Source organism: Rattus norvegicus, chromosome 1 (assembly GCF_021556685.1).
Source record: "Rattus norvegicus strain SHRSP/BbbUtx chromosome 1, alternate assembly SHRSP_T2T, whole genome shotgun sequence".
Classification (NCBI taxonomy): Eukaryota; Metazoa; Chordata; class Mammalia; order Rodentia; family Muridae; genus Rattus; species Rattus norvegicus.
In genome coordinates this window covers 107,890,234-107,951,181 of record NC_141534.1, presented here as the reverse complement: position 1 = coordinate 107,951,181, position 60,948 = coordinate 107,890,234, and the positions used below count along the sequence as shown (strand labels likewise).

Genomic DNA, 60,948 nt, shown 5'->3' with positions numbered 1-60,948 from the left:
TTTGTGCCACTTACTGCTCTAAACATATGGTGGGCAAGCTGGCCTCTTGAAGACACTGGCTGAGAGTCAAGGAGAACGTCCTTTGGAACGCAAGGTGGTCTCAGAGCAGAGACAGGAAAAGGAACCTGGACGCAGTGCCACACCAAACATCAAATGGGCAGTAGTTTTTAAAGGATGTCTACGGTCCCAAGAAAGAAGGGTTGAGGGGCTATGGTCTTCGTTCTCTTGGGTAAGGACATTTTTTTGCTCTGGGTTCTAAATATGAGACCAGCAGCCACGTGACATGCTTAGGGAATTCAGAACTGGCTCAGTAGTTAAGAGGACTTGCTGCTCTTGCAGAGGACTGGGGTTCCACTCCCAGAATCCATATTCCATACAGTTGTTTATAGCCAATCCCAGGAACTCTCTTCAGCCTTCACAGGCAACAGGCACACAGACACTGTACACGAATATATGCGAGCCAAAGTTCACACACAAAAATAAAAATGAAAACAAACTTCAAAAGGGAAGGAAAGAGAGAATCAAAGATGTAAATGGAAAGAGAACCGTATCTCATGAGGTCTTTTCTGGACCACTAAATGCCCCATACACCTTTCTGTCTGGTTTCTGACTTACTCAGTTAATAATAAAGAATCCTAGTTACCATTAACTGTCGACTTGACACGACCTGGAGTCGGCTGAGAGGAAACCTAGGCCTGTGGGGATTATCTCGAGTACTAATTTATTCAGAAGGCAGTGAAGGACAGAGGCTGGGCTATAGCCGGCTCCCAACTTATGGAAAGCCCATGGCAGACGCACCATCCCTCGACAGGTGGCCCCAGCTTCACAACCGAGCTAGCCAAGCTTGAGTCTGGGAGCAAGAGAGCCAGAGACTGAGCCAGCAAGAAGCATTCTGCTATAGTCTCTGCTTCCCCTTCCTGCCTTTGCTTCTGTCAGCAGTGGAGTGGGACCGGAAGCATGAGATGGGGTAAAGCTGTCTTCCCCAAGTCGCTTTCGAGCACAGCATTATCCACAGCACCAGAGTGAAGCCAGATCAGAAGGTGAGAATCTAGATCATGCTTTCAAGTTATTCCCCCAGGCATATATCCTAGTCTTCATCTGGGCCATAATCCAGCCAACTGTGAAAATTGGCTGCTTGCTGGCAAATGGCAGAGGGATCTAGAAAAGAGACACTTCTCGTGTCCCTGAAGTTACCACTGTGCCTACCTGATTGGGACCACTGTTGATCTCCTTGCCCATCCCGTGAGGTGGTAATAACACGCCAAGCACCTATTGGGTTAAATTCAGGCACCAGGTCCACGGCCCCCACCGCACCTCTGAGAATGTGCGTGCTGGATTAATTTCTGTTGAGAAGGAACGTGAGTCAGTGGATGGGGGCATTCCCCAACTGGCAAGCCCCCACAGGACACAGTAGGACCCAGCCCCCTTACCCTCAGGAGTTTTTGCACTGAGAAGGCAAGTGGGAGAAGCCTGGATGAAACCTGGGAGAAGTCGAGACGGGTGGAGGTGGGGGCTGGGGTGGGAGTGTGATGATGGAGGGGTGTGATGGAGGGGTGGGTCCAAAAAGGGGGATGGTTTCTGCATGACAGTCCATCTACATCAAGAATCTCTGACCCCCTACCCCAGTGCCACAGCAAAAAGTTCCAAACCTCGGTGGGCCAGGTATGTAATCCCAACACTTGGGAGGTAGAGGTGTAGAATCAGGAGTTCAGAGCCATCCTCCTCTGTGAAATATTCACTTCAAGTCCTGCCTGGGCCACATGAGATGCTCTTCCAGAAAGGAAGAGGAGTCGCAAACTACCCCTCACCCCTGCTGCCCTGCGTCTCCTCGATCTTTTGCCTTAGTGTGTAGGGGGACCACGCTGGAAAAAGCTGCCAGCCTAACTAAGGCACCATTGCCACACAACAAGCTTCTTTTCATCCTGGGGAACTTCAGGACAGGTGACCCCGCCTCCAGGCTGTCTTTTCTCCTCCCAGCCCCGCCTCTGCTCCGCCCAGGCCCCACCTCTAACTCTGAAGGAGGCAAGTCCTGTCTTGGTGGCTGACCTGCCGCCGCCTGAGCACCGCAGCCAGGCACCCTAAGAAGCAGACCGAGCTGCAAAGCAACTGGATCAGGCTCAGTCATGGACCGGAAGGTGGCCCGAGAATTCCGACACAAGGTCAGAGCTGAGAGGTACCCCGCGCTATGAGAACTGTGGAGTCCTTGGTCCGGGTGGGTGGGAGATGGACAAGAGCCCTCTCCCTTGTCTGAAGGTCTTGGTCAGACTGAGACTTCTGAAAGTGTCCCTGCAAAACGAGACGGGAACACTAGAAAGTCCAGGTCTAAGGTTTACTGAACTGACCCTCTCCAGAAAATGCCATTTCTCCTTGGCCCTTCAGGGGCTGGGAACTGGACGGAAAGCCCAACAGTGCTGAGGGGCAGTTTTGAACCAGTACAGATTATCTTCATGTGGAAGGACCAAGGAAGGGCCAGGATGTGAAACGCCTGGCTTTGGTCTGACAGACCACTCAGGTAGAATCTTACTTCCTTGTGTCCCAGTGAGGGATCACATTGGATCTTCAAAGTCCTCTAAAATCTTGACTGGCATCAGAAATTTCCTAATGCTTTTTCCAGATTACAGGGTCTGTGGAGGCCACAGAAGGCCACTGAAGGACAAGGGACCCAGTGGTGGCCTCCAGGGGTAAAGCCAGTGTCAACAGTTCCTCACAGGCCCTGCCCAAGGAAGAGAGCTGTATGTACACCCTGACACTAGAGACCAAGCAGAACCCCTTCCCAGTCTGAGGGGACAGAGTGCCTAAAACACAGTCTAGCTGTCCCCTCTCCTCCCTTCCACATAGAGCCTCAGAGATACACAGAAGTCAGTCACTGTGGAGGCACAGAGGTTACAGGCCAAGAACTTCCACCCAACACGAGGGATCAGCCCGTCATTCCCTTAAATCATATTCTGAGTGCTTACCTACTTTGTGTCAGACCCAATCTGTACCCTCACATAATCTACCCGTGTGCACAGGAGACAGGCCTTGGGCTCAGAGCACAGGGATCAGGGCTTAGTAGGGGCCGCAGGGGTGGAAGCTTCCTAAACACAAGGCCAGGATGTTCCTGTTCCCACTCCCAGCATTGAGAAGTGGCAGAAAGTCCAGCAGGAACGGGCAGCTGCTGAATGTCAAGGGGATCATTTGTGGGCCCAGGGCAGTGTGAGGGGGGACAGCTCAGCTGCAGTTAACATTCGCTGAGTGTCAATTTCAGCCAACCCACTTTAAAGGCTCCTGTCTCCTGTTGGAGCTTAAATTTCTCTTTCCTGGCCTTGGGCTGGGAGTCATGTAAAGTCGGTTCCTCTTTCAATTTCTTGCAGTGGAGTTATCTACACTTTACCTCTTGGGAGAGAATCACCCCCAGGCTCCCTGATGTCTGACTTGACTCTACATTCACCCCAATTCTTCCTCTCCCAGTTCCAGAGGACCTCAGGGCCTCTGCATTTCCGTGTTCAGGCGGGCTCCTCCTCAGAGTCATTACCTATTAATGTTCCCGTGTCACAGGCAGGGCAGGCATCCTAGTAAGCAAGGCCTGGGCTGGACTTTGTGCCCTGCAGTCTCAGACATGGCAACAGCCTTCCTCTCTCATGCGGGGGATCACGAAGGAGCTGAGAGGAAAGATGAGGGTGAGAGGCAGGCAGGCTGAGTAAAATTTACAACCTTATTGCTTGTTCTAAAGACCCCTTCCTGAGTGTTTCGGGGGAAATTCACTCCTAAGCGGAAGTTCACAATCTGAATCTTGAGTTGTTAGAGGTAGTGTTTAAGGTAATGTGTTGTCATGGCTGATACTGGGTGACCTGTCTGTGACTCAGGTCTCAAATTTGTGAATTGGGCATACCGTTTAACTAATAACATTTTAATAAGGTTTGTGTGTTCGTGTGCGCATGTGTGCGTGTGTGCATGTGTGTGTGTGTCTTATGTAAATTGTGCTCTTGGAGAATCCCCACACTGAGGGTCAGTTCTCACCCTTGCCACTCACTGACCTTGAGCAGGCCACCGGATCTCTGAGCTTTTGTTTCCTTCCTTGTGAGGGGGCTGTGCGGTGCCTGTGTGAGACAGGATTAGGTAGGAATTCAAGTGTGGGGGTGCTCCGATGCCCAGCCCAAGTCTGCGTGTGTTACTGTAAAGGTGCGCTCCAGTTCTTGGTAGGTTCTGGTCCAAAAGCAGTCAGTGGCACTTCCAGCACAAACTTCCCTCTTCAGTTGGAGGGAACAGCCTTGAGTTGGAAAGGACCAGGCCAGGATGATCAGGGACTAAGGCGCTGGCGCTGAGCTCTCCCTGGCGCTGAGTGGAGCATCAGCCTTTCAAAGCACCCTCTTTGCTCCCAGCAGAAACCTGGTTATTCATTTGCTCAGAAACCATTTATTGTCTCTGCAGCAATCACACATTTATGAGCAGCTCTGGTGTACCCTGCCCCAGGCCAGTCAAGCAGGGAGGGGTGGGGCGAAGGAGAGCAGAAGAGCCCCTCCCTTCTAGGATTTGCTATCCATTCATTCATTCATTCATTCATTCATTCATTCACTAATGCATGTGTGTAATAAACACTCTCCGGCTTCCTAATCTATGTCAGGCACAGCTTTGGCACCGAGGAGCAGACCAAAGCCTTGCCGATCATCAGGACCATACCCTGGTGGGGAAGACAGTTACCAAGGAAACTAACAGTATCTTATAATGGAGTACTGTGCTGAATGCTGGGAGAAAAGTACCCGGAGTGGGGGGGGGGCGGGGGATAGAGACCAACAGGTGTTATGTTAGGTAGCCAGGAAGACCTCTCTAAAGAGGTGACATTTGAACCTAGAAAAAGAGGGGGGTGCCATGTGGTGGATGAGGAAGAGGGGGCGATGGCAGGTGCAGAGACAAGCATCTGCCTGCAGTGCTTCAGAATAGCAGGCAGGACCCTGGGAGGAAATGCAGAGTGGAGAGAGAGCAAGGGGTGGGTGGGGGTAAGTGGGGGAGGTGTGGACAGGCTAAGGGAGAATGGTTTGTGTTTGAATAGGATTGGTCCTGTGGCTCCTGAGTGGAAAGAGGATTTTACTCCGTAGGGTTTGGGACATGAGTGTCTTGCCTATTAATGGAGGTTGGGAGTGAGGCTATTGGGATGTGGATATGAAGGGGGTAAGGACAGTCCCTTCGGGATTTCTGAAATTTGAGGCACCCTGTATGTAGCTACTGCGGATGGAGAGGACTGCAGGAGGCTAGAGGGGAGCATTCTGGAGTACTTGGGGTAGGAGCGGCATAAAGCCCTGGACGGATGTAGTCACCCAGAGGAGTAAAGACATAGGGAAGATCCAGGATATCACCAGAGGCCCAGACTGGCAGGAAAGCAAGAAGGAACACCAGGTGACAGAGGGGCACCAGGGGTGCAATGGGAAGCCAGGCCTGGCCCTTGAGATCTCACTCCCACACTCAGCTGAGCCACACTCAGACCCCTTTCACTTTAGTTTTGCTTTGAGCTGGCCTTGAACTTGCTGCCTATCGAAGGACAGACCGTGAGCTTCTAATCCTTCCACCTTCTAGGCTCTAGGTCTGTAGACACACACCAGGAGGTGTGTGTACTTTTTACTTTGAGGCAGGACCTTACTAAGTTGCCTAGGTTGGCCTTGAACTCTCTCTAGCTCACGTAGGACTTGAATACTGCTACCTCAGTCCCGTAAGTATCTGGAACTACAGTCCTTTACCACCAGACCCCACCGAGATGGGACTCCGGACAAGATGAAGTCTACATCCATGGCCTTGGTGGTAAAGGGCTCACAGGAGTATCATCACCCCTAAACTCTCCTAGTTGTATATATTAAATGTAAATGACTTTCCACATGAAAGCCACATCCATTGTGTTGGGTCTTTTATTTTTGTTTTGTTTTGTTTTGTTTTGTTTTTAAGATGCAAGGTGTTCCCTTTGGTTTTAAATGTCAACTTGCCTCAACCTGAAATTACCTGGAAAGAAAGTCTCAATTAAGGAATTGAGTAGATGGGATTGCCTATGAGCTTGTCTGTGGGGCATTATCTTGGTTGTTAATTGAGATAGGAAGACTTGCCCATTGTGGGTGGCACTATTCCCTAGGCAGGAGGTTCTCGCCAGTATTAGAAAGTAAAGACAGCACATGAGCGTAAGACAGGGTTTTGAGACAGGGTTTCTCTGTGTAGCCCTGGCTGTCCTAGAACTTGCTCTGTAGACCAGGTTGGCTTGAATTCACAGAGATCCACCTGCCTCTGCAACCTGAATGCTGCGATTAAAGGTGTGCACAGCCACCATTCCCCATCAGAAATCTTTTTTTTCCCTTAAAAAACAGGAACGGTTTTTCATGAGGTCTCATTTATCAATTCTTGATCTTAGAGCATGAGCCATTGGAGTTCTGATTAGGAAATCCCCCCCCCATACCAATGAGTTCAAGGCTCTTTCCCACTTCCTCTTCCATTAGATTCAGTATATCTGGTTTTATGTTGAGGTCATTGATCCACTTGGACTTGAGCTTTGTGCAAGGTGACAAATATGGGTCTGTTTTCGTTTTTCTACATGTAGACAGCCAGTTAGACCAGCACCATTATTGAGGATGCGTTCTCTTTCCCACTGTGTATTTTTGGCTTCTTTGTCAAAGATCAAGTGTGTGTAAGTGTGTGGTTTTATTTCTGGGTCTTGGATTTATTCCATTGTTCAACCTGTCTATCTCTGTACCGATACCATGCAGTTTTTATCACTATTGCTCTGTAGTGTAGCTTGAGGTCAGGGATGGTGATTCCCCAGCCGTTCTTTTATTGTTAAAAATTATCTTGCTATTCTTGGTTTTTTGCTTTTCCAGATGAATTTGAGAATTTCTCTTTCCATGTCTTTGAAGAATTGTGTTGGGATTTTGATGGGGATTACATTAAATCTGCAGATTTCTATTGGCAAGATGGCTATGTTAACTATTTAATTCTGCCAATCATGAACATGGGAGACCTCTCCATTTTCTGAGATCTTCTTTGATTTCCTTCTTGAGAGTCTTGAAGTTATTGTTATATAGACCTTTCACTTGTTTGATTAGAGTTACCCCAATATATTGTATAATATTTGTGGCTATTGCGAAAGCTGTTGTTTTCCTAATTTCTTTCTCAGCCTGTTTATCCTTTGTATAAAGGAAGGGTGCTGATTTACTTGAGTTAATTCTATATCCAGCCACTTTGCTGAACCTGTTGATCAGCTGTAGAAGTTCTCTGGTAGAATATTTAGTGTCACTTATGTAGACTATCATACCATCTGCAAATAGTGAAATCTTTAATTGTTCTTTGCCAATTTGTATCCCCTTGATCTCTTTTTGTTGTCTTGTTGCTCTGGCTAGCACTTCGAGTATTATATTGAATAGATACAGAGAGAGTGAACATCCTTGTCTTGTCCCTGATTTTAGTGGGATTGCTTCATTTAATTTGATATTGGCTTTTGGTTTGCAGTAAATTACTTTTATTATGTTTAGATATGGGCCTTGAATTCCTGATCTCTCCAGTACTTTTAACACGAAGAGGTGTTGTACTTTGTCAAAAACTGGAGGATTTTTTCTTTTAGTTTGTTTATATAGTGGATTACATTAATGGATTTTCATATATTGAACCAACCTTGCATCCCTGGGATGAAGCCTACTTGATCATGATGGATGATCATTTTGATGTGTTTTTGGATTCAGTTTGTAAGAATTTTATTGAGTATTTTTGCATCGATGTTCATAAGCAAAATTAGTCTGAAGTTCTCTCTCTCTCTCTCTCTCTCTCTCTCTCTCTGTTGTGTCCTTGGTTTAGGTATCAGAGTAAGTGTGTCTTCATAGAATGAATTAGGTAGTGTTCCTTCTGTTTCTATTTTATGGAATAGTTTGAGGAATATTGGTAAGAATTGATAAATGGGACCTCATGAAACTGGAAAGCTTCTGTAAGGCAAAGGTCATAGTCAATAGGACAAATTGGCATCCTACAGATTGGGAAAAAAATCTTCACTGACTCCACATCTGATAGTGGGCTAATATCCAAAATATATAAAGAACTCAAGAAGCTAACCACCAAACCCCCTCCCAAACAACCCAATCAAAAAATAGGGTATAAAACTAAACAGAGAATTTACAATAGAGGAATCTTGAATGACTGAGAAGCACTTAAATAAATGTTTGAAGTCATTGGTAACAAGGGAAATACAAATCAAAATGACCCTGAGATTCCACCTCACACCAGTCAGAATGGCTAAGATCAAAAACTCGGGTGACAGCACATGTTGGTGAGGATGTGGAGAAAGAGGAACACTGGTGGGAGTGCAACCTGCTACAACCACTCTAGAAAACAGTCTGGAGGTTCCTCGGAAAATTGGAAATAGATCTACCTGAAGACCCAGTTATACCACTCGGACCCAAAAGATGCCCCACCGTGCCATAGGGGTGTATGCTCCACTATGTTTGTGAGAGCCAGAAGCTGGAAACAACCCAGATGTCCCACAACAGAAGAATGAATACAGAAAATGTGGTTCATTTACACAGTGGAATACTACTCAGCTATTAAAAAGGAGGACATCCTGAGTTTTGCAGGCAAATGGATGGAACTAGAAAATATCATCCTGAGTTAGATAACTCAGACCTAAAAGGACATGCATGGTGTGTCTTAATCACTAATAAGTGGATATTAGCCAAAAAATAAAAAATCAAAAATCAAAAATCAAAAACAAACAGTACTGAATACCCAGAAAACAGTCCACAGAACTCAAAAAGGTTAACAAGCCAAGGGCCCAAGTAAGGTCACCTCAATCCCACTTGAGAGGGAGAAGAAAGTAATCACAGGAGGGAGAAGGAAGGACCTGAGCGGGAAAGGGGACAGAGAGGGGAAGAGGGGAACATGATCAGGTATTGGGTGAGGGAAGAGCACTGAAACCCTGGGGGCCAACAGAAAGAATGGAAACAGGCAACCTCGGGTGGTAGGAGGTGGAGGACCCTCCAGAATGTGCCAGAGACCTGGGAGGTGAGAGACTCTCAGGACTCAAAAGGAGGGACCTTAGACGAAATGTCCTACTGTGGATAGAGGGAGCTTGTAGAGCCCACCTCCAGCAGAAAGACATCAAGTAAGGGATGTGCCATCCCATAGTCAATAACTCTGACCCAGAATTGTCCCTGTCTAAAAGAACAGCAGGGACAAAAGTGGAGACGAGCCTGGGGAAAGAAGGTCTAGCAGCAGGCCCAACTTGGGATCCAGCTCAAGGGGAGGTCCCAAGGCCTGACACTATTACTGAGGCTATGGAATGCTTACAAACAGGGGCCTATCATGACTGCCCCCCCCCGAAAGGCCCAACAAGCAGCTGAGAGAGTCAGATGTGCACCTAACCAATGGACAGAAGCTGCTGACCCCTGTGGTTGAATTAGGGAAAAGCTGGAGGAAACTGAGCAGGAGGGCAACCCTGTAGGAGGACCAGCAGTCTCAATTCACCTGGATCCCTGAGCTCTCTCAGACACTGGATCACCAACCAGGCAGCACACACCAGCTGAGATGAGGCCTCCAACACATACACAGCAGAGGACTCCCTCCCGGGTCTGGGTTCAGTCAGAGAAGATTCATCTAACCCTTAAGAGATTGGAGGTCCCAGGGAGTGGGGACGTTGGGTGGGGGTGGGGCCATCCTCTTGGACATGGGGTCGAGGGGAGGAGATACAGGATGTGGAACAGTCAGAGGGTGGACCGAGAGGGGGATAAAATCTGGACTATAAAAAAAAGATTAAGTACATTTTTTTAATGGAAGACTGTGTGAGTATTTTACACACAAGAAACTGAGGCAGGGAGAGGTGTGGACACACGCAGTCCAGGAGGGCTTCGCTGGCCCGCCCTTCACACTTACATTCCGGGTTCTGTGGCTCACACAGTGTGGAGGAGACAAGAGAGTTAAGACAGAAAATCCAGTACGACTTGAGATAGGGACCAAGGCAGAGATGGGGACAAAGCGCGCGTAGGAACTGAGGGAAGGCGTGGCCATGAAGAGGCAACACTGGAGGCAGGTTTTCAGCATTTCCTGGAAATGCTATGCTCACCTCAGCCGTGCTGTGGCAGGAAACAGACAGCTCATCCCCAGCCTGGAGGGACTTGTAGGGCAGGGCAGGTATATCTGAGCAGCATGGGCTAGTGCAAGAAGACATCCGAGACCAAGGATACACTCCTCTCTCCTCACATCGATGGTCTCCGGCTTGTCTACCAGCCGAACGCAGCAGTAAGCCAGAAGGCACTAGAGACCCTGCAAAGCCCCTGGAGCAAGGACTGGGAGGGGGAGGGGCACATGAAGGGAAAGGCAGGGTATGCAGTTACCTGTAGCCCGTTTAACCCCCCACAGCAGCTCAGGGAGCGCGCAGTGTGCAGCACGAAGTATTTATTAGTTGGTTATCACCCCCTTTCTTCCTCTCCTGAGAGGTTCACCCATGAAATTATTTAATCAAGCCAGGCCCTGTGGACAAGCCCCAGGAGACGAGGCTGAAAGGCCACCAAGGCAAAGGGCTTGGGCACAGACAGCACAGTCCGTTCTGTGCATCAGAGACACCATTAGTACTAAGTGGAGGTGGGGTGTGTGTGTGAGAGAAACCCCTAACAACTCCTGTGGACCGTGAGCTCTGTTTGGGGGTTTCTGTTTCCTATGGCAAGTGGGAGCCTAGGGAAGAATAAATGTACTAAATGTAGTTAGAACGAGGATTGGCATGCTGCATACAGTAGGTGCTCCATAAATGTACATTGGACTAAGGAACTCAAAGGGATACACAGGAGGTGGACACCATGTGATAGATGGGCTTTCAGAGCCAGCAAGCTTAGGCTGGATTCTCAGATCTGTCTCATCTCTTGGTCTCGGTTTTCTCATCTGTGAAATGGAAATAATATGATCTATCTCCTGGGGTTGCTGGCAGGGTAAACTTATAGATCAGTGAGCAGAGTTAGGATGATTGATGAGACAAGTGCCACAAGCTGGGGATTGGGAAGGGGATTTTAGGCTAGACTCCTAGAGGAGGAGGCTCACCTCAAGGAAGGCAGGGTTCCCATGGGAGGAGGCAAAGCAGGCTGCCTTGGCTGAGTCTGGGACCAGTTCTTCTGCAAGGAGGAGACAGACCCAAGGCCGTTGCAGACGCCCGTGGGCTGAGTGATACAAGATGGTGATCCAAGACTACAGCAGGACGGAAGGAAAGTTCCAGAAACAAGCAGATGGAGTTCAGGATGGGCATCTGCAGCCATGCCATGTGCTTTGGGAGCCACAGGGAAAGAGATCATAGACAGGGACAGAAGAGGAAGGAAATGAAATGTCAAGACCTACTATGTGCTGGGTATTTCTTATATTCCTAGAATGGTTCCCAGTGCCTGGAGCAGGGCCTCATAAACCTAATTTTTGGAGTAGCATTAGGGAGAATACCAGGAGAAGACAAGTCTATAGAATTTGAAAAACGTGGTTTTATTTTATATTATTTTTATCTCACATGCATTTGTGTTTTACCTGCATGTCTGTGTGAGGGCACCAGATTCCCTGGAACTGGAATTACAAACAGGTCTGAGCTGCCATGTGAGTGCTGGGAATTGAACTCAGGTCCTCTGGAAGAACACCCAGTGCTCTTAACCACTGAGCCATCTCTCCAGCCCCATGGAAACATCCTTAAGGGCAGCTTGAGTGATGGTGGCACTGTTAACTCACAGCCAGACTTCCAGAGGCTTCCATATTTCTTTTTCCTTTGTGACTTTGGAAGTCTGCAGAATGAGGGAACAAATGTGTCCTCGCGTCTCCTTGGAGACGTTTCTGGGGTGTGCGTGGTCCCTCTATTTCTGAAGCCCCCCGTCATTCGCCTTCACATTCCAACCTCAGAGCAGTCCAAGCAACACTGCCTCCTTGGAATGTGATTCTGAAAGGGCGAGTTAGACATTACAAGAGAGGATGTGCCTGCTGGGTGATGGCACACGCCTTTCATCCCGGCACTCTGGAGGCAGACGCAAAACGATGGATCTCTGTGAGTTGGAGGTCAGCCTGCTCTACAAAGTGAGTTCCAGAACGGCCAGGGCTATACAGAGAAACCCTGTCTCAAACAAAACAAAACCAAACAACAAAAATACAAAGCTGGGGTGGGAGAGGTGGAGGTGGCATCATCAGGGAAGGGTCTGTTGTGTCCAGGGAAATGCTAGTCTAGTTATAGCCTGAGGATATGCAGGACATGGAGATGTCCCTGCAGAAGTGGATAAGCCTGGGTAGGGTTGGTGTGAGCTTCCTGGCCATGCAGAACTGGGCCTGCAGGCTCCCTCTGAAATGGACAGGTCGGGTGTGGTTTATAGGTGGGGCCCAGAATGCAGCATTCAACATTTAAGAGCTGTTCCTGAGTCCCGGGCCCCAGGAACAAGGCTGCTTTCTAGGAAGACCATCTCAGGGTGCCTGTGCTTGACTCTAAGAAGGCAGAAAGATAGACTCCTGAACCCTAAAGTTGCCAAGTCCTCTCCAGGTTCCTCCCCTGACATTCTAATCTTCAGTCAGTGCATATTAATGTTACCCGTGAGGGTAGCCTCTTTCTGCTTAAACCTAAACACGTAGCCGATGCGTGCAATTCTCCACAGCTCAGCCCCTCTCCTGTCCTTCTCCAGTCCCCACCCATGGCTAGAATCAGACACAATGTTCTCTTCAGCTTAAAAGACAGGGTGTTATACTTCCACTGAAGAACAGAAACAGAACCACCAGGATTCTGAGCGTCTCTTAAAAGATGTTCCTCTTTCTTCCTCATTATGGACCAAGTGAATTGGTAACTGTGTGTGTGTAGGGAGTGGGCATCCTGGGTATCAATCTTAGAGTCTCATGTATGCCGGGAAACACTTTACCTCTGAGCTCACCCCCTGCCCCTTACCAAGCTTCCATAACTGCAAAAAGTTAGGTATAGTGGTGCACAACTTAATCCCAGAACCCAGAAAACAGAGGCAGGCAGATTTCTGAAACATTAAGTTCCAGGACAGCCAGGGCTACATAGTAAGGCCTTGTCTTAATAACACGCACACGCACACACACACACACGCACGCACACCAGTGGAGAGGAAAGAGGTAAGGATTAGAGACTTGGATGTTAGGTTCCAAAGGGGACTTGGGTGTTCTTTGTCTCGAAGGCCAAAGCCCTACCAGACGTGGCACAACAGCGAGAAAGTAGGCTTGGAATCTTGCTCTGCTCTGCTTGGTGGCTGTGGCCTTGGGTCACTTCTGCCATACTCCCTGGTTGTGGTATGAGAATAAGGGTCAGACGGGGCTGATGCTTTGAACGAATGTCACTAGGAGCTCCTGGGAGCGGAGCGAGAGTCATTTCCCATCCCCCTCTGACCCCATGGCTCTCATTCCTGAAGAACATGGCCAGGCCTAGAAGCAGAGAACTGATAAATCCACTCAAGACTTATTTATTGAGTATTTACTCTCAGTTAGTCATGAGGACTGCAGACTGGAGCTGATCTGCACCTTTCTTTCCTTCATTAAGACAAATTCCAAAAGGTTATGGCCCTTACGTTAACAACGATTAGTAATTTCCCAGGAGATCAGGTATTGCTCAGAGGTGGGAGTAGGTTGGCTATTAGAGAAGCTTTCCATGGGAAAGAAGCCACTGTGCAAGTAAAGGGGGATGCAGCGTAACCCTAAGTCTGGGGCTGTGGGCAGTCTGGCTCATACGAGAAGCTAAAAGGGGTGTACACAGCCGGAGAGTGGCAGCCCAGGACAAGGACTTGAGTGAATCGAGAAGGGGTTTTGTGGGACTCTTTTCCCCAAGATGACGGTTACCCTAGAGCCTCTTGAGTGACAGCTAAGCTCTCCGACACTGAGCTACATCTCCACCCCTTGGCTTGGATCTTTACATGCATCAAGAAGCCATGAGGCACGCAACTGACATGATTTATATATGAAGCTTTTCTGGTGCTGGTCCTAGTGATTTAGCACCATCTATGATGCCCTTTCCCCATCTCTTAGCTGTTGGGAGCTTCCACAGTAAGGACAGAGGGTGCAGCTGGGGGAGCTTCCACAGTCACTGTCACACACTCTTTGAACCCTTGGAGCTCAGCCTGGGGCACAACCTTCTGGGTTCCTCCTGTCCTCAGTCAAATGCAGTCATAGGAGAAAGAAGACTTCCAAATCGAAACTGGGAATCTGCCCAGGTCCAAAGTCCCAAGGGCTAGGCCTCACAGTCCTCTCTACACTGGGGCAGACAGACTCTCTGGAGTCTTCTAAAGTCCTTAAGACACCGGTTGAGAAGGCATCGTCCTGCCCCAAGCTCTAGGAAGGCAGGAGATCACAGTTTCTCCTGTGAAGGGCAGAGACTGGGACTACAATGGTAATGAGCCCTGCCTTGCCTTGATGTCTAGTCTTGGGCTAAAGAGAAAGCCAGGGATGCAGCCCTTGGAGTGTTGCCCTGAACTTTCTTTCCGAAGTACAGAATTTGGGACTCCCAGCTCCCCAGCCCAGCTCCCCAGCTCTCCAGCTCCCCAGCTCCCCAGGAACAGAGGTGCTACTGAAACAGCTCCTGTACATGACCTTGGAGCCCTAGCTATTGACGTCAGCAAAAGCCAGAATGCTGTAACCTAATCCTCCCCCTGGGGGGGACACTGGGGATAGAGGAGTGGCCTGGAGGCTGAATAGTGGACAGAACCCCAGGTCAGGACAGGGCCAAGTGCATGGGCAGCACAGAGAGATTTGACAATAAGGTGCTTCTGCTAGGTGGGATGTGTTATCTGAGTGAGTGGCCCAAATCCTTCCTCAAAGCATTTATCCGCCACTACAGCCACCATCAGGTGAGACTGTAGGCTTCGTCCCGACACTGGTGACACAGCCGTGAGTGTGACAGCAGTGACATGGGAGTATGCCATTGTTGAGCGGGGGTCCATGTGTGCACATCTGCGTTCAACCTGTGTGTGCCTCTATCACCTTGTCTGGGGATAAGATGCTTCTGGGTTATTCATGGATGTGAGCATGCTGGGTGCACAGGGGACCTGCAGCTCTAATTCTGCTCCTTGGAATTTCCAGGTGGATTTTCTCATTGAAAATGACGCGGAGAAGGACTATCTTTATGACGTGCTGCGGATGTATCACCAGTAAGTGTGTGTCTGCGTCGCCAAGCCCAGGCAGGCCATCTGTGCCATGGGAACCCAGAGTGGGTAATGTCCTAAGACAGCACGTGCTCCGTGCTCCTGAGGACGCACATATAAGCTGCTCTTACTTGCTCGCATCTTCTGTGTGCGTTTACATGAACAGTTCCTACTTGGCTCTGGACTGGGGTTCAGGGTATACTGTGAGCAAGAAGGACTGGTCTGTGTCCTCGGGATGCTCCCAGTCTGATAGGGCAGCTACCCAGATAGGTTCAAGAGGATATGAATATTCAGAGAGAACAAGAAGTAGCTGTCCCCATGCCACTACATCTGTTGGTCTCTGGTCACCCAACTTGCTTTAGATTTTCAGTGCCTGTTTATAAACTCTGCTAAGGCCCAGCAGTGCAGGGGTGGGACAAAGGTCATAGCCACTCACCCAACCTCTGACATCTCTAAAGGACCATGGACGTGGCTGTGCTCGTGGGAGACCTGAAGCTGGTCATCAATGAGCCCAACCGCCTGCCACTCTTCGACGCCATCCGGCCCCTGATCCCACTGAAGCACCAGGTGGAGTATGACCAGCTGACACCCCGACGCTCCAGGTGCATCCAGTCCCCAAGTCAGAGGCCAGGCCTGGGAGGGGCCAGCCTGGGAACACAGGGTTAGCCTGAGCTGGACCATAACCAACCCCCCCATGACTGTAACAGGAAACTGAAGGAGGTGCGTTTGGACCGTCTGCACCCAGAGGGCCTTGGCCTCAGCGTGCGTGGAGGCCTGGAATTTGGCTGTGGGCTCTTCATCTCCCATCTCATCAAAGGTGGCCAGGCAGACAGCGTTGGGCTGCAGGTAAGTCAACAGAGCCAGTAGAATGGGGCCAGGGCCTCAAATGCCCTGTCTCCTCCTGATCCACTCTGTGTTACAATGTGGACACACATTTTCTTAAGCCTTTGAGGAAGGAAGGGAGTGTTTGGAATCCTTCAGAATACAGAAAATGCTCTCTCTCTCTCTCTCTCTCTCTCTCTGTGTGTGTGTGTATGTTGTGTGTGTGTGTTTGTGTGTGTTCATGCATACCAGGCAAGCACTCCACCACTAAACTGAGTGTGTCCGTGTGTCTATGTATCTGTGTCTACCCTCACACATAAACATTCCACCACTAATCTCTATCCGGCCCTTGCCTGCTTTCTTGAGTCAAGTCAAGAGCCTGACTGCTGCTTCTTGATACTGCTACTGAGCCCCTCCCCAAACCTCCTACTTCCTGAAGGAGGAGCAGGGTTAAGGCGGGCACCCGCAGCTTGGTACGGCCACCTTTTAGTCTAATGCACTGATGTCTATGAAGACAGACACTGCCTCTGGACCATCCCATTCTACTCCTGGCCTTGGACCTCACTTTCCCCCCTCTGTAAAGCCGTATCAGGCTGTTGGAAAAGCAGGGGTGTAAATGAGACAGTCACCACAGCTTCTTGATACACCAGGGCTGTGAGACTGACAGATCCATACAGAGCGGGGACCTGATGACCACCTCCAACGAGTCAGTACACATCACACGAGTCAGCCCCACTCTAGAGTGTTCACAGAAGGGCAGGGGCCAATGAGCAGCAGAGCCAGGCTTTGAACTTGGGTCTCCTGGAGCCAAGTCAGCACCCCAGGCTTCTCCCCTGCAGTTCCTCCCCACGTCCCTGTCTAAGCAGAGGTAGGCAGGCCTCCAGGACTAAAGGCTGTTTTTGTCTATCCAGGTAGAGAAAGTTCCAGAGATTTTGCTATCAACATCCCCACCGGGGGACGAGCCAGGGGCTTCAGGGGGCTCTAGGGCTAATGGTGCGAGACCAAGGAGGAGGGGGTGGGGACAGCAAGCTGACAGTCAAGGCTTTGTTCGCAATCCGTGTCTCAGGGCTCCGGGTGGCATCTGAAATTTCAGCCCTCTCATTGTTCTTTCCCTCCGTGGCACATTTTCCAGCCCAGAAACACGGCCAGAGGAGAGAACATAATGAGTTCCCCCTTTAGGGACGGCTGGGCCCCCCTTTTTTCCAGCACAAGCACTCCTCTGAGGACAAGCGCTTCCCTGCAGAGCCTCATGAAGGAGGGCATCAGGGCACGCTCAGGAAACCCAGGCATCCAACTTCCCACCTGCTTCTCAGGCTTATGAAATAGCGCTCCCCTTTCCGGGGCTGTGGGGCCCATCTTTTCTTTGTCCCTCAGATTGTCATGTTACTATGAGCTCCATACAAAGACTCTTTTGCAGGGTTCTGTGTAGAGCAAGGAGTAGAGGGAAGTTGATCCTGCAACCCTATCCAGGGGCCATGGGGGAATCACTCCGACTAGGGTCCCTGGGAAGTTCCTGTGGTAGCAATACAGGGAACTCCACTCAGGAGGAGCTAGGAGAAAATCACCTTCATCCACTGACCAAGCCATCAAGTTTCTCGTGCTGGGGGACAGCACAGAGAAGATTCTAGAAGTCAAGAGGGATTTGCCCTGAGACGCAGGGGGCCCTGCAGGGGCTTGAACCCTCCAACAGGTCCTAGTCCTGGGACTTCAGCCACACGGCTCCTGTCCCTTCCTGGATACTTAAGGATTCTTCATACCTTCCTTATGTTTAACTGTGTCCTTTACTGATGTAAGCATGTAACTGGCTGTTTACTTATGGAGAAAATGGTTCTGCCTGCCTTCCCTCTCCCTGCTGTAAGACGTACAGAGTAATCCCTGCCTTCTGTGGGACTCCAGGGCTCTGAACAAAAGGCAGGACTCCACAGCAGGCAACACGCAAGGAACTGCACCCAGGCTTGGCCACCTAGCCTCCTTTCCCAGACACCTGAAAGCCGACGTGTGTTGTCTGTCCTGGAGTCCTGACGACATCCCAGCAGCCTCCTCACTCACTGAGTGGCTTTGAACAAATCACTTCGCCTCCCTGATCCCCTGTCTCTTCACTGTGGTCCCACATAAAGACCTTTTGGCGGGTTCTATGCAGAGCAGGAACACGAGTTCCTGCCCTTTGGAGTTGTAAAAAATTAGGTGCAGGGAGCTATCCAGATGTTCTATTGAAAGTCGGTGTCCCCAGGATTGCTGCAGGTTCTTTAGTGAGCCCCACTATCGGGACACTGAGAAGGTGGCCGTTCAGAGTGGCACGCCCTTTCCTGGTGGTAATGAGAGGTAACTGTAGATTATAGGCTGGGAACTGACCTGGAGACCGTGTGCCCTCAGAGTCTACCCTGAGGCCCCCACGTATACCAACCTTTCTCCAAGAGACCAGTAATGGGGTATCAGGGAGTCACAACCTCAGCCTGCATGACACCTGAGCTCGTTTCCCTCGTGGCAGCCACTGCCTTCATGTCCTTGGGCAATACACCATTGTCTCACATCCCTATCCTGTCTCTTGCCCATTCCTACCTCAGCACCCGGTCTTCTCTCAGGAGATGTTGATAGCCAAGGATCCTTTGACTTTTTGGTGGAGGTAGCAGTGAGGACCAGCAGGGGGCAGTCTCATCATGCGCTGCCTCTTTGAAGGCCTCTAATAATAACAACTGTTTATTAAGAACCTGCTGTGGGCCCCGTACTGGCTGGCCTTACACACTTACACATATGTTTGTTTAACCCTCATTAACTCCATGGTATTCCCTGTTTTATATGAAAGAAACTACGGTTTACAGAATCCAAGAGACTTGACTCCTGCCGTAAAATAATAGGAATTTTAAAAGGATTCGAGCCTGGGAGAACCAAAGCATAGCGCCCTGTGTTCGTTCCCTTTCCTTTGCCTGCTCCCAGAATCAAGATTCAGAAGTTGGTTTAACGTCATTGAGTTTCCATGGGATGGGATTACTCTTATGTTAGTGCTGTGAGCTTGGGTCAAGGGTCATGGGTCCCCATTTTGGCTCACCGCGGGTGTAGGTAACAGATAGAGACAAAGGCCTGCTTCTAGGACAGGGAGGAGCGAAGACCAGATGGGGATGTTGGATTCCAGAACCTGATTGCCCCTCGGTGGGGTGACCGAGGTACCAAGAGATGGGGACAGAGTTCTAAATCTTGCCTCAGTTCTGTTTCTCACCAACTGCATGCTTCTCCCCAGCCCAGATCTTGCTTTCTCCATCCTGAAACTGAAAACTGTGGCCTTCCACTACCAGAGGGTAGTTCGGCTGCGACACCGTGCTAGAGCACAGATTAAAGCTCTTGCTTGGTGACAGCCCCTTCTGGGGTTGGGAACATCTGCTAGTGGGCCTGCCCCCCCGCTTGGCACTCTCCCCCATGCCTGTCACATCTCTCTGTGTCCAGGTAGGGGACGAGATTGTCCGGATCAACGGCTATTCCATCTCCTCCTGCACCCACGAGGAAGTCATCAACCTGATCCGCACCAAGAAGACTGTGTCCATCAAAGTGAGACGTGAGTGAGGCCAGATAGGAGTGGCACTTTGTGATGGGGGGTAGATGGGAGGTGGTCCCAACCCCAAGGGCCTAGGAGCTTATCTAACCTACTGTATCTTCCCCACAGACATCGGCCTGATCCCTGTGAAGAGGTAAGCAGGCCTATCTGTGAGTCTCCTGCAGGCCAAGAGTCCTGCGGTCTGCCCCGCCCCCAGGCCATGAACTAGCATTGCTCTTGGGCTGAGGTGGCCAAGTGACACAGATCCCAGCTCCCTCAAGTGTGCTTACTGGCTCCACCTTCTCCGTTGCTTTCTCCTCAGCTCCCCCGAGGAGCCCCTCAAGTGGCAGTATGTGGATCAGTTCGTGTCGGAATCTGGAGTAAGAGACTACCTGCCAACCTGCCATAGGGGTTGGGCAGCTGGCCTTGGAGGAGGGATGGCTCTGGGGAGTATAACCTAGGATTTCCCATAGGCCGCTAGGGTACCTGGCACACCCCCCATGGCATGGTAGGCCTTCAGACCCACACCCCAAGGATATGGTGTCTCCAGTCTCTGTGAATGTCCGGTACTTAATCTGGAGGTCTCAAGCTCAAAAGGCCACTTGAATGCATGTAAACCCAGTAACCTGATCCTGTCCCTCCCTCAGGGTGTTCGAGGTGGCTTGAGCTCACCTGGCAATCGAACAACCAAGGAGAAGAAGGTGTTTATCAGTCTAGTAGGTTCTCGGGGCCTGGGCTGCAGGTAGGTAGCAGGCATGCTTGGCTCAATCACCAGGCTTTAGGTGGGTGGCATGCCCTGGACTCAGTGACATCCTGTGGACCTCGGGCTCCCCAGCACTTTCTCTCCCTTTCCTCGCCACTGCTCCTGAGGATTCTTGTCCACTGGCTATGGGTCTTGTGCACTGATGATGATGCAGAATTTGAGAGCCAGAGATAGAACTCCACTCCCTTTCATCATTCAAAAATACTAGGCATCTGCCATAGTTCTCTTGTCACCAGTGGTTCTGGAAACCTTCCCATAAGAGGGGCCAGCAAAGCCCATAACTAGCACCATCAGAGAGCTCTGAGGCTAGCCTTGGGTCGCTAGACCCTGACTCATAAAATAAAGCAATGAACAACCGCGCATAGGCGCTTCGGGCTGTGTGTAGTGGTTGAGATGCAGGTGCTACAGTTGCTGGGATACCTGTTCCACCCCCACCAGACCATGTGTCAGCCCTCAGACCTGGGGCAGTGACTGAGCCTCAGGCCACTCTGAGCCCCAGTCTCTTCCTCTACAAATACGCAGGAGGCATAATAGTAAGTCACAGTGCTGTTATTGAAAGAAAAAACAAAAAACAAAAAACAGCATTGCATGTTCTAGACCCAGCAAGTAGTAAGCAGCTGATAAATTTTAGTTATTATTAATTAAGTTGTTCTTATTTATTTGCATTTATCTAACACTTTTTACAATATATTTTTTAATTTTAAAATTTTTATGTGTGTGTGTGTGTCTGTGTGTGTGTGTATGCACTTGATTGTGGGTGCTCACTGGGGCCAATAGAGGGCGCTGGATCCTCTGGAGTTACAGGTGGTTGTGGGCTGCCCAATATGGGTGCTGGGAACCAAACACTGGACTTCTCTTCATGAGTATCAATTGCTCTTAACTGATAAGCCATCTTTCCATCCCCAGAAATTGTTTTGTTTTGCTTTGATTTGATTTGATTTGCTTTTGAGACAGGGCCTTACTGTGCAGCCCTGGCTGGCCTCAAACTCACAGAGATCTGCTGGACTTTACATTCCAAGTGCTGAGAATTAAAGGTGTGGACCACCGCGTCTGTCTCCATAAATGGCTTTTAATGTCTGTCCTTGGGTGTGAGGATATAGCTTAGCTGGCTCAGTGCTTGACAAACATACACCAAGGCCATTAGCACTATATGGACAGAGCGTGCTGGTGCACGCCTGTAAATCTAGCACTTGAAAAATGGAGGCAGGAAGACCAGGCACCCAAAGTTAAGTAACCTCACCTACATAGTGTTTGATCCTAGTCTGAACTAAATGAGATAAAAAAACAACAACAACAACAAAAAAAAAAAGTAAAATTTTAACTCTCCCTTTTTTCTGGGAGATGGCAATCTAACATAGGATTAGCCGCACAGATAGTTACAGTGTTGCCTAATATAGATGTTAACCCCACAGACAGTTACAATGTTGTGTGATAAAGATGCTGTGGAGCTACACCCTCCCTCAGGGGTGGTAAATACGTTTCCTACCTCTCATCAGTTAACAGTGGGATCCTGGAGTAATCTTCTGTGAAAGGTTCTAAGTTGGTACCCAGCTGGGTGGGAAAGAGTGCTGTGATTGATTGTTGATGTCTGCCACAGCCCCGGGAGAGGAAATAACAGCACAAGAGCCATCCTTGCTATTTATAATTTAGAAGCACTAGTAACCTTGGGGCAATTAGTTTAATTGGGGTCTGGTGAAAAATCTTTTAAGGAATGAACAGGAAAATTCTGGAAAGCAAACAAAAAGCATGTGTGGTATGTTGGATGAGAGGCTGAGGAGATGAAATGACAAGGAGTTTCTGCCTAGAGCAGCAGTGGAAATCGGACTGGAAGGGAGGGTAGAGGCAGAGGGCCTCCAGCCTTGAGTTTATGGGTGACCTATATCCTGAGGTCTGGCCATTTAGACAGAGGGCTACAGACTGGTCATTGAGAATGAACAGAGAGAGAGCTTCAGGGAACACGCTGCAAGGGCAGACCCTTACGCACATCTCTGCCTCCCACAGCATTTCCAGTGGCCCCATCCAGAAGCCTGGCATCTTCGTCAGCAACGTGAAACCTGGTTCCCTGTCTGCAGAGGTGGGGTTAGAGGTAAGTGCCGGGAAGGGAGAGGGATGGGGGTCACACACTGACAGGTGCTGCATCTTCCCATATAGCATTTTCCTAGCCAGCGCTGGCTGGTGACTTCCTAGTGGTCTCTAATGGAAGACCTCTGTGGAGAAGTGGTATTAAACCTCTCCGTAGTCTTCTTCAGCTCCGTCAGCCAGTGGCTGTAAATTTGTAGCGATAATAATCAGAGCTGACGTTCTGCATTCTGAGCCCTGCCACGGCTCTGAGCATTAGGTACTAATGTTACTCCAAGGCCAGGCATGGTTTCTTCCAAGGCTAGGTACCTAGAACTTGGGGCTGGAAGTTTAGTCTACATGGTGTCCTCTCAGAGCTGTGACTGTTAGTCACTTCTTGAGATGAATTCCTCACCTACAAGATAATGGTTCTAGAACCTTCCTTCTGGGGTTGTTGTGTAAATTGAGTTAGTGTTTAGGCTGGACCTATGCCAGGCACGTAACATTGGTCAATAAATGTCAGCATGACTGTTACTATATACTGAGCATCCAAAAGAACTTGCACCGTGTGGGAAGTCCAGAGCCTTCTGTGCCCATTAATTAAACCTCATAAAGGAAATATTACAACTTAGCAAAAGATATTAAGTTCTAATAGTATGGCATTTGATAGCCAATAAGACCATTATGGGATGGAGGGGTGCCAGGATGAGCCTGGAGCCCACCCTCCCCCACATCCGAGCCCTATCGGAGCTTGCCGCCTAGCCTGTTAACTCGAAAAAGAATATGGCTGCGTGACTACTGACTAGCCTATATGTTTAGCATGCCGGGAGACCTTCCCGTAGATGAATCTAGGGATTACACACACACACACACACACACACACACACACACTCACAGGCCTTTTTCTCTTTCTCCCCCCACGCCCCCCAGACAGGAGACCAGATTGTGGAAGTCAATGGCATCGACTTCACCAACCTGGACCACAAGGAGGTGAGCTGCCCTGTCCTTACCTGCTGCATCTCCTCCCGACACACTGCTTCCAGCCAGTTCCACGACGGCTGAGACCCTTATGCTCATAGCCTGCACTGCTCCAATCTGAGTGGCAGGCCCCAACTGACCATGCCCCTGCCTCCACAGGCCGTGAATGTCCTGAAGAGCAGCCGCAGCCTGACCATCTCCATTGTTGCTGGAGCTGTGAGTCCAGAAGGCAGTGATGGCGCCCGTGACCCCTGACCAACTCCACAGAGCAGAGGATGCCCATATTCCACAGGGCCTGAGCTTCCTTTCCCACCCTGACAGGGCCGGGAGCTGTTTATGACAGACCGGGAACGGCTGGAAGAGGCACGGCAGCATGAGCTGCAGCGGCAAGAGCTCCTCATGCAGAAGCGGCTGGCCATGGAGTCCAACAAGATCCTCCAGGAGCAGCAGGAGATGGAGCGTCAGTGAGTGACCTTCTGGGGACTTACATCCCAGGCCAGACACAACTGGCTTATGCCTATTAGCACTTGGCTATTAGCACTCCTTCTGCTGTGCTCTCAGTGGCACAATAGGTGTCCATCCTGTTCCTTAGACAGCCTTCTCCTTGCTAAAGAGACCTGACTTTCAGACACCAGTACTGTACAAGAGAACTTCCTGTCAGCCATCGTGAGCATGACCTGCCTCTTGTGTCCCATTGTATTCAGGACTTTATTTATGTTGCCAGTTTAGCTCCCATGGTATATTTAATCGACCCATTAAATAGGTGAGAAGACTGAGTCTCAGTAAGTTAAAGCTGCCTATGTCCAGAATTGCAAGTAGCCAGGCTGGGAGGAAACTGTCTGGGTCAGGAGTCTGGAAGTCGCCTTGCGGACACCTGTGTGGTGATGACTCCCCCCCCCCCGAAATAGCAGACTGAGAAAGTCAACTGGATAAACAATTCACAAATCAAAACCGCTGTCAACCCTCCAACTCGGACACATTTTGGGTGCTAACTAAGTGTTTGGGAAGGGGAAGAGGAAGGCCACATCACCTCCTCCATCCCAGAATTAGCCTGGTTGGTTTGCTGGCTTTGCCTTTGCATGGGAGCTGGTCCTCCTGTGCCCCCCTGCCACCTGCTGTGGTGGCACAGAATCCCTGCCCAGCAGCACCAGACGAAATCACACAGGGCCTAGACTTTGCAGAACCACACCCACAGCCCACACTAGTTCCAGCATTTCTGGAAGATGGACAGCAGAAAATGGTTAAAATGTCTCTCAGATCAGGAGTCAGGCACACGGAGAGTTAGCTCTCTGTGCAGAGACTCATGCAGGCAAACCTCTGTCTGTGTTTCAGGAGGAGAAAGGAAATCGCCCAGAAGGCCGCTGAGGAGAATGAGAGATACCGGAAGGAGATGGAACAGTGAGTGTGTGGGGTCTAGCCCCAGTGCCCACGGCTGGGTGTGTAGTCAGAAACACGGACACATCTGTCATTCCACAACACGTAGAATCACACGAAATCCACAAACTGCATTGGCTTCATTGGCTTAGATCCTCTCAATTGCTCTCTTTTCTCGTGACCATAGTTACTGTCATTACACCCACACCAACTATTACATACCTCACAGCGATGTATGAGCGGCAGCCCCAGAGACAGGTGGGAATCGCCTGGCTGTCAGTCCCTCGATGCATGTCAGTCATTTGACATACACTGGATGGTCGGATGACCAGGGAATGGAACTGTAGCCACCACAATGCCACGTGTCATTCTCTTTAAGGGGTCCAGGTTGGGGTGTTGATCCTTTCGCTATCCTAGTATGCTAGGTGAGTTTTGGGCTTCGCTCCATACACCCATGTACCCATATGTTCCCAGCCTACTTTGGTGAGTTTATGGGTGGTGCCTTTTTACTCTCAAGAGGAGCTACCACGGATGCCCCTGGACACATGGTAATGTCTCCATGCACAAACACACTGCCAAGCCATCCTCACCTCTGCACTTTCACTCAAACCAGAGACAAAATGCTGCTTTGCATAATGGACTCTCTCAGAGCAAGGCACAGCCTGAAGCTTTTGTTCCATACAAGGTAGAACATAACTCAGGGCAGGACTCAGCCTGCTCTTAGCACTGGACCTAAGCATGCTCGTGGGAGTGTGGCAAGCCACCCGGAGACCCAGCTGACTCTGCTCGGAGTCCTCTTTTCTCACTACTCCTCTTTAATTCTAACCAAACCTCTCACCTCGGTGCACCCAGAGCGCATTTTGAGGCGGTGTGAGCATTGCTGAGGCGGTGTGGGCATTGCTGAGGTGATGTGAGCATTGCTGAGGCGGTGTGAGCATTGCTGAGGTGGTGTGAGCATTGCTGAGGCGGTGTGAGCAATGCTAAGGCGGTGTGAGCATTGCTGAGGCGGTGTGAGCATTGCTGAGGCGGTGTGAGCATTGCTGAGGCGGTGTGAGCATTGCTGAGGCGGTGTGGGCATTGCTGAGGTGGTGTGGGCAATGCTGAGGCGGTGTGAGCATTGCTGAGGCGGTGTGAGCAATGCTGAGGTGGTGTGAGCATTGCTGAGGCAGTGTGAGCATTGCTGAGGCAGTGTGCACACTTGACTTAGACACCTCACTGCAGCAGTGGTCCTGGCCTGGGCTTCTGCCATGACACCTCCCTTCCCAAGGGATCCTCTGGCAACAAACAGGTGAGAGACCCCTGAAGTTTCCGCCTCCACAGGCGTGTGTGTGGGGTCTCATTTCAGGATCTCGGAGGAGGAAGAGAAGTTTAAGAAGCAGTGGGAAGAAGACTGGGGTTCAAAGGAACAGCTCATTCTGCCTAAAACCATCACCGCAGAGGTGCACCCGGTGCCGCTTCGCAAGCCCAAGTGTATGTATGACCCGTCCCGGATGGGATGGGGCCCTTCCGGGGCCTGAGGCTAAGGGTGCTAGGTAGAAACACAGTCCTCCTACCCTCATCGGCACCTCCCCAGGTGAATATCCCAGGGCTGTCTGGGCTGCGTTTCCCTCAGGAGAGGCAGTGTGAATGGGTGAGCATCAGCTGGAGCCTCATGGTAGGAGAGTTTGCTCTCCCTTCTTGTCTGCGGCAGACATTGGGGTGGGGGGTGAGGGGTGATGGTGGCCTGTCTGGTTCATGTACCAGCTCCCTCGCCATACTGAATGACACAGATGCTGCAGATCTTTGGGATGTACAGAGGGGACAGAGAGCTTGGTGGATGTTGGGTTGGTTCATAAGATGACTACCTGAGCTTGCTGGATGTCATAGTGTCTTCTGGACTGGTTCTAAACTTGGGCTGGGTTGAAACCAGCATCGAGAAAGAGAGGGTAGATCTCTGGTGGTCCAAAGTTGACAGACAGCTAGAAGGAGCTGGTCAAAGTGCCCCATCACCTACATGCCTGCATGTGGGCAGCTGTCCTCCCACTGGCATTCTGAGGATGGAGGCAGAGGAAGGAGCATGAGACCCCCATGTACCCACTGAAGTCTGGGGCTTGTGTCATGCTGGGCCTAAACTGCCCCTGCCCTTACCATCTCCACTTTAGCAGTCATGTGTTCCTCCAGGTTCAGTTCAGGCCACCCACAGAAGCTCCCCACCCACCTGCTCTCAGCCACGCCCACATGCTCTCAGCTCCATCCACCTGCTCTAAGCCACACCCACCTGCTCTCAGCCACGCCCACCTGCTCTCAGTCCCACCCATCAGGAGGTGGTGGAGGAGAGGGGCTCCAAACAGTGTAATCCATGGCCATCACGAGACCCTCGTTCCTGACTGGGTTTCCACTCCCATACCCTATCTCTATTTATAATTGACATGGGTAGGTTCTCTAACCTTATTGTGCTCAGCCCTAGACTGGGAACGAACCTCCAGATGGGAGTATCCCTGGACCCCAGAACCATTGTGATGGGCTCTAGCTAACTCACTCAACTCAAGATTCCTACCTGTGCCTTATAGGAAAACCCCTTTGCCAATAACAGAACAGCTGTGCAGGACTTCTAGATTCTTCCGTTTCACTCTCCCCGAGGGCGTTCCTTCCTGGCAGCAGGGGACAGGTCTCATCTCTCAAGGACGACAAAGCACCCTCTCATCCAGCCTCCCCATGCTAGTCTGTATTTGCTGAGGATGTAGCCTGAGATAAATTCCCAGAGAATAATCCGTAGTTTAGACAGGAGCTAGTTTCTCTTATGCGTGAAACGGGAGCTTCAGAAGGAGAGAAATCGATTTTAATTGCCCGTCACAGAGGTAATCTGAGTTAGTGTGGTACTCTTCCAGAAACTAGGTCTCAGCTTCACAGACTCAGGGATTGTGGGAAATAAAAGCCCTTTCACAAGCCTAGGTATCCATTTAATGCCTTTTAATTTTCCTGAATAAAAGGACAAGAGTTTCCCCTTTACTCGGGCTATGTTATCCTGAGGCAGAACCCAAGCTCAAATTGATGATTGAGTCCTACACCCACCTGGGATGGCTGCTGCAGCCATCTGTCTTCACATGCAGGCATTAGCCCTGTGTTTGTTCCTTCTCCTATTTCTGTGACCAAAACAAGTTAGGGAAGGAGCAGTTCACTCTCACTGCAGGAGGCTGCTGGCCATAGTCAAGACACACACACACACACACACACACACACACACACACACACACACACACATTCTCACACACACTCACACACACACTTATACAAGCACTCACTCTCACAACACTCTCTCTCTCTCTCTCTCTCTCTCTCTCTCTCTCACACACACACACACACACACACACACACACACACACACACGGATGGGACTTCCCACCTAAGCTAACCCAATCTGGAGCAGGCACGCCCAGGACTTTGTCTCCTAGGTGTCTTGTCAAGTTGGCAGGATTTATATATGACAGTATTCTGGGTTGGTCCACAAATGCAGCCAGGTCTCTGGGAAGCTCCATTCTGTTTCTCACCTGCCCCCTCCATGGAAGGCCACAGAGGTAAGAGAACAGTGCAGAGCCAGCAGAAACTCCCCGACAGCTCCTCCTTGACCTCCCTTCAGCTCTAGACCCAGTTAGCCCGAAAGTTAGATGTGACTCAGACTTCTCTGCCTGTGAGGAAGGGGCTCTGCCTTTTTTGAGCAACCAGAGAGGAGCCTGGGACATCCAGATCCTAGGACAAGAAGCAGTCTAAGCATCTAGGCCACGTAGACAGCATTGGCAGCTCTCCCAAACCTGGTCCCCCATGGGGCCATGACAGCTGCCTCAGCCACCCATCCATGGCTGGCCAGCCACACCCAACACTCCCCAACCTTCAGAACTAGGATGTACCATCACAGAGATGCCTAAAAGACCCTTCGTTAGCTTAAAGGCAGGGTGTGAGGAAGGACAGGTTTTGTTTTTTTTCATGAAAGACTCCTCTCCTTAGCTACAAGATGAGAGGTTTAAATGAGGCCTCACTGGTCCCTTTTCTTTCAAGGACACCCTCAGTTATTGCCCACCCAACAGACCCATGAGTTGAAAGTTGATGGAAGGTTGTTCGTTTTTTCCCAAGCCAAGCAATTCTTTGTGCCGTCATTGTCTTCCCTAAGCATTTGTGTGCCTTTGTCTAGTACGTGATTGGAGCTGACAGCAAAGCAACTGAACACACAGCCTGAGAGGAGACGTTATGAAATATCGAAACAGAGTTCACAGGCAGGCTTCTGTATTTCCTGCTGGCGTCTAGGGAGGTCAGGATCCAGGTTGTAAATAATTGGAGTGGATAGCTGGCTTTTCCACCGGTGTTGAGACTCCTGTTATTCTAACAGCACACGCCCTGTGTTTGTCACCTTCTTGGGAGTCCCAGCCTTCACCTGCTGTCCACATAGTCAGAAGATGCAGAGCCCTAGGGGAGAAGTAAAAAGATCCACTCGCCCATGAAAAGCCCTTCTCCTCCAGAAGTAGATAATGCTCAGAGATGGCCAGCCTTCTCCCTGCACCTCTCAACTTTCAACCCTTCACCCTGCAAAACAGTTCTCATGCTGATGCCAGGTCAGGGAACCCTACTGTTAGCCCATTTTACAGACAGAAGAGTTAAAGCCACTGAGGTTCAAAGCACTGTGTGTCCACACCAGAGCAAGGAAACCTTGCTGGAGGCTCTTGAGCCCTGCTGCTGCCCCTGACTCTACTGCTTCCTGGAGACAACTAGTCACGGGTTCCCAGATGCCTAGACAGCTCCCTTTCTGAAGCCTCTTGGTTTATGGGCTTGCCCCTCTTTTCCCCTGGGTAGATGATCAGGGAGTGGAGCCTGCTGACCACTTGGATGGAAGCACGAAGAAGCAGAGACAGCAGGTTGGCGCCCTCGCTTTGCTCCCTGGCTTGGCTGCCCTGCTTGCTCTGCCCATCTCCTTCGGATATAGTGGAGACACCAGCTTGAAAGAGCTGGACCATGGTGGGAACACTTGGGGGTCTGTGAGGATGCTCCCGGCTTCTGCTTGGCCCATGCACTGAGTACTAAACTTTAGGGACAAGATGTATGCCTGGGTTGAAAATTTATTGGGCACGTGCCCAAACGGAAGAACCACTGGCTCAAATATTTACATATGGCCCACCCAAGCCTCCCACCCTACTGCTCTGGCCTCTCCCATAATACTGACTCCCTAACCCCTTCCCACATCAGCCACTGAGCTGGTGTGCCTGCTCTAACTCTGAGCTCCACAGCCAGCCCAGCAAAGAGAGCTGAGCATGGGCTATCACCTCTGAACCTTGAGGACTCAGATTGGGGTGTTACCCCACTGCGCTATTGCCTGGGCAAGGACACTATGCCTTGTTTATCCAACCTGGGCTGGGGATTTGCTTTCTGGAAGCTTATCCCCACAACTGCCCTTCCAGAACCTTCCAGAATGGCTGTCTTTCTTTGGTGTTAATAGAGGGGCTGTGGTCTGTGCCGTGAGATACTTTGGCTCTTTCTGGCAGCAGTTCCAGGCAGAGGCTCAGGCTGCCTTTTGTTTGAAGCCATTTCTTAGATGTGGAAAGCGGGCCTCAGCCGAGGGAGCACTTTTCTTCCTTTCCATGGTTCTTTGTGTTTGTGTCCGCCTCTGTGACTTAGAAAAGCATGTCTTTCCACAAAGACCATCCTGATGGTTTTCTGGCACGAAGTTCAGAAGCCAGTGTTCTGGGAAGAGACGTCAATGGTGACCTTGACCTTAGGAGTCAGGGTGGGACACAGGTGGTCTCTAGCCCACTTTGCCCCAGATCCCTCATCAGGTGGGGGAAAGTGGGCCAAAGAGCAGAATCTTGCTGCTGGGTTTCACAAAACCACACATTCCCTGGGAGCCCGACTCCCCACGCTTGCCTGTGGATACTGCGTCTCACTGTTTGTCTTCTGTCCTGTAGCCTTTGGGTGGTTTTACCGTTACGATGGCAAATTTCCAACCATCCGGAAGGTAGGACAGGTCTGAGCAAGGCCCTGTGTGCTGCCGAGTTTGATGTGAGCTGTGATCTTTTCTGTCCATTTCTTTCCCCCTCCACTTGCAAAGTTGACCCATTGACTGCTGTCTTCTGATGTCTGGCAGGGGCGCCATGACAGAGGTGTCAGGAGAGGTGGGGGGGAAAGGGTTCCTAGCATGAGACTTGCCTAAGCCCTGGTGGCTCTGGTGGTCTTGGGTAGGAGCAAGCAACTTCAGACTTGCTATGCCAATCAGGACGAGAGCCATGACCAGAAGCCTGGGATAGGTAGGGTAAAGTGCCAGGGTGGGTGAGATAAAGCAGTTCATGATGACCCTGCCAGATGTAGCTTGTGTGGAATTTAGCACCCCAGTCTGGGAATGCAGCTATGTTAATTCTAACTATAGCCTCGACCTATCTCTACTCAGGGCTAGGATTATGTATCTTTCCATTCTCTGAGACCTTTAATTTTCTCTCTAAATCTTATTAGACTATCCCCAGGCCCCATAAAATACTCATCTTTCGTCTTACTAAATTTCATCAGTATTTGATTATGAGAATGCCACGGTTAATATCTGTACTGCGAATTAGACATACAAGATGGTTTGGTATTGGAAACCAGGCTGCCGGCATAGATCTGAGGGAACTCGATTTATGCTATCACTGGACTCAGCTCGGCTCTCTCTAGCAAGGGCCCTCAGAAGCAAGGCTGTGGCGACACATGCGCCTTTCGACCTGGGATCACAGCATGACACAGCAGTGAGCAAGGCTTAAGCTACAGCTCCTGCAGGACCCCCTTGAGAGAGTGTGTGGTCTCCTAGGACTGTGGCCTTTGTGTCCCAGACTGAGTCCATGGCTTGAAGTCACGTCCAACCTTTTGACCTTGTGGCATGGCATTGACATCTACAAAGTTCCCATACAACTGAGCTACAAAAGCCTTTCAAAAGGAATGTATTGTGTTAAGTAGGTTTATGGTTCTGTGTTGGGCTGTGTTTGTAGGTATCCGTGCTGCAGGCTGGAGGCTGGACTCTGGGGGAGTCTCATGGAGTTAGACTGCTAATTCTTCCCATTATAGTCCTGTTAGAACTTGGCTAAAGAAAACAGCATGTTCTATACACTGGTGCATGGACATGTGATATATCACATGTGCATGCACACACACGCACAGAGAGAGAGAGAGAGAGAGAGAGAGAGACAGAGAGAGAGAGACAGAGAGAGACAGACAGACAGAGAGAGAGAGAGAGAGAGAGAGAGAGAGAGAGAGAGATTTTACTGGAAAATAATAGGCACAGATAGGGCCTGTGTTCTCCAGACATGAAGAGCTATGAAAATGGAAATGAGCAGGAATGTTCTGCACACACAAACCCCGTTCCTTGGAGGTTGCTATTGTGACGGGGTCAGGCTAAAGTCCCCATGACTGGTTTTGTTATCACACTACAAATGGCTGGTATTTTGGTTTCTGTTTACACTTCCCAAAGAGAACAGTTGTTGGTCAGTTGGTGGAATCTCTCCTCCTCTCGGCCTCGATGGAAACAGATATTTGCTATGATCTAAGTGATGGTCAATCACAAGCACATCCCTCACACCGGGTCTGAAAACCCATCGTCACTCTGTCCCGAGCCGCTGGACATGGTGCGTTTCTCAGTACTGGAGCTAGGGAATATAATGGTGACTCCATAGCCATGAGCGTCAAACCCCCTTATCTGAATGGAGAGATCTCATGTCTCCTAGTCCTCCCCTGACATTAAGTGATCTCAGTTCAATGCCACCAGTTCGTGGAGCCCTGGTTTATGTGGGGGCGTGAAGGAGTCATGATTCAGTCCAGGATCCTTCCCAAGAACTGCTTGGGTGAACTGAGGCTGGGGAGATGGCTCAGTAGGTTAAAGTGCTTGCCTCCCAACTGTAAGGACCTGAGTGAGTATCCCGGAATCCACATAAAAACTTGGGCATAGTAGCCTGCTTAGCCTGACGTTTAGAGCTCCTAGCCTGTCAGGGAAGGCAGATTCGTGGGCAGCTAAGTTATCTATAGCGGGGTTACAGTTGCTCTGTGACAGTTTGCCCATCATCTCCATCTGTCAACAGACGCCCTTAATGAGGGTGAGGCAGGAGCTGTCTCTGCCCTTCCCAGGAGCCCACTCTGGCTGTGAAATCGTGACATTACTATAGATTTGGCTTTGTTCGCTAATCAATAGAATGGACATTCCTAACATGGCAGCCCCTGAGGGCACCGTGACCTTAGTCTAGCTGGCTGCCACCAAGTAGACCCTTTCTGGCTGCTGTTGAGGATTGGTGTCTGAACCTACAGCATGGCGTGGGGATTCACACTGAGCTCGGGGCCTGGTGAGCAGGTAGGCCATGAACTGAGCAGAAATGAAGCAGGGATGTCACGGACCACTCTAGATGTGAGTCCCAGAGGCGAGCATTTCCAAAGCACGGTAGCCATTATTGGAGATAAGGTTGTCTTTAGCTGGGGCAAGATGAGCACATCAAAGGTCTGCAGACACTCACTACCCTAGGTTGACACTAGAGGTTTGCATCCACTGTTGGGAAGTTCAGTTCTTCACTCCAGGCCTTGGACTCTAAGCTGATTCAGAGCAGCAAAGCAGGGAACCTTGTTAGGTAGAGAAGCACAATTACTCTGGAAATCACCCTGAGTGTTGACCTTTTCTGCATCCTCTTCTGAGTGCTAGCTCTGTGCTCTCTGCTGTGTTGGGGGGGGGTGATCTCCCACCTGCTGTGTTCCTTTGACCCCTGTTTATCTGAGCTCACCTGAGTCTGCATCACTTCCTAAATGTCTGCCTTTGTGGAAGGAACGTCACCTCTCTAAGCTTGTAACTTCCGGTTGACCCTGCATCTCCCAGTCCCAGCAACTTCAGATAACGCCCAGTTGAAGACAGTTTAGAAGGAACCCTGGCTCTGGATTCTCTAAGTAATAAAGTGTGGAACATCCAGTGTCCCTGGCTTAAGGCCCCACATCTGGACCATGACAGATGACCTCTGCACATCGGGTTAACCAGCTCACTCGGGTTTTCTAGAATCTCCCAGAATGCATCTCTGGCGTCTGAATAGTAGCCATCTTTCTCCTTTGCTACCAGAGAAGGCGAGCACCTAGGTTGTAGGAAGTAAATGCAATGCCGTATATTGGGAAGTACTTAGAGATCCCTGAACCCCTAGATGGTACTTCATGGGCACTTGGAGCAGCTGATTCTCCTACTTTAGAGATGTGGGGAGTCCAGGCCTAGATAGGTTACAGAACTTAGCCGAAAGGTCACACAGCTAGTCCGAGAACCAGTAAGCCAGTTCTGGCTGATGAGGGAGTGTCTCCCACTCTCCAATGGGCATCCGTGACCTGACTGTCCTCAGTCTGAGGTCTGACGCCCAGTGTGGTAGGACAGAGCTGGGAATGGGGCTCACTGCAGCAGGCCGCCTTGTCTCGTCTGAGAACTGGATGCCCTGTTTGCTGTCCCGTGCTAGTGCCAATGTCTAAAATCACCCTTACCACACACACAATGCTCCATCTGCCCAGAAAGCCAAAGAGAAGAAGAAAGCCAAGTACGACAGCCTGCAGGACCTGAGGAAAAACAAGAAGGAACTCGAGTTTGAGCAAAAGCTCTACAAAGAGAAGGAAGAGATGCTGGAGAAGGAGAAGCAGCTGAAGATCAACAGGCTAGCCCAGGAGGTGTGTGCGCTGTCACTCTCCCAACAGGCTTCCAAGGGCCAGTCTGGGGATCACTGTGCACAGATGGGATCTAAAGGCAGACCTTTCCTCCACCCCAGTCCAGAGAGCAAGGCTGCCCCACCTACCCAGGGTCATCTGAGCTCAACTCTAGCTTAGATGCAGGCTTGAGACAAACACTAGTCTCCTGGTTTAGGGGCTGGGTCTGAGGCTAGCCTCCTTGTCCTGACTAGGTCTCAGGTTAGTCACTGATACAGGAATCTTCTCCCTTTACTCTACCCCACCAAGGTATAACTCTGTGGCAAGGCCTGTCCATCTTAGGTATGGCAATAGAGCTGGTCTCCTGGCTCACAGGCTACCTGAGGCTAACCCCTCTGCCTCTCTTGACAATTCGTTTAACATTCCATTCTCCTGCCTTATGGAGGATGCTCTCCTGACCAAGTCTCACCGAGCTGACTTAGCTCTCGGCGTATGGGTCTAACCTTTTAGTGTAGAGGTCAAGTCTGAAACTATCTTCAGTGAATCAGGCTTAGTGCCTGAGGCTGCTCCCATCAACACGGTGTGTCCGAGGCTAGACCTCTATAACCTGGGAGTGGTATCTAAGACTAACCATGTCAATAGTACCCTCCCAGCACCAGTAGTTTTCTGTGTCTTGGGTGAGATTGTTGACCTGAACTTCCTGACTGCAGGCAATATCATTTCTGCTTCTCTTTAATGATTCCATGACTCACAGTGCCAGGCTGATTAGATTATAAAACCAGAGAAGTCCTGGGAAATGTGAAGCCTATTAGGTCTGGCATTGCCAATAGATTAACTTCAAAATGAAGAATAAGATTGAACTCACACTTCTAAGGACAGGACAGCTTGGTGGGGAAGTAAGAGTAAAGTTAAACCCATGGAGGGGCCAAAGGGGCTACGAAAGAACCCCGAGTGCCTCAGGGTTATGTGAATCCCGGGAACCAGCCTTGTCATCCTTGTCAGCCTTCTCGTCATCCTGACACCCCAGCCTCTACCTCCTAACTTCTGTTCCAGGTGGAAGTAGCCTGGTTCTTTTTCTAGGTGTTGTCATGCCAACCAGTATTTGGTGAGGGAGGGGGCTAGAGCAGTGCTCCTGTGTGTTGCTGCCCATGTGATCCACTGTGCCCTTTGTCCTCTCCTTTTGGCACGGGTCCCGGGGTCCCAGGTGTCTGAGACTGAACGGGAAGATCTTGAGGAATCGGAAAAGACTCAGTATTGGGTGGAGAGGCTCTGTCAGACTCGCCTCCAGCAGATTTCCTCTGCTGAGAATGAGATTACTGAGGTAATAGAAATTTCTTTTCCCATGGATGCCCCCGACAGTCACCTTCAGAACAATACACCCTGGGGACAGTGGGAGGCGCGTGGTGGCCATTGGTGATCATCACTGGCCACACTGGTGGACATTTCACTGTCTACAACCCAGTCCTGACAGCTGCTGTCACCTCCTGTCATAAGGGAGATGAGTCTATGTGGATGAATTTATCTTCTGGGTGACCACAAGTCCCTTCTGTCCCGAGACAGTCCCCACTGGGTCTGTAGCCCCTGCAATAGTTACCAATAGATGTACCACGTACATCTCAAACGTGCCCCACTGCAGAGGGTAAATGGTCTGACCATGCCCAGCTGGCATCGCTCAGACCTCTCTTGTGTTTGGACTAATCCCTCCCAGCCCCACCGGCTATGCTGGGCAGCTGGGTGGCAGCGTCCACGGTTCTGGTTTGAGTGATGGGGATCCAGCAGCAAAAGAAAAAGAGCAGAATGTTTCTGTTGCTATGCTGTGGAGTTAATAATGGCAGAACTTCTTCATCCCCAGATGACCACAGGGCCCCCACCTCCCCCACCTTCTGTGTCTCCTCTGGTCCCACCCTTGAGACGATTCGCTGGTGGAATCCACCTCCATACCACTGACTTGGATGACATTCCCCTGGACATGTTCTACTATCCCCCCAAGACTCCCTCAGCACTGCCTGTGATGCCCCACCCTCCACCCAGCAACCCACCTTCCAAGGTCCCCGCCCCTCCTGTACTTCCGTCCTCAGACCACATGAGCAGCTCATCCTCACCATGGGTGCAACACACCCCACCCCCAATTCCCATCCCTCCCCCTCCGTCCATTCCCACCCAAGACCTCACTCCTACCCGCCCACTGCCCTCAGCACTGGAAGAGGTCCTGGGCAACCACCCCTTCCGCACTGGGGACCCAGGCCATCCAGCAACCGACTGGGAGGCAAACACCCACAGTGGGAAGCCCACCAGCTCCCCCACCCCTGAGCGGAGCTTCCCGCCCGCCCCTAAGGTACCACCTTATTCTTGCATGTTGTGCTTGCAAACGGAATGTGGATGGGTGCTGTTTCCCACGCCCTCCGCTGCTCTGGTGAGCGGACATGGGAGGAAACAGCATCTTGCCCCATTTCCCCGGTGTGATGTGCTTACTGACCTGCATGGGTGTGCTTTCTACTGTTTCTGAAGTCCTGTGTTTACATGGTGAATTGCTGTGGCCATGAAATGAGCAGTAGTGTGTCAGGTCAGCGTCAGCAGCCTCTGGATGATGTTAGCTCCTGACCTAGTGGATGCTGGTGACCTGCGGTGTAGTGCTCTCTGGCTGTGTGGAATAGCCATTTTGGTCTTCATAGGGTCCGAGGAAGCCTCATATGTAGGGGGGGTGAGCTACTGGAGAAAGGGTGCATGGCAGGGGGAAGCTGGGGCATACCTAGCTCTGAAAATAAAGGGTAGTCTTAGGACACTACAGCGCCTTTTCCCACAGCACTAGTTGGCAGCACTGGCTTGGTGTGTAATCGTCAGACACGCCTGGCTGAGACCCAAGAAAGAAACCCTGAAGATGAGAGAGTTCTTAGAAGTTCTCAAATTTACTATTAAAAGACGAGGAATGTTTTTCTTGGATGTTGACAGATTGAGCGGTGGTATTTTCAGAAAGATCTGTTTCCCATCAATTGATCTTTATCCAAAGACTGCTTTGGAAGAGTCAGTCCCTGGGCACCATGTGAGACTTCGAGCCTAGTAGCCAGCGGCCAGGCCCGACTCAGCTGAGGGGGCTCCCGTCCACTTGGGGGTGAGGAAGGAGCTATAGGAAGAGGGGTTGCAGGGTGAGGGACTGCGGGGTGTCGGCAGCACGTCCCCAGTGGCTTTCATCTGCCTCCCACTCGTGTTCCCAAAGGGAGAGCAGATTTAGTAGATCAGATCTTTCAGGGAGGTCAAGGGGCCTGCTGCTGACTGGCTGACAGTCCCTGATGGAGGATCACAGGGCGACTGGAATCCTGCCGACCTCTGGTGAGGGACTTGATTCCTGCAACTCAGATAGGGAGAGGGATGCTTCCTCACTCTGGGAACATCAGGTTCCAGAGACTGTGTTAGCCTGGCACAGAAGGACCCATCCTTCTCTGTAGTGACCCCAGAAGGTGGGCAGTAGCTTTTCGCTGACAAATCTGGCCCAGAGATCAGATACCAGGCCCCCTTGGTAGAAGGAGAAGGAGCTGAGATCCATGAGGCTGGCACACCTGGACCTTCCAGGGATTTGCCTTTGAAGGGAGGGCATCTGTAGATATGTGAGTCTTCCCTAAGCTAGCCAGCCTATGTAGTCCAGCTGAGGATACCCCTGTCTTGTTGGAGCTTAGAGCTGAGCCTTGAGGGGTACAGCACATGGGGACGTCAGAGCAGCAAGAAACCTAATGATGGCAGGGGAGGCAGTAACGAGTCACCCCTCGGAGTCTGGATCATATTCTGCCGCTCCCTGGTTAAATGACTTTGGGTACCTGTCACTCCGTGTGTGAGCCCGGACATCCTGGTTTCGCTGCATAGGAACACAATGGTACCAATCTACCGTGAGAACCAGACGAGTTAATACATGAAGAGGGCGATGGGCGGCATGGTGGGTCAGAGCTGTAATCTCAGCACTCCGAAAGCTGAGGCAGGAGGATCACTGCATTTGAGCACAACCTGAGCTACACATGAATTTCAGAACAGTCTGGGCTACAGAGTAAGACTCCAAAACAAAACAAAACCCCCACAAATAACCAAAAAACTAAACAGGGTCTCATGTTGCCCAGGCTGGCCTTGAACTCATAATGTAGCCAAAGAAGGCCTTAAGCCTCTACTATGCCTGCTTCCACCTCCCAAGTGCTGGATTCACAGGCCTGTGCCACCCGCCTGTGTCATGTGACACCGGAAATGGACCTAAGGGTCTTGCACGTGCTAGGAAGGCGCTCTACCAGCTGAGCTACAGCTCCACCCTGGGCGGACGAATTCTGAGTTAATACTTAAAAGAGTTGCAGATGCATGCGCAGTGCTCGTTAGACAAGAGTGAGTGCTATTAAGGGTCCCTGGTCCAAGTAAATTAGAATGAAATAAATTAGAACAAAACCATGAATGGGGGCGGGGACCATCTCAACAAACATTGAGTCAAGACTCCAGTCTCTCTCTAACTCTGCAAGGAATTAAGAATGCTACACCGATCAGGGTATAGAAGTGTTAAAGTACCCACATAAAGAGCCTTGAAGGGCTGGACCTCCATGAATATAAAAAAAAACAAACAAACAAAAAACAAAAAACAAAAAACCGGGACTGTTCTTGACTCGAAGCTGCTTCGTCATGTTGGCCTTCATCCCATCTACCTTGCCTAGTCCTCTGCTTGTGTCCCTTGTATGTTTTCAATGTGTGCAGTAGGAAGTGTAGGTGACACATCTGCATAGTCACCCCAGCCATTAGCTGGCCTCAGGTAGTAGGAACAGGTACTGTGAGCCTGCCACCCAGCACCTGCCTGAGGAAGGTTCCAGAACCATATCTGCCCAGGCACTGCCTGCCACGCCCGCCGTCCTGTTGAGTTTTGTTTATTCGGTCAATACTTACCATATGCCAGACACTCTGCTAGGCACTGGGACCTAACATTAGATAGTCAGCCATGGTCCTTACCCAAGATAGTCTAGGGGGAGTGTCTAGTCTGAAGGTGGAGGACCCACAGATATCTGGGGTAAGCGTGAACCAGCCCCATTAAACCAACTAACCCCTGTAGACATTTTGCCCAAGCCCACAACCTCTACGAGACCCTGGCGTGTCCACCAATTCCAAACCTGTCATGGTCCTCCAGGAACCCAACTTGGTCTACAGGCCAGCTGTGAAGTCCGAGGTCCTGGGGAGAAGAAACACTAGGAAGGCAGTAACCTCCAAGCTACAGTCTGAGCCAGCTAAGCAGAGGAGCAATGGTTTCAAGGCAGTAGAACCTGAGGCCTTAGAGCCTGGTGTCGGGCAATATGAGGGGTCTGGGACGGAGACAGTGGGAGGATAGAGAATCTCATGATGGGCCTTGGGAGTCAGGGCGGCAGTGCTGACAGTCTCTAGGAGCCGAAGGGTTCAGGGACAGGACTATGCCCTCCTGAGAGATGTATTACCAGGGGATCAAAGCGAAGAAAAGGGCTGTCAGTCCCTGGTCTCTGATGTGTCCTGGCCCCAGGGATTCTGATACTGTGCCCAGACACGGGGATCCAGAGATGCCTTGTGTCACACTACGGGGCCTAGAATCTATCCAGGGGAGATAGACCCTTAAGGAAGGGGATACTGGGTGGCCAGTGTGTGAGAGCCTTGAAAGTGTGCCCTCTGACTCAAGCAGCTGATTCCCTAGAGCCATGAGGCAGGGGAGTTCTCTTTGTGTGATGAGCCTGCCCCAGGCCTCTCCTGTCTGGGCAGATGCGTCGGGCTGGCTCATGTGCATGCGAGTGACTTGCACGTTTGTAGAAGTACCATGGCTATCCCTGACCACACCCACTATGACGTCACATGGGTCTCTCCTAAACTAACCCCTGTAGACATTTTGCCCAAGTCCACAGCCTCCACGAGGCCCTGGCGTGTCCACCATCTCCAAACCCGTCATGGTCCATCAGGAACACAACTTTGTCTACAGGCCAGCTGTGAAGTCTGAGGTCCTGGTAAGCCCCTTGGGTCCCCTCCGGGGGGTGTTTCTAGAGCAGCCAACCAGGGTCATGTCACCTGGGTTCTGACACCTCTGGAAGGGGAGTGACACGTGACACAATCAGATCCTGTGTCATCTTGCTGCCTTCTAATTGGTCAAGGGATGATTCTACCTGGTTTGCAGTGGGTGTGGACCCGTAAAATCCTAGTTCCTTTGTTGGCCACACACAGCCTGCAGCTCCATCTAAGAATGGCAATGTTGAATCTGGGGAGGCGGCTGAGCTGGTGAAGTGTTCGCTGTGTGAGCATGAGTACTTGAGTTCAAGCCCCGGATCCACGATTTTAAAAAGTTGGGCATGATGATGTAATCGCTGTTCAGAGGAGACAAGCAGGTCCTTGGGGCTCACTGGCTGGCCAGCCGAGCCCACTCTCTGAGTTCTAGGTCACTGAGAGACCCTGCCTCAAAAGATAGAGTGGGCGGCACCTGAAGAATGACACCCATGGCTGCCTTTGGCCTTTATGTGCCTGCACACACCCCATTTTGCCTCTCAAGCCTCACTAGAACCAGATGCTAGGGGAGGGGAAAGGTCTGCTCACTCCATTTCCCCCCACCCAGCTACGGAAGCTGGGGCTCACAGGCACCCCTCAGGATCCGATCTCTGACTGACCTCACGAGGTGGAAGCGCCACCAAGGCAGAACTTTTATTCCCTTCAAGGAAACCCTATCCAGAAGTCAGGGCGGGGCACTCCAGTGCTTATTTTGAGCTTTAGCTGTTGGCTCCCCCAAAGGGCAAAGGTCATGCCCTGGCCAGACTGCTGAGTCCTCTTGAGTTCTCTGGTTAGTGGTACACAGCGTCTGTGTAGCTTCACAGCAATTCCTGGGTGGGAGGTCCGGAGTGGTCTCCTAACGTCAATGTATTTGGGGAGGAACACCGTAGCCTCAGGCTGGCAGCCCCACAGCCTGGCACCAGGGGGCAGACGATGCCTATTTTTAACATCCGGCGGGGAACTGTCTTCTTTATTCCTGGCAGCCGCAGGAGATGCTGAAGAGGATGGTGGTATATCAGACAGCATTCAGACAAGTAAAATGAGACCCTTGGTAGTCGTGTGTCTGGTAGTCCTGTATATCTGACCTGTCTCACTCTGTGCCTGACCACCCCTCCCCTTCTCCACACTAGTTCCGGGCAGTTTCAAGGTCGCCCAAGTACTACCTGCTGGGAAGTCTCAGGCCAGCACTGTGTTCCCCTCACCCCCCAGCAAAAGGGACCCATGGCTTTTCAGAACTTAAATACTGACTAAGAAAGCCTCCAGCAGGGTTCCCCACCCCTACCCTCTGGTGATCCAGAAGTAGATCAGAGGGAACTCTGTAGGCTAAGATTAGCCCTGACTCCATCCTTGGAGGGAAGGGGTGTTAGGGGGATGGACACCAACTTGCTTCTTTAGTCTACACTTGCTCCAAACAGACAACAGCCTGCCTTAGCCTCAGGAGATGGTGACAACTTGGCTCCTCCACCTTTCTGGGGTTCACTGGAATTTGGGGCTCCCTGCTGGCATCCCAGATAGCCATCTAGTTACCCTACATCCTGGGGCTTCCATCCAGAGCTAACTTTTGGATCGAGAGTTTCATCACCAAAGAGACACCCTCCCCCACCCCCCAAATCAAAGGCAACCAACCTGGCCAGCAGGCTCTCCAACCCCTCACTCACAAACCGATTTGATAGGCAGAGAATAGGAGTGGTGGAGGCACAGGCAGAGGGTCTGTAAAAGGGGCCGCTGACAGCCCAGGACCCGAGAGGGACAGAAGACCTTCGAAGGTGTGCTGGGCCAAGCCCCATTTCTAAATTGAGTCTTAAGTTCGCAGCAGCTGGAGGTGGGTCTGTTTGTCCTCCCGCTGGCACAGAGGTGAGGCAGACGCAGGAGCCATGGAACACCCCTATTTGTGCCTGGATTTAGACCCAGGACACTGGTTCTGCTATCTGCTCACCCGCCTCAAAGCACAGTCCTTGCCCAACAGGCCCTGAAAGACCCCATACCTGGAGACGCCAAGAACTCTCAAAAGGAAAAGGACAACAGCTCAGGAGTATAAGGCTTCAAGCTTCCAGTTAAACCCTTGGCCTCCTCCTCTGACTCATGACCGTAGGCATTAATGTCACCTCTCCGGCTTTAGTTTCCCCATCTGCCGAATGGAGGGTGTGGCTCTTTTAAGGCAAACCAGCTGTAATGTTTCAGAAGTCTCAGATTTTAAACAAGACTTGCCACCCAGCCATTCCTGAGAACAGTATTCAGGGTCCCACAAATGGGGGTAGGGCCAGCATGACCCAGTACTTAGGGATAGATAGGTCTCTCTTGGTGACAAGGACACAGGTCCCAGATTCTGCCTAGTACCTCTCTGGTGCTTAGATGTGCTGTGTCCCTTGTTCTACGTGCTGATTGACATGCATAGACTGACCTGGATGTGACCCATCACTGAAGTCGGGCCCTCATCTCTGGCCTAGTGTTTCATAGCTGCAGTCCGTGCAGGGGCAGGATCTCTGGCCTGCTCACAGTGCTGACTGCAGACCTCAGGAGAGACTTGGTGCAGCCTAGGGAACCAGGTGGCCATCTTCCCAGTGGGGACTGGCTGTGTTTTGGGGGGCCTTAATTCGAGAATACCACCCTGGCTCCTGAGGCTAGTGGGTACCCTAGTTTGGCTTAACGTGTATGTGACTCCTGAGCCACTTGTCCTGGATTTGCGTGCCTCCAAGTCCTGTCCCATTTCTCCCCAGCAACCCTACCAAGTCAGGGCCCCAGAGCTGTATGTCTTTTCCATCTCTCTTGGGAGGAAGGCATCATAACTCCTGGATCAGCAAAGAGTAGCCAGAGCCCACCCCCTAATCTTACCCCCACCTCCCTTCTTCCCTCGGTACAGACTGCCACTTGCCTTCCTCAGTCACTTTGTGGCTGGGTTCTCCAGGTCAAGAAGCCCACTAGACAGGCCTGCTCCCCTCCGTGAGGTCAGAGCACTGAGTGGAGAGCCGTGGATTCACCCTTATGACCTGGTCACAGCCTCCAGACATTTTGTGAGGCAAGGGCCACTGCCTGGGCATCCAGACCCCAGTGGTATCCCTGGAGCCACAGGTGGCCACCCACTGAACAGAGCAGGGACAGGGCCATGCTTCTCCAAGCACTTCCTATGGCTTCTTGCTTGCCCCGTCCCCTTACTCCATCCACTATGGCTGCCAATCTCCTCCCTCTGCCTCCATCCTGACCACCACCACTCCTGACCCCCTGCCCACCTCTGCCCCTGGAATCTGGTGTGCTTGCGCTCTCCCCTGCCTGTCTGCTCTTCATTTGCAGTGCACCTCCATGGCTGCTTCTCACCATCCTAAAGCCCTTTCTTTGCTTCCAGGATTTCCGAAAATATGAAGAAGGCTTTGATCCTTACTCCATGGTAAGAGGGGACTCTCCAGCCTGGGGCTGGTGAGGGGGGGCGGTGTGTGTGGCAGGGACGGGGAGCCATTCCAAAACTGAGGGGAGAACCCTGGGGCACACAAAGGGCCCCAAAGACGCCCCCAGATGCTCTTTCCTGCAAAGGCTCCATTAGCTAGCCTTTCAGTGTGTGTGCCCATGCATGTGTGTACTGTATGTGTAAGCACTGTTACATGTATGCATGTGTATACACCTATGTGTGTACATGCGGTATGGAGTTACTATAGCACTTAGTAGAAGTTGGTTTCTGAATGATAGCTTCCTAGCAGGCATCAGCCATGTGTTCACAAGGCTCTTCCTTCCATTACTCCAGGATAATACAGCAGTGGAGCTGAGTCTTGTGTTGCTCTGTGTGTGTGTGTGTGTGTGTGTGTGTGTGTGTGTGTGTGTGTGTGTGTGCATGTTCGTGTGCACATAAGCCATACATACATGTGGAGGTCAAAGGATAACTTGCGGTACTCAGTTCTCTTCTTCCGCCATGCAATGGGTCCATTGTCGAGGTCAGGGACACTCTTACCCTTCAGCAAGCTCACAGTTGTTCATTCCCACCGTGGTTTTCTCTTTCTAGTTCTCGCCAGAACAAATTGCAGGGAAGGATGTCCGGCTGCTGAGAATCAAGAAGGTACCTGGTCATGGAGCAGAGGCTGGTCACCCACCCTCTCTGCCCTGCCATCTTGGTTCCCTGGTTATTATTCTACTCCTAGGTGACTCAGCAGGGTCCCTGCTCCCCTCCTTGCTCCCCTGGGAATGCTGCTCCTTGGGGGTGGGAAGGGCGGGATACATACTCAACCCAGACCTTCCTTCTCCCGTGACTCTCTCATGGCCGCTGCACTATGTGGTCTCATGCCTTCTGTGCACCGTAGCCCTGTCAGACTTGTTGGTGCTCTGCAGGCTGCTGTCTGTGTGGCTGCCTGAGACCTGCTTTCCTCTGCCCAGGAGGGGTCTTTAGACTTGGCCTTGGAGGGGGGAGTGGACTCCCCCGTGGGGAAGGTGGTCGTCTCTGCTGTTTATGAAGGAGGAGCTGCAGAGCGGCATGGTGAGTGTGGGCAGGCTTTGCCTGTTTGGGGGATGCTATGATGACTATACCAGACGCCCCAGGAGAGCAGACATCCACTGGGATTCAAATGGTTGCACAGTTGCTCAGGAATATCAGATCCATCCAGCAGACCACCTAGCTAGTCTCAGACATTGCCTGAGGCTGTGCCATGGTGCCAGGACCTGAGGTGGCATGCCCAGATGCCATCCTGCCCTCTAGGAACTCCCAGGCTAGTGGCAAAAATGGACCCAGAGCCTTAGAGTAGGACTGTCAGCCAAGGGCGGATGGGAAATGCTGGTGGGACAGAAGCCACGAGAACCCAGGAAGAGGGTTGCGGGACCCAGTGAAGCCTACAAAGATGACTGGTGCAGCCTGGGAAGGGAAGGAAGATTTCCAGGGAGAAGGGGCATGCAGAGAGCAGGAGGGAGGCATCCTCACAGAGCAGGTGATCTGTGGGATGAGTCACAGATCAGGCATGAGTCCGTGGGCCTGGTACAGCCCTGGGACTAAGGATATCACGGTTTTCAGAATCCCCAGGTATTCACCATAGTGATTCGCATGCCACAGCTTAGAAACAGGATCCCCTGTCAGTAAGAGACGCCAGGCTTGACGTGAATCCAGGCAAATCGGTCATTTGTTTAATGCCCAATTAAACAAATGGATAGGTAGCACCTCTAGGTACCTTCCCCAGCCTGGCCCTCCCATAGGCCAGAGACCTCTCATCTCTTCCCTGTATGCACTGCCCCTCCCTCGTGCCTTCTTTTCCTTTCAACAAGAACACAGTCTGCTCAGCTAATACAGCGTTTGCCTAGCACTCAGCTGCAGCCCCGTATAAGCCAGGATCGGTGACCTGTGTCTGCAGTCCCAGCACTTGGGAGCTGGGAGCATGAGGTTTAGAAGTTCAAGGCAACATAGTGAGTTTGAGGCCAACCTGAGCTATGCAAGACCCTGTTTCGAAAATAAACGGAAACCCGGAACCCACTGTTTACCGACTCAGGATCCAGGCTGTCTCTTGCTTCACACTATCAGCTCACCTGACAGCCTTTGACGCCCTACATTTCAAACTGTTCATCACTGTTACTGATGCCTCTGCCACAGAGCTCTGGCTTCTGCCCTCCGGGAGTAGTACTCGGTAGGGCCCAGGTCCCCTTCAATCCTAGGTTAGAGCAGGAGTATCTCTTCAGGCTAGAGCAAAGTCTTCCCATAAGCACCGGGGCTCAGGATGGAGCAGCAGAGGACTTGAGCCTAAGACGGGAGGCTGGAATGAAAGGCCCTTGGTCAACGGCAGCAGGGCTTCAGCAGTTACCTTGGCAGGCAGTGCACTCTGGCTACTCTGGGCACTGTCCAGCCCTGCCAACCACGGCCTTGGCCTCAGAGAGTCCTCTGTGTCCCTCTTGGAGCCTTTACCTCAGCCCACAGAGGCTTCTGCTCATCCAGGAAGCTGTCCTAAATTCCTATGACTGGACACTCTCCTCTCCCATCCCCATGTCTGTGCAACCTGAAGGACGGTTTGCCGCCTGTCCCACCCATGTCTGTCAGGGAAGGACGAAAGAGGACCTGTGCTACTCCCTGAGTCCCTTGGTGACTTTGCCAAGAGTCACTTATCCTCAGCCCCAACTGCACAGGGAAATCTGCTGTTTGAGGTTTGGTCCCATGCTAATTTAGACATCCCAGTGACAGGAACGTGGGTTCTGAACCTTGCTGACACACACCACATTCCTGTGGTCTCCACACTGTCGAGGCTTCCAAGTGATTGATTTCCCCGCAACCCAGAGTTCTGTGCACATCAAAACCAGAATTCTTTACACAAAGGAGGTGCATGATGGGCAAGAGGTGTGGGAAGTCATACACAGTCTGTTCACTTAGAGAGCCACAGTACATAGCACTTCTGAGACTCACTGGTCGTCTTGCAGAGAGAGTCTTTTTCAGTCTGTACTTGACGACTTGTTAGAATCACTAGATCCCAGGACGGCTTAGCCAGCCGCCGCTTCAGCGCTGTTCTTCTATTCAATACTCTTCCGTTGGGTCCCCATTGTGTTATGTCCTATGAGAAGAGCCAGGCTGAGTATGGAGAACCAGGAAAAGTGGAACTGGGAGGATGACTGGAGGGGCCATCAGCAAACATTTGAATAGCTGTGGTCACACTGTGAAAAAAATGCTGAGCAAGGGGAGAACAGGGTGCTGAGAGGGAATGAAAGGGACTGGTTTCTGATAGAGCAAGCATGGCCGGCCTTGGAGAGGTGTAGCTGCCCCTGATGGCTCAGGCTCTTTGAACTGCCCCAGAAATGCAGGTCTGTCCTGCTGCACTGTGCAGATTAGGGGATGCCAAGGACTCCTCTGTGGTTTAATGGCTCTAGAGAGCCTAGAGAGGACCTGCAGGAGGGCCCTTTGAGGAACTGGGCCTATTTTGCCTTTCAAGAGCTTTCAGGAGCCCAGGGTGTGGCCCCTTCCACTGCCCCACAGTAATGAGCCACAGAGACCCCTGAACCAGGCACAGGTCACAAGTGGTCCAGGTGAACACCTGTCTGCTTCTTCCTGAAGGTGGCGTTGTGAAAGGGGATGAGATCATGGCCATCAACGGCAAGATCGTGACGGACTACACCCTGGCTGAGGCTGAGGCTGCCCTGCAGAAGGCCTGGAATCAGGGCGGGGTGAGAGCGAGCCCCTCTTTTCCCTCACCACCTGCCTCAGACCCTGGTCTTACAATGGCATGGCCAAGTCCAGGGCTGGTACCCAAGGTCCAGACAGTGGATTGGACCTGAAAAGCTGGAGATGGGGGGAAAAAAACCTCCAAGGTCTTCTCTTAAGTGTGTGTGTGCTAAGGAAGAATCAAAAGGGTACTGGGGGCTGCTAGAGAGTGAACAGCCCAGAGGGCAGATGCAAGCGTGGATGTAGCCTGCTCCATGCTTAGCAGATACCCACACGGACCAGGGCTCCCACATGGAGTCTCTCGGGATGTGCACTGCACAGTCTGAAGGGGGTGCCCTCCTACAGACTGTAATGTAGATGCTACCCACTCGCGCTGTGCAGTGCACAACCTGTGCCACTGTGTGCAGGCAGCTGAGCCTGAGGTATTAAGTTCAGTGCCGAGGAAGCTGACCAGATGGGCCTGGGACCCACATGACAGGATGTGGAGAAGAGAAGACCAACGGGTAACACGATGATCGTCTTTGGTGATCTGAATGGCTGGATTAGGACAGAGGGAGCGGCTGTGTTCTGTGCTCCTTCAGTGGATGGAGGGAGGTTACAGGGCGGGGAGAGTTCAGCTCAATCTTAGGAGCTTTGGCATGGGGTTGGGGATTGGTGCTCTTTCAAAATTTGCCAGCCAAAGCCAGGGTGGACAGTGATGGGCAAGCCAACAACGGTGGAGATGCCATCGAGGGGACTGTCAAGATCAGAGAGGCCAAGCGAGCCCGTGTTTGCTATGGCTCAGGGGTAGGGGTGCTGCTTGTCAGTGGTACTCGAGACTATAAGGGGTACGGCTGTGAGTTCGTAAATGATCCTCAAGTGGCTGCCCCAGCCCTGGTCTATAGATCCACAATTGGGAGCTTGGTAACGTCTGAGGGTCTAGCAGGGCCGCTTCCAGGGGGAGCGCTTTCCTAGAGTGTGGGTCTCCATAAGGGAGCCCTAGCCCTCACTGTGCCCTAGCTAGCCCTGGGCTACGATGCCCAGGAGTGAAACAGAACACCAGGCAGATCCATCACATGCTTCTCCGTGTGTCCTATGCGGTCACACGGTTTCTCCCTACAGGACTGGATAGACCTTGTGGTTGCCGTCTGTCCCCCCAAGGAATACGATGATGAACTGTAAGTGTGAACAGGCACCTGCCCTTGCACCCCATTCCCTCCCAGGATCCTAGCCACCTTTCTTCAGTCTCACCCAGTGAAAGGGGTATCCTGGTCACACATCTGCTGGTAGTCATGGGGCCAAGAACACCCTGGGCTAGAGATACCCTGGACCAGAGTCATGGGCCTGAGTAGTGTTGGCTCACAGTCATTGGCCCATCCTCAGCTGCCTAGAGTGGCTCATTCCATATAGCTTGAGAATTCTATAGTGTCTATAGCAGAACCAGGGCCTAGGCAGTACTGAAGAGACAGACACTCAGTGCAGGGTGAGAGCCTGCCGAGCCTCCCCCAGCAGTAACTGGGCCCTCCCTCTTGTCTCCTGCTCCACCCTGCATGTGTAGCTCCTCTCTTCCCTCCTCTGCAGCCGAAAGCCCCCAGCCGGTCCGAAAGCAGCTTGAAGCCTATGAGCCCGTGTGTAGACACGGGTTTTTCCTGCAGCTGGAGCCCACGGTGACTAGGCAGGCAGCCTCGGGGCCCTGTCTGCCCACGCTGTGTGTCATGTGCTGCCCATGACCCTGGCAGGTTCTTTGGACTGGTGTCTAGAGGAAGACAGAGGCGGCCTGCAGGAATGCCTCTCTTGGGGCTGCTGTCAATGGCTGAGACTCTAGAGCTTATGGGGGTACACAAAGACCAGCTGGGGGCACTGGCTTAGGACCTGAGAGTCCTGATGCCCACGGGTCCTGGGACCCGCTTTGGGTCACACTCAGAACCTGGTTGGAGCAGGGCAGCACTGAGAACAACAGTGTCTCCCCACTGCTGGACAAGGCTGAAGAACACTAAAGCCTCCTGAATCTCCTCACAGGGACCTATTTCCCACCAGAACCCCTGCAGGATCCCCACGCCCTGCTCAGGCAGAGCCATGCCATTCAACCTCCTCAAGCTGGTCCAAAGAACCAGGGTTGGCGGGCTCCCCTGCTCAGCCCTCATTCTCCTTGGTCTCCATCCCGCCTTGATCTGGGCTCCCTCTGCTGTGCCAGGGAGCCAAGTTTTGGAGTGCTTCCCTATCTGTGTCTTGGGTTTGGTGGCTGTGACACTGGAGTTGATTGTGGCCCAATGACCACAACCAGCATAGCTCCAAACATGGCTGCTTTCTTTCTGTCACAATTTTTCCAAACTATTGGTCATGATCATGCTTCATGAACCACAACAGTGGACCTGGCTACCATGGCCCTCAATGTCTGCTCTGTCGCTGCTTGCTCTTCTTAACAAGCGATTCCTGCCTTTCCTGCTGCTCCCGTCCCCCTTCCTATACCGACACCCCTTTGTCTTCCTCCCTGACTTCCTGGGTGCTGTGGCTGGTGTGTTTCTACTCAGGGCTGAACTGAGAGGGAGCCCCTGAAGGCTGGAAGGGCTTTGTGCTGCTACGGTGGGGCCAGCCATGAACAGAGGGCCATATACACGTCCTGTCTACCCCATCTGTTTCCTCCTCTCCACAGAACCTTCTTTTAAAGTCCAGAGACAGAAGCCAGCCAGACCCATCCTGGAAGCTGGCAAGCTCGGCACCCAGCCCCTGAAGTCAGCCTGAGAGACACCAGTCACCAGGTGTAGAAAATCTCCCTGGAAACTGTCCCCCGAAGCCCTGTGACCTGGCCCCTCCTCTGAAAGCCAGCAAAAGGTGGAGCAAGGACCAACTGCTGTTCTGGAGTGGTCTGTGGGATTCCACTCCCATTTCTTCCAGCTCTAAGTTGGCCGTACCTGCTCTAGAATATTCCTTTCTTGAGACCTAAGGGCGCCCAGGTCCTGCACCTCCCTATTGCACTCCCTCCTACTGTAATCCCTGCTGGAAACCTGATGGTGAACTCACTAATAAATACACTGACTCCGTCTCCAGCCTCTGAGGACGAATGTGTGTGGATAGCAGTTAAGTGGAAAACCGGAAGGTTGTGGCCCCACAGCTGTGATCTAAACATGCTACACAGAGGACCGATACCCAGGGTTGGCTCAGAGCTCAGGAGGTAGCAGGACCCAAGCTGGGTTTCAGGGTGTCGCTGGCAGAGAGGAGAGACATGAAGGTGTGTAGCAGGGTTTGGCCCTATTCTCTCAAAGGGGCACCTGGAGGCGTAGAGTGGCCCAGCTGTTATCGGAAACTATGCTGTGTTTCCTGAGGTTCCCAGGATGGGGGAGGAGGATAAGGTGCACCCCTGCACAGAATATAACCCAGCAGAACCTTAGGGAAGAGAAAAGAGGGTATCAGTAGAGACAAGACAGGACCTCTCGGATAGTCCCTGGAGAGAGTTGTTATCCCAAATCAAACCCAAAATACGCAGCACTGATCAGATTCTTGTCTGCGAGAATCAGAAAGATCCTGATAGATGGCGTGTATAAAGTAGGGCTTAGGGCAGATCCCAGGCGACAGCCGAAGCTGGAAGTCCAAGGGGACTGGACCAGGCGGTGTTTTACAGCGAGTTTTAGCAGAGCTGAGATCTGCTGGCTATACACAGTCCCCATCTTAAGGAAGTTCCATTTACATGGCTCAACTTTACCATGGAAAGAAGGCTATGCAGACACCAGACTTCAATCTCAATCTTGTCCCTGCCTAGAGGAGTAGTATGTCATGTGACACTCTCCAGTAATACTGTGCAAGGAAAGAAGCCATAGCCAAGGCAGCCATGAGATCGGGGTGGGGAAGCAGCTGGACTCTGCTGTGTGCTGTGGTAGATGTTAACAGCTATGAGTGCATGTTGGTCGAAGTATTTCCACCTACATGGTGCTATCCTTTGGACCGGCAGGGTCTCCGTAAGGCCTGTATGCTCTGTTTGGTACCAACGGAAGAGGAGAAACTAAATGGTAGAACCTCCAGGGAACTTTTAGGTCTTTGAGGGTTTACAGGTTAGAAAGAGAAATGTCTCCCACAGGCTTACGGGTTTGAACACTTGGTTTCCCCCAGCTGGTGGCACTGTCTTGGAAGGTTGTGGAATCTTTAGGAAGTGTAGCCTCTTGGAGGAAGTGGGTGACTCCGGGCGGGCTTCGAGGCTTTATAGCCCTAGTCTCACTTCCTGTCTGCTCACTCCTGACTGCAGAGGCTGCTGCAGCTCTTGCCATCACGCCCTCCCCATCGTGATGGGCTGTATCCCTTCTGATGCTGAGAGCCCCAACCAACTCTTCCTGCTTTAAGTGGCTTCTGTCAGGCCTTTCTCTGGTTTGTTTTTGGTTTGGTTTGGTTTGGTTTGGTTTGGTTTGGTTTGGTTTGGTTTGGTGTGGTGTGGTGTGGTATGATTTGTCCCCACTCTGTGGGAAGTCAGTAACACCGGAGTGTTTCCCCTAAGTGAATTCATTCACAACAGTTTCTCCCTCTCTTTTTCACTCCAGCCCCTCTGCCAAGTGTTCCCACCACGATATCCTACTTCACCACAGGCTGGAAAGCAGCCAATCACACGCTGGACAGAAGCCTCCAAAACTGTGGGCCTTAAACAAAATTTCCCTCCTTTTTTTTTTTTCCCCTGGAGCTGGGGACCGAACCCAGGGCCTTGTGCTTGCTAGGCAAGCGCTCTACCACTGAGCTAAATCTCCAGCCCCTAATTTCCCTCCTCTTAATTTGATACTTTGTTACAGTAACAGAAAGCTAACATGGGTGCGACTTGTGGCACATGAGAGGCAGGGCCGGTTGAGATATTTGCATCTAGCACTGTGCTGGAGTCCAAACCTGGAGTCAGTACTCCATCCTTGCAGAGGACCGGAGGAAGGAAATGGCTCTCTTGTCTTCTGGAGGAAACTGAGACACCCTGTATGAAGCCCGAGCTTTCACAGGGAGTAAGCGGAGAGCTAGGATGTAGATGCAGACACCGTAGCTCCAGGAGTCCATGTAAGTGAGAAAGATGTGGCTGCCGTATGGAATTAGATTCCGGCAGTTTCTGTTTCCCTTGGGTCATCTGTCTTTCCACTGCAGAGCAAGCAAGCGAGCGAGGGAGCAAGCCGAAACTGCAACCAGATCGTGCCTGTCCCACTTGAAAGGTCTTCAAGGCCTCTCTCCTGTCCTGAGGACAGAGCCCAAACCTGGCTGTCAAAGCTCTGTCACCTGGTCCCTGCCCTCTCCTCCAGCCCTATCTCCCCTGGGTCACGACCTTGGCTCTGGCCACACTGGACTCTGGTCCCCGGTCTGGCCATGGTCTATTGTGTCTCTGGATCCTCCTGCTTGTTTCTCTGCTCACTACATCGCTTCAAGCCCATGTGGACCTCCTGTGCGTCCTTCAAGGCTCAGATCATCTGTGCAAGGAAGCTTGGGGTTTAGCATGGCTGAGAGAACTCAGTGAGTCGTGGGCTCGCCGCTCCTCTGACTCTTAGGGCCGGAATGGACAGAAACCCAACTCCAGAGGACACTTCAGGCAGTGAGACAGAATACAGGAGTGTCTGAGGAGGTTTTGCTGAGCCCGATGCTAAAACCAAAGCACTGGGACTCTGTTCTAGATTCCTGTGTTAGCCAAGGTTCTCTCAAAGAATAAAGAACACACACACACACGCGCACACACACACACACACACACACACACACACACACACACTGGGTTGGGGAAGAGAGAGCAATACATGTATGTTAAATATATAATTAGATGTATAGAGATTTTTTAATTGGTCATTGTGTTGCTTTTTAATTTTTTAATGTTTTATGTGTAAAGGTGATTTTTTTGGCCTGAGTGTCTGTGCACCACGTGCATGCAGTACCCTCAGAGGCCAGAAGAGGGTGTCAGATCCCCTGGAACTGGAGTTATAAATAGGTTGTGAACCTCTATGTGGGTGCTGGGGAGGTCAAGCCTGGGTCCTCTGCAAGGGCAACCCATGCTCTCACCTGCTGAGCTGTCTCTCCAGCCCTTGCTGTGTTAATAGGCTCACACAGTATGGCCTCAAGCAAGTCCAAGGTCTCTGAGGCAGGCCAGTCAGATTGGGGTACATTCAGCACACGTATAGACTGACCACCAGTAGAATTCCTCTTCCCTGGGAATATTGACGTTTTTAAGTGTGTGTGGGCATGGATGACAGTATATACACACGTGTGTGCAGGGGCTTTTTACATGGTTCTGGAAGTCTGACCTTGGCTCCTCAGGCTTGCACAAGCCCTCCTGCCCTCTGAGCTGTCTCTCCAGCCCCTGTCAGGTTTTCCTATTAAGACTGTGAAATAATTCAACAAGGTAAGAAAGGTCGATTTGCAATATGGACAAACACTCCAAGTCCACTGACGTAAGTGTTAGTCCCACCTCAAAAACAGCTTCATAGATAAGTATCTAGACGTATTTGTCCAAATGTCTGGGTGCCATGCCCTGCCAAGCTGACGTGTGAAATTGACCATTATACCATCTCTTGGTTCTGACCCACTCTGGCCAGCTTCATCCTCAGATGCCAAGGTAGTTGCTGGTATCCAAACCTCTGTCCTTATACCTCAACATAGAGTATGGCTGACCTGATGGGCCAGACTTGGGTGACCTGTCCATCCATGGGGCCCTGCCATATGCACTCCATAAAGGGGGAGGAGTCTGTTTAGAAGAAAGGGAAGTGGCCCTGAACTGCTGCTAAGGTATCTGCAGAGGACTCTCTGGCATACGGGCCTTCCTCCCACCTCCCACCTTTCCTTCCCCGTGCTCCCAAGCCAGGGAGGAGTCATCTTCCCAGTGTGTATCGACAGCTTCTGAGTGGCGTGACCAGTGCTTGGGATGAGATGTGGAGAAACAAGAGTGGACCCTGTGGCTTGGGATCCAGGACAGGGATACTGGGATCTCCAACAGCCGGAGATGTCCTAGCATTGAGACATGAAGCCTCACCCAAGTCACATTCACTCCCATTTTCTTGGTTTCTTTGATCATAGGAGAGATTAGTGCCGAGTCCTAGGATTCTGATGGTTAAAAGAGTCAGAGATAACAAAGCTTAGAAATGTTCTTGACCCATCAATCAATGCTAACTCCCTGAGAACCTAGGATACAAGCCATAGAAAGGGCAGAGTGGGCCCATCTCAGCTGAGAATGGAGCTTCCTAAAGGTGGCTCTAGGCAAATGTCAGTCTCTTATCACCCTCTGGTCCCTCACTTGCACCTACATCACTGAGGGAACCCTTCCCCTCTCCATGCACAGCTCAGTGCAGAACCTTGCACATACACATGCTTCACACTCGTGCACACACACACACACACACGCACACACACAGACACACACACATGCACACACACTGCACACACATGCACACACATATACACACTGCACACACACACACACACACACACACACACACATGCATGCACACATGTCTCCTTTCTCTACAGAGCAGGGTTCCCACTGGCCGAGTATGTGTGCTTACATTCCTGCTCACACATGTATGCTGGGTTTTAAATATTCATCTTCATTCACTTTATCCTGAACCCATAGAGCCTCTGGCAGCCACCATGCACTTTCTGTTCCCAGTGCCTGCTGGAGGTACCTTGTATGAGTGGACTTCCACAGCATTTTACTTCTTGGTGGTTGGTTTGTTTTGCTTATTGTAATTCCCCAGATAGAAGGGAGAGGAAAATGAGAAGGAAAGACAGTGAAGAGAACAGAGGACACCCGTACATCACACCCGGGATCCCAGCACTCGGAGGTAACAGCCCAAGGCATTGAGGCCAGCCTGAGCTACTCCTGAGTTAGACCAAAGAGAACACAAGAGACAGAGGGACTGACTGTGACCAAAGATGCATTTGGTCCATAAATACAAACCCCTTATTCTATATGGTTAATATAGATTCATAAAAATATTTAAATTTTTACAGTTTAATTTCTTTGGTGTTCACATATGTATGTGGTGCCTGTGTACCATACACATGTATGAGGGTCAGAGGTCAGCTTTCTGGAGCCAATTCTTTCCTTCTATCACATGTGTCATGGGATCCAACTCATAAGGCTTGGTGACAAGCCCCTTTACCCACTGGGCTATATCGCCCTCCCTCATTACAAAACAATTTTTTAAAGAGCAATTATGCCCTTGTGGTTCACACATTGGTTCATGTGTCGAGATTTCACCCTACTTTCCTTTTTCCTCTCTGTGGTGCTGGAGATGGTACTCGGGGGTTTCACACACTAGGCAGTCCCCCCTCGAATGCTCTCCTTTCCTTCCTTTTAAAGATGGGTGCTGCATACCCCATTGTGTATACAGAACACCTTTTATCTAACCAACCTATCCTCGATGGGCATTGAGCAGTTCCTGCCCTCAGCTGTGGGATCAGTGTGAATACCCACCCGTGTTCACCTAACGCTGCTACCCATCAGCCCCGTGACTCTTTGTGACTGTGCTTCAGAGGGCACAGGCTTGGAAGCATGATGTCTGACCCCAATGGAACAGAACCATCACCTAGACAGACAGCTCCAGTCTGATCCTCGTGGCTACAAAGGACAAAGTGTCTCCAGGATATGCGAAAGCGGTGTCTTCACACCAGATTTCCAATCTCTGAGGCCCCAGGGCTTCCTACATGAGCATGAGAAATCTGGAAGTTTGATCTCAGCACAGCTCACACACACAAAGTGGCTGGTGGGAGGTTGGCAGAGTGTCCTCGGGCATGCTGGGAAAGCAACCACAGCAGAGGTTCTCCCTCTGCCTGCACAGGGCACAGGTGCCCACTCTGACTGTGGACTGTCTATCAGGTAAGGGGAACTCTAGGGCCGGGGAGGCAGAGTCTACTGTGTAGGCTCAGCGTTCAGGTACCACAGAGCCAAATGCTACCTGATACGGAGCAAAACCGTTGATACCGCCCAACAGCTGCCACCCAACTGCCTGGCTTCCACAGACCTGCTGGTTCCAAGTCTGAGTCTGTGGAGAGGTTTAGAGAAGGTTTGCAATCTCAGGAGGGATTGCAAGGCTTTTATCAGATTTTCCAAAGTGCCTCTCACTCACAAGAGCTTATATCCACCGTGACAGTAAAACAGGATAAACAAAAGCCTGAAGCATGGGGCTGGGCAGACAGCTCAGGGCGCAAAGCGCATGCTGTGCGAGCATGAGTGTGCTGTGCGAGCATGAGGACCTGAGTTCAGATCCCCAGAGCCGCAGAGAGTGGAGCGGAGTGGAATGGAGTGGATTTGTGTCTTAGGCATAGTGAGATATGAGGTGGAGACAAGAGAATCCCTGGAAGCTTCCTGGTATCCATAGCAACACACACAAACATATCTTGTCTCAGGATAGAAAGACACTTGAGGTTGTCCTTGGTCCCATATGTTCACAATGGCAAATGTATGTCCACATTCACACATACCTACATATGCACACAGGACACACCCACACGCACATGCTCATGCACATATGTGTGCACTATTTAAAAAGAAAAAAGCCTGAATAGTGAGTGTGGTTCTTTGAATAGGAATAACCCTATAGACTAAAGTGTTTGCAGGCTTGGACTATAGAGAGTGGGTCTATTAAAGCTGTGGCCTTATTGGAGGAAGCATGCCACCGTGGGGGTGGACTTCGAGGCCTCCTATGCTCCAACTGTGACCGCTGTGGCACACAGTCTGAAGCCTTCAGATCAAGACGTAGAACTCTTGCCTCCTCCAGCACTCTGTCTGCCCGCACACCTCCATGCTGCCTGCCTTGATAATAATGGACTAAACCTCGAACTGTAAGCCAGGCCCCAATGAAATGTTTTCTTTTATAAGAGTTGCCGTGGTCATGGTGTCTCTTCGCAGCAGTAAAACTCTAAGTAAGACAGTGAGGTACTGAACACCCCAAGGGTGAAACGGCTTCTTAGATGCATGCACTGTGCACCCCAGTTTTTCTCCAACAATTCGCATGGTGCCCAGCACTTAGTATAAATGCATCAGTAAATAAGCAAGGAGCGATCTGCTAAAAGCAAAGAAAGCATAATGACATCATGTATATCAGTGAGCGAGCTGAACCGGGTTCATAAACATCCATTTTCCACTTCACTGAGTGAGCGAACAGCTGCTATACCCGAGGGTAAACACGGTCCCTGATTGAGTCAGTCACTCGTCTGTCCACTCATTCATCCAGCCAGTTAACAAATATTGATGGGGATTATTTAACTCTGTCACAGCCAACGCTTCACGAGCCTCAACTGCAGTGCTATGCTCCCAGGGCAGCAGGGGAGACCGACCCACGTGTGAATCATGGCCAGGCTGGATGATAAATGTTGGGGACTGAACACAGGTCTGGGGCCAAGGGACAGGCCTTTCAGTGGAGTCACCATGGCGGGGAACGGGGCAAAGAAGTCGTCAGTTGGAAAGGACACTTGAGGCCAGTGTTAAGAACATAGAAGGAGGACTTAGAAGCTGGTTACTGGATGGCAGGAAGAGCAGAGATGCTGTCCCCTCTACAAGGACATCTTGGTGTCACAGATGACTTGTGGGCATTTTTCAGGGATGTGTCTACATGGGGAAGGCCGTGCTTAGACATTATGGAGCACAAGCCGTCTAGCCTCCTCCCCTACATCGTGCTCCATGGCCTTTCTCTGAGATTCTCATCCTGCTTCAGCAATTCTCTCATCGTCTCCCTTTTGTCACCTAGGCAGACTGGGCACATGCCACCACCATGCTCCCCCGAAGCTCCCAGAAAGCTGTGTCCCCCAAGCTCAGCCAATCTACCTCCCTTTCCTTCCTTTTCTCTTCTCCTTTCCTCTTCTTTGCCCAACCAGACTGTTTCAGTTTGGGATTTATTGCTATGAAGAGACACCATGACCGCAGGAACTCTTATGATGGAAAACATTTAATTGAGGCTGGCTTACAGTTTGGAGGTTTAATCCATCACCAGCATGGCGAGAAGCATGGCGGCATGCAGGCAGACATGGCGCTGGGGAAGGAACTGAAAGTTCTACATCTGGCTCCATAGGCAGCAAGAATTAAACTGAGGCGAGCTTCTGAGACCTCAAAACCCACCTTCACTGTGACACACTTCCTCCAGCAAAGCCACACCTACTCCAACAAGGCCACACCTTCCTGAGGGTCAAGCATTCAACTACATGAGTCTCTGGGGTCCATTCCTATTCAAACCGTGGGTCCTGAGAGCAGGGATGGCTACCTGTTATTGTCCCTATGGGAGGCGGTATGGTAGAGAGGTGTCCCGAGAATGGGCACACCCAACAAAGCTCCAATGAATGCTGGGGACACTTTGAAAGCCACTGGAACAGAGAGCGTACAGATTCTAGACCCAACCACACTGGGTTCTAACAGAAGTTCTGTATCTTACTGGGCTGTGTGAGCTACAGCAAGTCACTTAGCCTCTCTGGGCCCGATTCTCAGGGACACAGTACCACCCACTTTGTAGGTCGCAGAGGAAGGCCATCTGTACACAGTAACTACAGAATGAATGCCTGTCGCTGACTTTCTCTTTTCGGCTCACAGCACCCACTGGCTGAACCAGGGTCTTCCTCCCATTAGATGAACAAACAGTATCTCCACTTATCCAGCCCTCCCCAACACCCTAATCCCCATCCCTCCAGGAGCTGGTCTCCACGACAAGAGAAAAATTTGTTATGATTTTCAAGCTCCCGAGGAAAGGACAACATTTCTCTCGAAACCACTGGGGTCGCTTTTACCTTAACATTAAATATACTCGCCGGTTTAAATTTTTAATGTACACATTACAGCTAAAAATAGATTTGGCTATAGGTCATAAGGGAGCACTTACACAGTACAATTATAGAGCAGATATATGTTGGCTCAAGGCTGTGAGTCTGCCTCAAGGTGTGTGTCCACTTGAAGGGAGGAGTCTTCGCTGAAGGGGTTTCCTCCCACAGCATCACAGTCAAGGGGCTGCCCAGCCTCAGTACTGCTATAGCCCCCTTAGTCAGGGCACAAGCATCTGAGTCTATTCTGGCCCCTATGACAGAGGTACCATGAATTGGCTGGAATAGCAGACTTATTTCTCGTGGTTCTGGTGACTACAGAGTACAAGGCCAGTGTGATGGTTTGTAGATGCTTGGCTCAGGAAGTGGCACTGTTGGGAGGTGTGGCCTTGTTGGAGTAGGTGTGTCACTGTGGGCATGGGCTTTAATACCCCTGTCCTGGCTGCCTGGGAGACAGTATTCTGCTAGCAACCTTCCGTTGAAGAAGTAGGACTCTCAGCTCCTCCTGCACCATGCCTGCCTGGATACCGCCATGTTCCTGCCTTGATGATAACGGACTGAACCTTTGAACCCCATAAACCAACCCCAATGAAATGTTTTCCTTGTAAGAGTTGCCTTGGTCACGGTGTCTCTTCACAGCAGTAAAACCCAACTAAGACAGCCAGGAAGAGATGCTAAGACTACTTAAAACCTGCTTCCTCAGACAGCTGCCTTTCCCTGAAACGCTCATCGAGAACATGTCAATGAACATTCTGGAGCCTCTTATAAAAGCATGAATGTCATCGTGCATGTGAGTCCTGATCCAATCATCACCCAGAGGTCCTGCCTCCTAATGCCACTGCTTGGGCCTTAGGCTTGGGAGACATAAGCGTTCATTCCTTTGTGATAAGGATATTAGGTATGTCCATTACTGACAGGCACACATTGCCCAGACAAAGCTAAATTAGAACTGGGGCTTGCTCTGTGGACACTGCTTCAGACACACCCCTGCCTCATCACACCCCCTTCCAAACATCTGCCCTTCCTTTTGCCTTGAGGTTTTACCCTCCCCATGCCAGATACCTGTGTCTCAGAAGAATGCTCCAAGAAGGAAGCCCCACTCTGCTGCCTAGTCTGCAAAGGGACCTTGGACCACTGGCCTTTCTTCTCGGCCTGTTTCTGCCCTGTGTCACGATGTTCATAGCATCTGCCTCGAGGAGAGATGGCTGGAAGTGCGCCGCACACTGTGGGGGGCTCAATTCTTTAAACTTAGCACATTGGGAGTTCAAGCATGAGGTGCCCCGCCCTCTGCTGTTGCGGTTTCTGACTTATGAACCATGTGAGAGAGATGATTCCTCCTGTTTCTAGATGAAGCTTGAGGAGGTCGATGCACCCATGATCCCATAGCTGGCCAGACACCCTGCTTCCATAGTACAGACCTCCATGGGACTGGAAGTCATCGCGCAAGTGAGTCCCGAGCCAATCATCTCCCAGGCAGCCTCAGGAAACCGGAGCTAAGGTCCCTCTGGCTGAGCTGTCAGTGAAATATGAATTATCATCTGTAGATGTGTGCTTCATTCACGGCCATCTTGGCTTTCATGTGCCCCCCAAGCCACAGGTTAGGCACACTTTCTAGGAAGGAGGAAGGTGGTGGAAGGAGGCAGGTCACTGGTCTCAGCCCATCTCTGGGCCATCCCTCCAGGCTGACAGCCAAGTCCGTGGTAGGCCCTACCAGAGGTGAATGTCAGCGGTCAGAGGGGGATTTCCTTTTCAGCTTCACCCAGTGGGGATCTGATGCTTTGGGGAATGGGGGTTGAGGAGCGACCAGCCAGCACCTTCCGGGATCTCACGGAACTAGCTCGGAAATTAGGGTCTAAAAGAAACAAGAATGTGACCTTGTCCTTTAG

At 51.2% G+C, this 60,948-nt stretch overlaps 1 protein-coding gene and 1 long non-coding RNA gene across 3 annotated transcripts; one reads left to right on the top strand and one right to left on the bottom strand.

The window, feature by feature from the left end:
* Positions 1-2,005: 2,005 nt before the first annotated feature.
* Ush1c (USH1 protein network component harmonin) lies at positions 2,006-50,367 on the top strand. Of its 2 annotated transcripts, XM_087556478.1 has the most exons (27): positions 2,034-2,159; positions 15,019-15,086; positions 15,539-15,682; positions 15,788-15,926; positions 19,341-19,449; positions 19,558-19,582; positions 19,751-19,808; positions 20,076-20,170; positions 22,193-22,277; positions 23,180-23,239; positions 23,387-23,443; positions 23,549-23,691; positions 24,560-24,625; positions 25,947-26,071; positions 30,529-30,578; positions 34,106-34,258; positions 35,439-35,555; positions 36,087-36,569; positions 40,090-40,209; positions 41,224-41,274; positions 43,581-43,622; positions 44,229-44,282; positions 44,597-44,696; positions 47,238-47,347; positions 48,447-48,502; positions 48,883-48,991; positions 49,978-50,144. In XM_087556478.1, the coding sequence occupies exons 1-27, from the start codon at positions 2,124-2,126 to the stop codon at positions 50,053-50,055; spliced, it is 2,733 nt and encodes a 910-aa protein (XP_087412604.1). In that variant the 5' UTR covers positions 2,034-2,123; the 3' UTR covers positions 50,056-50,144. The 2 variants fall into 2 exon arrangements, with proteins under 2 accessions (NP_997686.2, XP_087412604.1); NM_212521.2 differs by lacking the exons at positions 30,529-30,578; positions 34,106-34,258; positions 35,439-35,555; ... (2 more) ...; positions 41,224-41,274; positions 48,883-48,991 and adding an exon at positions 29,423-29,484 and having other exon boundaries at positions 2,006-2,159; positions 49,978-50,367.
* Positions 40,857-42,296, bottom strand: LOC148007348 (uncharacterized). Its single transcript, XR_015646385.1, has 2 exons — positions 42,226-42,296; positions 40,857-41,235 (listed from the first exon to the last, which is right to left on the bottom strand). It is a non-coding gene; the product is annotated as an uncharacterized LOC148007348 (long non-coding RNA).
* Positions 50,368-60,948: the final 10,581 nt, after the last annotated feature.

Coding starts and splice junctions, on each gene's coding strand:
- Ush1c (XM_087556478.1), top strand. CDS start 2,124: ATGGACCGGAAGGTGGCCCGAGAATTCCGACACAAG. Junction 20,171..22,192: donor TCTCGGGGCCTGGGCTGCAG/GTAGGTAGCAGG, acceptor TGCCTCCCACAG/CATTTCCAGTGGCCCCATCC. Junction 41,275..43,580: donor ATCAGACAGCATTCAGACAA/GTAAAATGAGAC, acceptor CTTTGCTTCCAG/GATTTCCGAAAATATGAAGA.